The 69,887-nt window shown below is 56.9% G+C and overlaps 1 protein-coding gene across 1 annotated transcript; it reads right to left on the bottom strand.

Annotated features, from left to right (window-relative positions):
• Positions 1–27,405: 27,405 nt before the first annotated feature.
• ANXA5 (annexin A5) lies at positions 27,406–49,045 on the bottom strand. Its single transcript, XM_054563555.1, has 13 exons — positions 48,888–49,045; positions 48,703–48,744; positions 41,709–41,793; positions 40,471–40,565; positions 39,135–39,248; positions 37,737–37,827; positions 35,272–35,351; positions 34,791–34,847; positions 31,840–31,933; positions 30,676–30,771; positions 29,242–29,300; positions 28,892–29,014; positions 27,406–27,870 (listed from the first exon to the last, which is right to left on the bottom strand). The coding sequence occupies exons 2-13, from the start codon at positions 48,709–48,711 to the stop codon at positions 27,808–27,810; spliced, it is 966 nt and encodes a 321-aa protein (XP_054419530.1). The 5' UTR covers positions 48,712–48,744; positions 48,888–49,045; the 3' UTR covers positions 27,406–27,807.
• Between the last annotated feature and the right edge of the window lie 20,842 nt (positions 49,046–69,887).

Here is a 69,887-nt window from a genome sequence, read left to right as displayed (position 1 = left end):
ATTTAATGACTGGAGGTAAAGTGCTTTTAGATGATACTGCATTCTAGGGGCTCGGAAAAGCCGCCTGAAACACAAAGTTACCATCAAGTGTGCTGGGGAACCGGAAGGGCGAGGGGGGTCTTGGGCAAGGGAGGCGGGTTCCGTGAAGCACGGAGCAGCGTCTGCATCGTGTGGAGAGGCTGACAGTGACTGTCCACACCGTGTCAGAGGCTCCCTGTACACTCCCCACCTCTCAGGCCTGGAAGCGTCGTTTTCTATTCTGCTGAGAAAACCGAGTCGCACAGCCCAGCGCAAGCGCAGCGCGGTGGGGGCGCACGCCCCTCCCCACCCCACGCCGCTCAGGGGCGGCTGGGGAAGGCCTGGCAGAAGGTCTAGAGGGAGGGAGAAAGAGCCTTCAACTCCCAAGGGACAGGCCGTCCTTTGCTGCCTGCACTCACCCCAGCGGAGAGCTCCCCGCCCTCCGCGGCCCAGCGCTCCTCCCACAGGATCAGGACTTGAAGGCGCCAGAGGGACAGGAAGGCCGGCGCTCGCAGGGCTGAGGGCAGAACCCTCCCTCGTGTACTGTAGCGAAGTAGAGAAAATCATAAAACAGGCGATGATTTTTTTTTTAACTTTTAATCAGGGTTCCATTGTATTTTCCATGTACTTGAAGCTGTAGGGAATATTAAAAGAGCAATCAGAACATAAATCCGAGTCTTTTTTCCTGCTCCCAGGGAAGAATTTAATTGCCGCGGTTACATCATCCCTGATTTTTCTCACAGAGCGGGGTCTCAGGATTGATAAAATTCTGATTAATAGTTCATGACTGAGCGATCCAAGGACATAACACTAAAATGAAGCCTACTGTACACTTTGATGAATAATATATTTTTATTCATTGGTCTGCGTTGCTTTAAAAATACAAAAAATTAAAAAGTCAAAGTAAAAACACCTTGAAAGCAAACTTTCATTTCTGTTTAGTTCATCTTTATACTAAAATCTGCCATAATTATATTCTCCTATTCCTGTCCATCTGATCTGAGAGATGTTTAGAATGTTCCCTAACAGAAGTGTTTCAGTTAGTCATTTAAACTTAGCATGTTTTCGGTATTTTTGCCTCAAAGGAAAGCACAACACTCCCCAGCTCATCTCACGCGCAGCTCGTTGCTGACTGGGACCCTGCCACTGGTCTCCTGCTGGCAGTCGGTGTCTGCCTGCCTCGCTGATCCCCAAGCTAAGGGTGGGGGGCCTGAGAGGGACCCGCCCCACGATGATACATCCCCGCTTCTCCGCGGGCACGCAGGCACCCGCCAGGAGAGCCCACGTCCGCGGTTGTCCCACGCCCCAGTGACTGGTAGGACTCAGTCGGCTCTGGCTAAGAGCCCGCCGGGGGCCAGGGATGGAACCCAAGTATGTGTGACCGACAGCTCTCAGAGGGACTGTGACGGAAAGAAGACAAAGCCAGAAATTCAGGAGGCATTTGGCTGTTTTGCTCCTTGAGGTTTTAAAGAGGAGCAGCTCTGTGGATCCAATACATAGAGCGAAGTCTCATTTTCCTTCCCACTGAGGATTGTGATGGTACCCACTCCACAGGGCTGTTATGAGGACCAGTGAGAACAATTACTGCACATCGCTCAGTGAGAGCTGATTTCCTGTCACGTGTTGCTGGAGGAAAATGGACAAACACCACATGCACGTCCCAGGAAATCCTTAGAAATGTCCCATAAATTAGGAGACACAAAGGAAGACACTGATACTTATGTTTGTCAGCCATACACTGTGACGGTTGCATGCAGGTGCCATTGAGTTCTTACACCTAATGAGGTAAAATTATTTTTTCAAGCTTTTTGAGAGATAATTGACACACAACATTGTCTACGTTTACTGTGTGTGGTCTGACGGTTTGATGTAAGGTTAGTTAGCACGTCCATCACCTCGCTTAAGTACACTTCTCCATGGGGAGAGAGCATTTAAGGTCTATACTCTCTCAGTCAAACCGCAGGTATTTAATCCATTACTGGCGCCCAGAGTCGCCCTGCTGTTCATTGGACCCCAGAACGTGTTTACCTCATCACTGGAAACTAGCGCCGGCCGCCTCCATCCCTGCCGCGCCCACCCCTACCCTGGAAACCTTTACCCTGTTCTCTGTTCCTATGCGTTTGACCTTTTTTGTTGGTGGTGGTCTACAGACAAGCGAGATCATACAACATTTGTCTTCCTGTGACTTGTTTCCCCTAGCATTATGCACTCAAGGTGCTTGCACGTTGTCACAAATGGCAGAATTACCTTCTTTTCTGTGGCTGAGTAGTCTTAGGTTATATATGTGTATATACACATAGATATGTGTGTGCATATAAAATACATTTTCTGTGTCCATTCACCTGTCATTTCCCCACTGAGTGTTCTCAGCTCTCTCGTCAAATATTAGTTGATCATATAGGCATAGACTTATTTCTGGATTGCCTTCTATTCTATTGATTTATGTGTCTGCTTTTGTGCCAGGACCACACTGTTCTGATTACCATAGTTTTGCACATAGTTTGAAATCAGGAAGCGTACACCGCCAGCCTTGTTGTTCTTTTCAAGATTGCTTTGGCTATTCAGGGTCCTTTGGGGTCCCATACGAAGTTTAGGACTTTTTTTTCTATGACTGTGAAAAATGCCATTGGAATTTTGATAGGGATTGTGCTGAATCTATAGATGGTTTGGGGTAGTAAGGGCATTTTAATTCTTCCAACCCATGAACACGTGCTCTTTTCATTTATTCGTATCTTCTTCATTTTCTTTCACCAATGTCCTAGTTTCCAGTGTACAAATCTTTCCTCTTTGGTTAAATTTATTCCTAAAGTATTCCATGGTACACAAGGTGTACAATGTGTTGATTTGATGCATAAATTTCAAAACGGCTGCCAGTGTAGCATCAGCTCCCACCTCCGTCCTGTTCCATAGTCCCGTGTTTGTGGGGAGAACATTGAAGAGCTCGCCTAACAACTTCATAGAATATGATCAGCACAATTCACTATCGTCACCATGCTGTACGTTGGATCCCCACACTTGGGCATCTTGCACCTGGAGGTGTGTATGCTCTGACCTATTTCTTCCCATCCCCTCCCCAACATCTGGTAACCACCGTCTACTGAGTTCATGATTTTTAGATTCTGCGTATAACTGAGGTCATACAACGTTTGTCTTACTCTGACACAATGCAGGCAGCATGATGTTCTCAGGGTCCATCCAAGATGTTGCAAATGATAGGACTGCCCCCTTTTTGGTGGCTGAATAATGTTCCCTTGTATATGAATATATGTAGCTGCATATATGTCTATGTGTGTGACACCACATCCACATGTCCATGCGCCCACGGACGGCCACGTGGGCCGCTTCTGTGCCCGGACTCCTGCGAGCCATGCGACAGTGACCCTGCAGTGCAGGTATGAGACCCTGAACCCAGTCTCTTCAGACACGTGCCCAGAAGTGGGACTGCTGGCTAATGTGGGAGTTCTATTTTTCATTCTTAATAAACCCACGCTGTTTTTTCAGAGTAGCTGTGCCAATTTACATCCCCACCAACAGTGCACAAGAGTTCCTCTCCCCGCGCCCTTGCCGACGCTCGCTATGTCTGCCCTTGTAAGGAAGCTCTTGAACGGGGGCGAGGTGGCACCCCACTGTGCCGTGGGGACGTGTCTCCCCAACCATCAGTGATGGCGAGCACCTTTTCTCGTCGCTCTTGGTCGTCTGTGTGTCTCTTTAGCTCCTTTGCCCCCTTTTAAATTGGATTGCTAGTTTTTTGCTACTGAGTTGTATGTGTTTTTATGTTTTTGATATTAACCACTTATCAGATATATGGTTCAAAAATATCAATATTCTCTCTCATTCCATAGATTATCTTTCATTGGGTTGATGGTTTTCTTTGCTTTCAGAAGCTTTTTAGTTTGATGTAGTCCCACTCGTTTATTTTTGCTTTCGTTTTCCTCAGTTTGGGGAACATGCTGAAAAAGATAATACTCAGGACAGCTGCCACAGTTTCCCACCTGCGCTTCCTTCAGGAGCTCTAGCACTTCTGGCCTAACCCACGTGGGGTTAGTTTTGAACGTGGTGTAAGACAGCACCCGGTTTTCCCATCACCACTCGCTGAAGAGACTGCCGTTACTCTGCTGTGTGTTTTTACCTCCTTTCTCATACAGGAGTCGGGTGTCTAAGGGAGAGCATGTGTGGGTATTTTTGAAAATGAAAGGAATAAAACACAATGTATCATTTCTCCAACAGTTTTTAGCTGCTCAGGCAAAAATAAAAATAAAAAAGCAAAGCCAATACGTTTACCTGGGCTGAATTTCCTCTAGATCAGTATGTTTGAGGAAGAAGAGAATTAAACGTGTTTCTCTAACAGCGATTCCATGATGGGCCGTAGAATTCCAAGCTGGGGGAGGAAGGGAGGGAAGACATAGTGTTTCTAATGAACAAAATGAATAATTAATCGGAGGCCAATGGCTTGGAGGACTGATGAGGTTGAAGAAGTATGGCGGGGGCGGGGGTCCTCGGACGACTGGCCTCTGAGGAGAGGAGGGAGGGCTGGTCAGAGAGGAGGCGCCTGAAGTCCCTGTGCCCCGGCGCAGGCGAGGGGACGGAAGGGGGGGGACGGAAGGAGGGGCGGCTGCAACATTCCTTGGCCGGAGGGGACCCCTGGAAACAAGGGGGCCAAGGAACTCAGAGGCCAGTGTTGGAGAAGGCATCCAACACCCGTGGAACTCGGGTAGAGGGGTGGGGAAACGACCGGCCAAGCGCCATGACGAGCCTTCGGGGAACACGGGGAGCGGAAGGAAGGGGGACACCCAACGGGAAGGAGGAGGGGGACCGGGCCGCGCGGTGTCAGAGTATCCGGCTCGGAAGGGGCCGGGGCTCCTGAAAGAAGAGGGGGGCCCACGACCCGACCCCGAGGCTTTCCGCAGGGCTCCCGCTCGGGGGCTGCGGGCTGCAGCGTAATCAACGCTGCAGCGGGGGGCAGCCTGGTACACGTCCGAGGGCCTCAGGGAAGCTGCGGGAACCAGCGCCTCACTTGCACGGCTGCAGGGGAATGTGTGGGCGAGGCACGGGCGTTCAGAGAAAGACTGGAGAAAAGGAGCGCATTCGCGCAGCGCGTGTTGTGTAAGTTCCACGGAACTGTGCGGAGAGTTTGGAGGGGACACGCTGAAAAGTTCGGGGTCCCACCACGGGCACCCAGAGGACGGGCATCGGGCTGGCGGGCGGCCCGAAGCCTCGACGTGCGCCGATGGCCGTGAGGGCACAGGCCGGGCTCCCTGGCCGCGGGGGCTCCAACACCAGATCCCCGTCCGCGCGTCTCCGGGGGTCTGGCCTGCGCAGCGCCTTCGCCGAGTCTCGGGTGGGCGCGGGTGACCACGGGCGCTGCTCTCACCGCGTGTCGGGCTCTCCGGGACGCTCGGGCCGCGGTCCTCAGCCACCGTGCGGACCCGCGTCCACGGAACCAGGGGCCCTCCGGGTGCGCCCTTCCCGCGACGCGCGCCCGCGGCTCCTCCCCCCGCGCAGCTCCCTGCTGCCCCCGGAAGGCTCGTGGGGCAGCGGCCTTCCTCTGCCACCGGCCCCTCCGTGTGGAAAGGGCTGTCGCAGGAAGAGAAGGCCCGGTCCCAGCCGTTCTCAGCACGTCACAGATGCCGCTCAGGGCTCCGAGCTCCGCGGTCTCCGCTTCCAGCTCCGCGGGCACCCGACGGTTTCCTTTTGGAAGGTGAGGCATCGCTCTCCGTTGTTTCCTTTGGCTTCAGAGGTTTGCGCTTCATCGGCTGTGTTTAAAAGTGAGCCTGCTGTACAGACCCATGAGAATGTACCTGCCTGGCAGTCGGAGCATCTTTCATATTTCGTCTGCCTGGAAGATTCCGGGCCCCTCGCTCCCTCCCTGGGCTGCTCTGCCATTCCCTCGCCAGCCCTCACGCCCTTTCCCGCCATTCGCTGAGCTCCTGCCTCAAGTTTCTGCTCAATTGCTTGTTTGACCTCTCTGCTGCCTGCGGAGCCCCGCGTTTGGCCTCTCCCCATGTTCACTGAACCTCTTTTATGTTGTGCACCGTCTGTGAGTAAACCTCTGTATTAAATTATTAACTTCAGTTATTGAAGTTTCAATTCTAGCATTTCCCTTTGCTGCTTTTTGTAGCGCACAGGACTCTGGTGAAATTCTCCAAATCTCCCTCGATTCTCCTGAGCCCGAGTCATAGTTATTTCAAAGTCTCTGCGTGAGGAACACCATGTCCCAAAGAGAGGCCGAAGGAAGGGGTCGGGGCTGAAGCACTTAGGGCCTTGTCTCCTAGGCTGTCAATGTGGAGCTCTGCTTCTTTTTAATCACACGCTGTCAAGGTCTGGGCGGACGCCGACGCGGGGCAGTAAAGACTGCACTTGCGGGGTGACGTGGCAGAGACTCTACACGCCCCCCCACCCCCGCCCCGCCCCGTGGAGAGCTGTGTTTTGCTGTGTTGGCGCTGGCTGTTCGCAGCGCCTGGACTTGGTCGAACAGTGCGTCCCTCTGACTGAGTGTAATTGCTTCCCGGTACCAGAACTCCGGGCCGACCCCCTGTGGCTCTCGGCACTTGTCTCCTATTTGCCACTAGGGCTTCACAGTAGAGGAGCTCCCTCGGATTTTGTTCCACGCCTTCCTCCAGCTGTGTCGGGTGATATTTATATCGAATATTTTTAAATGGGTAATGTCTTAATTTTTTAATTGCAAAGTATTCTTGTTCTCTGGGCTTGACTCATCGCAGGCTGTTGTTTTATTTCCCGCGTATGCCTGAGGCCGTTCTGGAAAGACAAGACACAGGTAACAGCGGTCCTGCCTGGGGACATCTAAGACAGGGGCGTAGGAGGGGGATTGCTGAACAATCGGAACTCTCATTATGTATACAAATTACTTGGTATAAATTAGCCAATAATCATCTCTCTGGAAATGCTAATTCAAATTGTCCTGTTTGCCCCGCGGTTGCTCGGGTCAGGCCTGGGACCGCACACCTGGCTCCTCCCTTTTGGGCCGCCTGTCTTCCACCCCCTGCGCTGTTCCTGGGTTGCCTCTTCCCGGGGGCACAGGAGAACTGGGCTAATTAGGCAGGTAGAGGGTGTGGGCGTCCTCTGCCGTTGCTGGAGCCCGCCTTCCGGACAGTCCTCTCCCCTGAGGGGCGGTGTAAGGGAGTGGGGGGCGGGGGGAGGGGCCGGGGGAGGGTGGAACACAGGGGCTGAAAAGCTTCCCTTCCAGGCAGCAGGCCTTTGCAGAAGAGGATCCTTCTGGCGGAAGAAAGAGCTACAGCAATGCCTTAGGAGTGAGCCTGGAATGTTCCAGCAACTACAGAAAGGCCACTGTGACCGACCAAGCCTGAGGCAGCTGTGAGCCCTGTGATGACGTCAGAGAAGCAAAGGCGGGGGAGGGGCTCTGTGGGCCCCGTGAAGACGGGCTTTGACCCCATGTGCGACAGGAAGCCTTCGGAAGCTTGCGGGCGGAGGTCACGCAATCCGACCTCCATTTTACAAGGCCCCTCCTATAATTACTTACAGTCCCTGTTTGTCTGCCTCTCCCCTCTGTGTGAGCCCCGTGAGGGGCACCCGCAGCTCTGCCTGCTTGTTCACTGACGTGTGCCAAGCGCCTCAGGCCGCTGCTGGGGCTGCCCCGCCCCCGGGGGCTGCTCCGCTCCCGGACCTCGGGGCTCAGGGCGCCCCCTCCTGCGTCCGGCTCTCGCTCGCTCTCTTCGGCGGGCACAGCCCAGCCTCCCCCAGCTTCCTAGTAAAGTGTGCGGGAATGATACAGTTTTTGAGGACTTGCATGTAAGAAAATGTTTTTGTTTTATCCTCATTAGGATATGCTAGTTCGGTTGGTTATACAAGTCTGTTGGAAATAATACCTTTTCAGAATTTTGCCTGCTATGTCCAGTGGTTTTGTTGAGGTGCCGAACCATTTTGTTCCGGACCTTTTGTATGTGACTTGCTTTTTCAGTCTGGAAGTTTGTAGCATCTTCTTTTCATCCCCATTGTTCTTCTACTTCACAACCATTGTAACAGTGGGAAATTGTAACAGTGGCAAATTGTAACGCACCTCACCATTCACACTGTTTCTATAAGTGCAGACTCTGACTAATATGTGGCTGGTAGATGAACAGCGTGTTTGCCTAAGAACCTAGGAGCCAACTTCAGAAGACACAGATTCCAGCCTTCAGGCATCTCGGCTTCCGGGAGATGTGCTGACCTTCCACCACGGAGCCAGGATGACAGGAAGCCGGGGTGACGAAGCCCGGAGGACGCACCCGGACCGACACCTGCCTTATCAGAACAGTCTGCGCTCGTCAGCACGTAGAGAACTTTTCAACCCCCCTCCCCTTGACCTCTGCTCTGTTGCCCTCCCCCTCCTTATAAAAGCCTCTGCCTGCCCTGAGGGGGGGGAGGCGGGCTTTGTGACACGGGCCCCCATCTTCCAGGTGTGAAGTACCCATCAGTGAATAAACCGCTTTCCTTGCCTCACACCTGCCTCGGAGCACCAGCTCCTGCAGCGGCAGTTCACATCAGCCCAGTAGCGTGCGCAAGCCACTGCAAATGACTTTTCTCACTTCTTCCCTACGCTCTGGAGCCTCTCTGATTCATCCTTTAGATCGGCTGGACTTGTTTCCACTTATCCTGTATCAGCAATTTCCTCTGTTGGTCTGTTCCTCTCTTTTCTCAAAGATAAACTCAGCGTGTCCTTCCACCCTTTTATTCTCTCATTGCTCCCATGCTTTTAATTTCCGTGAGCACTTCCTGTTCCCGGAATTCTTTTTATTCCGCTCTGTTCTTGTGCCATGCATGCAATGTGGTCTCTCACCTACTTGCTATGAGTTTCTTTTTATTTCCTTTCTGCTGAATGGCTTCCAGTTGCTGCTTTGGTTGTCTGTCCCGGGGGTTACCCTCCAGATTAAAAGCCTGCCGAGGAGAGCAGACCGGTGCGGAGGTCTGCGTACGTTCCGGAGAACGAGACTGAAATGCTCTGGGGCACTGGTGGGGCGGGGGGCTTTGGGAGGAGAACTCTGGGGTTAACGTTACGAAACCATTTTTTCTCGGGCCGGTCGAATGCCCACGAGAAGCGCGTCCTGTCCTCTTCCCAGAAGGTCCCAGAGGGGAGGCCCCGGCTCCCCGCCTGTGTGCCCAGCATCGCTTCTGCATAAGGTCAATGAAGCCTCCTTTTGTGTGAATGTTACCCATTCTCTTCATTTAGAGACCCCATTTTTTTTTACTTTCTCCCCAAAATAACACTTCAGACTTCCAGGGCAGGCAAGGGCAGCGGCCGGCGGTCTCAGAGCGAGGACAGACAAGCAGTGGGGGTCATCAGCAAAGGGGTTTGAGAAGAGCCTTTCCAGACGGGAACGCATCAGCTGCCAGAGTGGGAGGCCCGGCTGAGAGTCCCAGTGGGGGTGAGCACCCGTCTGCAGTAAGGCTCGGAAACGGCTCGGCTCGGGCCAGGCAAGCCCGCCTCCCGTCTCTGGGGAACCCGGCAGGCTCCCGGGCCGTCCGGTGCCTCTGCCGTGCGACCCCCTCAGCTCAGGTGGCGTGGGGCGTCTCGGGTCTGCTAAAGCACTTATTTCTAGATCTGCTTTTTAACGTCCCAAAGTTTATTGTAATGTTCTCCTTTCCTGTTACCCCCTTTCTTATCTGTGTATGTCTCTTTAAAAATTACTTCCGGCGGCTTCGGTGGGGTTTTAGGAAGGGTGAAGTTCACTTAAGTCCATGTGTTCGATCTGCCATCCTAATCTGAAGCCTCTCTTTGCTCTCCTCTGGGTGCCTTTCAAACGGGCGTTTGGAGAGCGGGGGACCTGGGGCATCGTGAGGTTACGCTTCCAGCTTAAACCACATCAGATATGAAAACTTCACGCTGCAACTGTAATTTCATGTATTTTGAATTAAAAGGCACATATTTTTTTAACTTGAGATATAAATTCTAAGAGAGTGCTGTAAAACAGATGCTGGGATACACAAACACACACCGTCAGAGGCGGTCTAGCCCGTGTAGAGCGGCCCGTAAACCTGTTTCCAATGCGTCCTTTTTCTAGCCGATCGTGGCGGCGTTCAGGGCCCCAGCGAGTCCTGTAGACCGGACAGGAAGCGGCCCACTTGACGTGGCCATCGTCGTGAGACGGCCCCTGGGCACTCGGGGGTGGCGGGGGGCGTCCAGGGCGGCCACGCTGCCAGTCCAGGTCTGCTCAGGCCCCCCGTGTAGGAGGCGTCACTCAGGGACTTGAGCCGTCGGTCAGATAAAAACGACGTCTAGTCCTCGGCGGCCCCCTTTCTGGCGCGGCTGTAGAAACGCGTCTCACTTTGAAGTCATTCATTAGAACCTGAAATTTAATTGCTGAATTATAACATTGATAAAATTTGTCTTTTTCTCTGACTTTACTAATGACTATGAAGATAAAACAAAAATGGCATTGGGGACTTATCTGCATATTGTAAATTGTATGTTAGCCTGCATTGAATGGCAGTCATGTTGTGTAGGTGCTTCATATAGAATTAATGGCTGTAACAGCAAAATGTATTGAAAAATCTAAACAAATCCTGCTTTTAAGTTATGTACCTTCTAAAAATGAAGCACATGATAGCCAATCGTGAAGAATATTCAATTCTTCTACGGTAAACGTCAGGTAACATTTTTTGTTAAAAAACTATTCATTGGATCCTTTTGGCAAGTGCATAAATTATTTCATTTAAACTGAGTTTTCCCTCAATGATCAATATTTGCTTCCTTTGTATACACCAATCAAGTGACTTCCTTTTGGTGGTGTCACCTTTAAAAAAGAATGAAGGACGGTCAAGATGCCCCCGCCCAACAACCACAGGTTTTCTGTGTCTGCGGAAGAGAACCTGGTTGCCGTAGCTACGGTTAAATCTCAGTCGCCTCGAGTACTGCCTTGGTCGGACCCTAAAACTACTTTCCAGGATTATTTTTGTTCTTTTGCAAATCGCCAGAATGCAAAGAAAGGCATTACGAGAAGCAAGTCCCCCCCCAGGTCAGTAGCAAGCGGGTTCCCCCCGGGGGAAAGCACCGCACTATGTGAGTTGTCTCGGGGGTGAGCAAGCAACGCGGCACCACCGGACGGCAGGGTCCGAGGCCCTCCGCTCAGCACGCACTCCCTGGGCGCGCGCTGCGTGCGCGCTGAGCCGCCTCAGACCCTGGGCTCCTTGGGTTCTGTCCTGGGGCGCGCGGCTGTTTGATGTAGACCAGGGCGCCTCCTGGCGGGCCTTCTGCCGCTGGTTTGGCCAGGGTACCTGCTACTCCCTCTGTATCCCACCCGGGGGTCTCGTCTGTTTCAATTCTGTCTCGACGCCGCAGGCATGCGGCTGTGAGCCCCGAGCTAGAAGTCAGACCAGGCTGGGTTCCAACCGCGACTCCGCTCTGCCCTGCGTGGCCCTGCACAAGCTCGCCGACCCGTCTAACCCCCCACTGCCTCTTTTTGTAAAACAGCAACCGCCGCAGTACCTACTTACAAACTGGCGGTTATAAAACTGATCGCCGGATGTAAAGCGCCGCGTGGGGGGTCTGGTCAGTGATGCTGTTGCTGTGTGTGGTGTCCGGTGGGCGCTGGACTTAGTGGGGCGGTCATTTTGCAAGGTATGTAAATGTCTAGTCACCGTGTTGTACACCTGGAATTAATACTATTATAAGTTTACTGTGATTTGAAGAATGAATGTAAAGTAACAGTAATGATAATAGCATCTACTTCAGAATTTAGTGGAAAAATGAGATAACAAATGTAACATTTAGCCCAGAGGCACATGAGAGCAGAGAGTATCGTTATCGGCAATACGCTCCTACTTTAATATTGAACAGAAGCTGTATGTCTTTTTTAATGAAGATGGCACCATTAAAAATAAAATAAGTGTTAAGTAGTATCTCACGGCGATGTCCTGCTCTTCATTGCAGTTTTCCCAACGGTATGGACTGCCGTTTACTCTTGAGCGTCTGTCCCCAGGACTAGAAATGACGAGAAGCAAGAACAGAACCAGCCGCTCCCACAACAGCCGCAGGTGGAAGGGAACATGAGGACATGCGGCAGCCCCGTGTTGCGGCCCCAGCAGCCCGGGGCCACACCCCAGCAAGCCCTGCCACCCTTTTTAATCCAATTACACTCCAATAAAAGCTCAACCCCCCCGCCCCCCGCCACCACCCCTCGGCGCTGGTGCTTCTCAGCACACCACGCCCGCTCCTCCCTTGGAGAGTGAGCAAAACTTTCGTTTCCAGACTTCCTTCTCCCTGTGAATTCTTTCACAGCCTACGTCGCTGACCACCCTACCAGTGACCTGGAGAAACTTGGGGAGGGGGCTATTGGGCAGTTCACATAAGACAGTGCTCGATGATATTTATGCCTGCGAACGGAATTTACGTCACCCCGAGGAGCTCTGGAACGGCAGCCCGGGCGCCCTGAGGCACGTTCTCAGGCCGCACAGGATTTTTTCTTTTTGCACAGGAAGCCCATTTGCACATGACGCAGATGGGACGTACTTACATAGCGTCTGATTTGTAGTGAGTTTTGTCTAAGAGGTTTACGGAAATGGCTTTCTGTCCCCGGCACCCTTCTTTTGAAACAGGGAGGGGAGGACTTCAAACGTGACCTCCCAAGGCGCAGGCAGGGCGAAGGGCTCCGACCTGCCGGGCACCAGCAGGCAGAGCCTGGCCCTGCCACCCCCACGAGGACCGGGCTGTGCGGCCCCCGCTGAGGGCGGGCAGAGCCACTTTCACTTTGGGATGCAGAGACCCGACTGCAGTGTAATGCTGTGTAATGAATTAATCCAGTAAGTATTTCTTGAAGGTTTGCCCTGGGTGCAGCAGGGCTGAAGACACGTGAGACATGAAGGGCCAACAACTTAGATCCCTGCTCTTGCAGGGCTTACGGTTAGTCAGTGAGGAGAAGCAGAAGTAACCAAGCATATTTATGTGTGGGGTTCATTTCAGAGGGTGAACAAGCTGTAAAGAAAATACGGCGACATAAGAAAGAGTGGCTGGTGAAGGAATAATGTCAGCAAGAGGGCAGAGCAGGGAGCCCTGGACCTCCCGCCCCTCACAACCACCAAGTCAGCAACAATTCGTGGGCAAATTACCTTTGTGAGGAAGCAAAGCTTTTCCTAAATCCCTCTCATTACATTAGCAGGGAAGCTGCACACATCTATTAATTGTCTATGACAGCTGTCTTGAGCATTTGATAATGTCTTTTTTAAGGAGGACACTCCGCCTTAGATCCAGAGCCACTGCAGTAGAGAGCCCGACGCAAAAAGGAGGGCTGGAGGGTCGCCCCATTGAGGGGAGGGAGCGAGGACACAAAGCTACAGATCCACAAATTAAAGTTTCCTGTGGCCTTGCTACACCAAGGGCTCCATCCCTCGTCGGGGCACGTCCAGGAATCAAGCAATAAAAGCATAAATAAGGAGAACAACAGATCAGTGTTTCTCTCTCTTTCCCCCTCCCCCTAAAATCAATAAGCACATCCCTAGAGTGGGGATAAAATAGGCTCTCAGAGAACCTATTGCATCACAGTGAACTGAAGCAGGAAGAACGAGAGACACTAAGCCACACCTGAAAGATGCCCGCTAAGCATGGAAACCTGCGTACGCTGGCCTGCTGTTTCCTGATCACACAGGACGATCGATGAGGACAAAGCTGAGCAAACTGTAACCTGGAGGAAACCCGCAAGTAAGCCCAGTCCTGGCGTGACATCAGACTCAGAGAGACACAGCCCAGGCCCAGACGTCCATGAGACGCCATTCCATTTGCACACACATCTGAGAACACGGGCGAGGCTGAATTTATTACCCACAGGGATGCTGCTTGGGCGCCGCGCCTCCCTTCTCTCCCCAAGTCTCCCTGGCTCCACGGATGCTCCCGAGCCCTCAGCGCCAAACCGCCACACCTTCTCGAACCTCTGCCTGTGTGTCTGCAGCCAAAATCTGCTAGCGCCCTGCTTCTCGCGGATTCTCGCCCCCCTTCTCCTGACACCGCTTCCCAAGTCCTGGCTCTCCTGGAACAGACAAAGCGCCTGGGCGGGGCCGCAGGAGAAGGTGAGGCAGCGGCGGCCGGCATCACGGAGGGCCGCTCTGCTCCCTGCAGTCGGTCTCGGCTCCCCTGCGAAGGGCTGAGTCAGAGAGCTGGCCGCCCAACCCAAGCGGGGCTGCCACCCCGTGTCAAGTCCCTTCCAGAGCCATTTCCATGAAGCCACAGTCCTGTCTCCTCTCTGCCCGACGTGCGGGAGCCACAAAGCAAAGGCGCACTAGGTGTCAAGACGCTCTGAGCAGCGTACAGGCTGCCGGCTTGTCCTCAACGCCCAGCTCGGCCTCGGGCTCCCAGTGGTCTGTCTGCGCCTGCCCTTCCAGGACCCTGCAGAGGAGCCTGAGGGAGCTCAGGGCGAGGGTCTGCAGCCTCAGCCCCTCATTGGCAGGGCCTGCGGGTCTTCCTGCCAGGGCTGTGGCGCCGGGTGAGCTGGGAAGAGGCATCCGAGACCCCCCACCCCCTGGGGCTGGTCTGCGTACTTCTCTGAGCACACGCTGGTTCCCTTGCTGTTTTAACAACAAGATAAGCAAATCAAAGAACACTGTTTTTTCCCTGTGTTTTGCACAGTAGTGGTCAGGCAGCCTGGCTTTTCAGAAGCTATTAGCTTTTGCTGTTTAATTCTATTGCTTCTAAAAGATCCAAAATGAACACAAAGTTCAGTACTATAATTAGTGTGTTTCTCGTTTGTTCTAAGTCAGCACACGCCCAACTCGAATTCTGTTCCCTTAGAATGATTCCATTTGCAAAGTCTGAAAGGTTGGCCAGAAAGGCCTCAGACCGCCTCTAGCAATTAAAATCCTCCTTTGCGCAGAAACCAGGCAGTGATGGACAGCACGTGTGTCCAATCAGTCACAATGGAAGATGCACGGACCGAGAATCACAAGCGGTTTATGCGGAACACCGATTCACAAGGTCTGGTCAGCTCGGGTGTCTGGACTTTTGTTAAAAGTCTATCCTGTGTTAAAAATTAGTGAATACAGTATTTTTTTTTAAAGTACACTGATATATAGATCTTTGTTAGGAGACACCATCACGTGCCATTTTAACACAGAGGGTTGAATATAAAGAAATAAACTAGGTAAAAGAGTTCTTGTAACTAGAAAAAACTAAACACCAAAACACTAAAGAACAGGGTGTTAGGAAACTGGCAGCTGCGGGAAGCGGCCGCCCCGCGGTACCCGCGCTGTCCACAAGGGGCGCAAGGACGCCTGGCTCTTCCAAGGCGGGAACCTCCGCAGTCAACGCTGGAAAAGCGAAGCGCCACTGCCGGGTTGCAGATACGGGACCGTTGTGACGCTATGACGAGAAGCCATCGGAGCGCACACAGGAAGGACCCGTTCCTGGCTCTCCGACGCCCCAGTCTCTCTAGCGCCCCTGTGTCCGAGTCCAACCGAACCGGGGGCCAGGAAGTCCCATCGGCAGAATCCAGCCCTCGCGTCACAGAGCGGAGCTCAGGACGCGACAGGCAGCCCCCGGGGGGCTGGGGCGACCTACCCCGGGGGCTACGCAGCATCCACCACGCCCCCCCCCACACTCTTTCTATTGGGTTGAGCACACAGTGCTGTTGGCTTTTTCCATACAACGCCTCTCGCAGTGCTTAGTTGCCTTTAACGTCATTCAAAACTATGTTGTTAGATTGCATTGTGACAACGGTCGTATCAGCGTGCATTTTTTAAAAATCAAAATTGGTGAATTTTTGTGCAGCCATTTTAATACTGAAGAGAGAAAATGCACATTTTCAGCATATTATGCTTTACTATTTCGAGAAAGGTAAAAAATGCAACTGAAATGCAGGAAAAAAGATTTGTGCAGTGTGTGGGAAGGTGCTGTGACTGACTGGACATGTCAGAAGTGGTTTGTGAAGTTCCCTGGTCTGTTGGCACTGTGGCCAAATAGTTCTTTGCCCTGGGGCTGCCTTACGCGTTGGAAGACGCCGGGCAGCGCCCGGCCCCTGCCCACTAGAAGCCAATAGCGGGAGACGGCCGACAGGCTCAGAATATCCGACTCAATAAAGCTATTGGTGAACGTAAAAAAGGTGTCTTTGAGGTTACAGAAAAAAACTGAACAGACTTTTGGGCCCCCCCACGCCCACCCTGGGCGTTTCAGAAGCAACGCGAGACCTCCAAGGTCAAAGCGGATTCGCTTCGGCGCCGCCGCCGCCTGATTACGCCTAGAATGTTCCACAGCTGCTCTCCAAGACCCGCCCACGTCCGCAGCGCCCGAGCGCGCAGGCTCCGTGGAGCCGAGACTCGCCCCGCTCTGCCGGCAGGTGCGGGCCCTGCCTGCTGCCCACCGCCCGCGCGGCGTCCCCAGAGACCTGCCGTGGCTGCGGGCCTTCGGGGAGGGGACGCCCCAGGGCCGCCACTGGCCCCTTCCTGCCTAACGTCTTCACTTCGTGGGTCACGGAACCTATGAGATGACTCTTCCAGTTGACAAGCACGTCCACTCCCACTGCCCGGCCAGTGACGCAGTGACCCAGGAGTCTGCAGGGCGACGGAGCCCGCAGAGGCCGACACGGAGGCCCCAACCCGGGGTCTCACTGGACCGCGCCAGCCCTGCTCTGACTAGCGGCGCACAGTGGCGTTTGGGGTCCCCGGGATTTAGCAGCAGTTCAGAGCCAGTGGGTGCTAACCCTCCAAAAGCCCGCTTGTTTGTTTTTTTCCCAGTGCCCATTTGCTACAGCTTTCTCTAGAGAAAGCTTAGAGGCAGAATTACAATGCCTACCAGAAAACTTTTCAGGCACGATGTGAGAGTTCGAAAATATGTGAGTGGCTGTAAAAACATGTATGGTAGGGCAAGACGATGATGCAGTGGTCACTTCCTCCCTTCTGGTCATTCATTCAAGAAATACAAACGGGTGCCCACTCTGTACCAGGCCTGGTCGAAGTGGGCGTCCTCAAGGATCTTACATTTTATTAAACAGGAAAAAATCATCAAGTATGTCAGATGCTTTCAGACTGTGCTAAGTCCAATGAAAGCCATGAACGAGGGGGTGGCCAGAGACACCAGAGGGGGACTTCAGGGCCGGTGGGCTCGATAAAGCGGTCGGCAAGGCCAGCCTGTGAAAACAAGCTGACGAAGCCGTGGAACCGGCCGGGGAGAAACAGGTCGGGCGCCGGCCCTGAGCGCGGACAGGCAAGCCCAGCCCAGGCCGCACCCCACCCCTGTCCGCCCCGGGAGGGACTGAGCTCCGATGCACGACAAGCCCAGTCCGAAGCCCGCTGTGCCACGTCTTACTGTCAACGCCCGGGGCCCAGGGGAACACAAGGGCCAAGGGTAAAACACTCTGACCGTTTTGGACGCAACGCCCTAAAAAACGACAGCGACCCAACAAACAGCCCAGCGCCGCACACTCTCAGCAAGGACGCCCCGGGCCCGCAAGGTCTCAGCAAGGGTGAGCGCAGCACCGTACCTGAGGGTGCGAGTCCACGTGGCCGCGGAGCGCCTGCGGCGGCCGGGTGCGCGGCCGGGTGCGCCGCCGCGGGGGAGGCCGGGGGGGCGCGCGCACTCGGCGCGCCCGAGAGGTACCCGGACGCGCGCCAGGAAGGGAAGCCGCACGTGCTCAGTCGTCATTGCTGCGCGCACCGGTAACTTTGTGAAGCGAGCGTCGTGCCCAAGGGGCTGTGTTTCACTGTGACCGTGGGCGAAGCGAACGCGCCTCGCAAACCCTCCGGTGGCCCCCGGAGACCGCACCGGGGCTGTGAGCGCCTGTGCTCGCGTTGGCTGAGCAGGCGGGGCAGGGGCGCCGCCCGGGGCCAGTGGCCTTGCGCGGGCGGGGGCCGGGCTCTCCCCGCGGGGCCAGCGCTATGGCCTGCCCTGGAGAGCAGGCCCGTTGGGGGTCGCCCAGGAACCCGGGAGGGCGAGGGTGCGGGCCTCGCTCCCCGGCACAGGAGTGGGTTCGAGGGACTGGGCAGCGCTCCTTCCTTGTTCCTTCCGCGGTGTCTCCATGTGGGCCCGGCACCACACAGAGAGAGAGACAGACAGACAGACAGGGGCGTCAAACCCACGGCCCCCCGGCCGCATGCAGCCCAGCATGGCTATGAACGCAGCCCAACACAGAAGCGTAAATTTACTTAAAACAGGGTAAGATTTGTGTGTGTGTGTGTGTGTGTGTGTGTGTGATTATGTGTCACTGTATTTAACGTGTTGCCCAAGCCAACTCTTCTTCCAGCGTGGCCCAGAGCCGCCAAACGCTGGACACCCCTGGAACTACCGTAAGACTCACGCCGCGCGGGTCCCTGGTCCACCCCCGGCCCCAGGCTGCAGCGGAGGCCGGGATAACCCGCCGGCCGCCGGATGAGGGTGGTCCTGCACCCACTGCCCCCGCCTGCATACACAGCTCTTCATCCCGCCCTTCACCCTGGGACTTTCCGTGGGGTTTTAGCAGAAAGAGAAGAAAGCAGTGTCGCAGACCACACAGACATCTCTTGCCCTGACTGGCGTGGCTCCGTGGAGGGTCGCCCACAAAGCGAAAGGTCTCCAGTTCACTCCTGGTCAGCCTGGGTTCCGAGTTCATCCCAGGTCCGGGAGGCCAGGCGATGCGCCTCTCCCTCTCCTTCTTCCCCTCCCTCTTTCTACAAATATATAAAATTTTAAGAAATAGACATTTATTTTTGTGAATACAGATGAAGATGAATTTTGTTGAGTCTTGATGCTTTGATGCACTTACCTACTCCTACAGTGATAACTTCAAGTATTAAAAGTTTCTAAAAGAATAAAGAGCCAGCTGCCTCAAGAAGTAATTTGGAAGAGTGAATCACTATCTCCCCAGGATAAGAGCTTTTTGCTAAAATATAAATACACCAATTTCATAAGCGGTTTCTGAAAGCCTCTGTCAAGGACGCCGTTGCTTGTAAACAGGCACCATTGGAACGTGGGTTCCTGCCACCAGCCTGATGACCCTCTCCACTGCTCACACACTTGGATGTCTGCTCTGTCCCCATCCCCTCCCTGAGTCACTGGTTCCATCTTGTCCCAGCATGCTCTTCTTTGATTTCTGACTATAGTACTTTTTAAATCTTTTAAATCTACTTATTTTTAATAACATTTCTAAATCTTAGAACAGTTCTAGTGCTACAGAAAAAATGCTTATTCCCATACACCAGGCAGCCAGTTTCCCCGTTTATTAGCATTGTTTTATTGGTTTGATACATACAACACATTAAGGAACCAACAGGGATACATTGTTACTATTAACCTGTGTTAATTCCTTATTCAGATTTCTTGTATCTACCATTTAACCTTACCTGTTAGGATTCCACGTTACATTGGTCGCCATGGCTCCCCCGCGAGGTCCCTCTGGACTGTGCCCATTCCTTGGGCTTTACCTGTTTTTGATGACCTCGACAAATTTGAGGGTGCTGGCCAGGGATCTTGCAGGGTGGCGCTCCATTGGAACCTATCCAGCGTTTCTCAGGACTGGAGCTGTCGGTGTTGAGGAGGGAGACCACACGCCATGCCAGCAGTACCTACTATCAACATGACGTGCCACCGTGGGTGTTGGCGCTGGTTCCCGGGCCAAGGCGTCTGCCAGATTTCTGCACTATGAAGCGACTTTCCCTCCTCCCCAGGCCGCACTCTTCGGAAGGGGCCGCAGCACAGCTCCACCACGGGAAGGTAGAGCGGCAACTGCGAGCACCCACTGCTGTCTTCCGGCGCCCACCGTGCTGCGCCTGGGAAGGGTCCCATCGTGTCTTTCTCTGAGGAGGCATTGGATGGAGGGGGCAGCCACACGCTGCTGAGGGACAAGGCTGGCATGTGAGCCAGGATGCGAGAGCCCCTTGCTGTCCCACTGGCATCTCCACGGGCAAGGGTGTCACGCTGTCAGGCTGGGCTCCCTGCGGCTGATCTGCAGACTTCCTGTCCCCTCGGCACCCTTCCCTCCGACCACAGAGGCTTTTAGGACTTGTTCACAATGTCTCCTAGAGAGACTGATGCACGGCCGCCTACAAAACTAGATTTCATAAAAGCTCATTCACCACTTTTGAGTGGTAACAGAATTGGTTCCAGCAAGGAATCGTTTCTGTGAAACTACCATTTGTTTTCCTAATTTCCTTTTGAGAAAACTGCTTATGTTCACAGGAATAAGATTTAGCAGGCTTCCGAAAATGATAACCAGAGTTTTTGTAAAAAGTGATGGAACTTTTTGGCATTTTTTTATACAAGGTCAGACTCTGTGACCACCACAAAAAAGGCACAGCCAGCATACAGAAATGACATTCTGAAGTAACAGGGCACGCCAGGGCAGAAGCCAGGTACAAGGACAACAGAGAAAGCAGTAGTCAACAACTCTCCTCATTCAAACGTTCAATGACAGTTCATGTTGGAGGGGAAAAAAGATCAGAATTAATATTATAAAAAAACTGAGAAGCTGAAAGAGAGGACAAATTTGAGATAGTCTTAAAGCACAGAGGAATTGAGAAAGAAATGAAAACCAAGGAGAATACAAAAAAGAGATTCAACCTAAGAATTATTTCTTTTTCCTCAGGGGAAAAAAACTAAACACTGGAAATATTCAAACCTATAATTAAACAACTACCTACATTTTCAAGAGAGTCTTGGGCTCACAGATTAAAACAGTTCACTTCATTCCAAGGAAAACCAGCTGAAAGAAATTCATAATTAAATGCATCCTGGTAAAATTCTTAAAATTAAAATAGTAAAGGAAAACATCCCATAAACGTGGAGGCTGACGGAGGTGAAGGGAGGAGGGAAGGTTACATGGATTGGCCTCCGTTTTTTAATTCTTCTACAGTGCTAAGTGAAAAAAAGGGACATCTACGGCTCTGGAGAAAAACAAATTTTATAAGTAACAAAGTTGTTTTGCAGGGGAAGACAAAATGGCATTCACAGAGATGCACAAACTTAAATAGTTCACAAATATCTTTTTTCCACAAACTCATTCAATATATACTAGCCAAGAATAAGGTAAGTCAAAATAATAAACAGTAATATTAGGAAATTGTATACAAAAAGATTGAGAAGTCCATCTGGAATTAACTTCCAAATTCAGCAATTTAGTTGACTTATCTGCACTGAAGAGGATTCTGCCCCCTAGAGGTAAAGCCTGGAACTTCTCTATGACTATCTCTCCCTTCACTCATTAAACCAAAGATTTGGAGGCACCTCCTTTGTGCCAGGCACTGTGTTGGGCCCTGGGACAGGAGGTAAATCACACCTTCTAATCACTTCCCTAAAAAAGCCAACAGCCTAGCTGTTCAGGTCTGTTCCTTGCTCAGTGCAAAAGCTAACTCTAGGGTCTATTCTTCACTCCCATTTAGCGAGACTTTCTTCTCAAATAGGCTGCCCACTTGAAATAACAGTGTTATTATGTCCCGCGATTTCAGGATAAACTATTTATGGTCAGGATGCTGTGCGGGAAGCCATGTCCTACAAAGAATCTTTCATTTCCCCTCCAGGAGAGCAAATCACACAAAGCAAAGTAACAGCCATTTCACTGCTAAGAAACTCAAATAATGATTTTCTGCCTCTTTTAAAGATCCTATGTAATGAGCAGAGTCTTTGGACTTTCCAGCTGGAAAATAATGTGCCATTATTTGTCACCAGACACATTTTCACGCCTCCTTCCAGCCGAGCCCCGGCTGTTTGCACGCTGACCGCGCGCTGAGATGAACCCCCAGCCCGTGAGACCCCGCCGGTGTCCCTGGTGCTTAGAGGGCCCTCTCTCTCGTTCCAGCCCTCCTGGGGCCCACAGCCCCCCAACCAGCTCCCTCCCCTACCCCAGCCACGGAGGGAAACAGAGGGAGGGCGGGCTCCTTTAAAAAGATGGAACAGCCTGTCTCAGGAGAACTACATCAGTGTGAGTGTGAGTCAGCCACCCGGAACCTGGGCCCCCACTGCCAGTGTCAGAGGCCCCCAGTGTGGCCGGGGGGATCGATCAGATCACAGGCTGGGGGCCCCAGGAGAGAGGTCCCAGGAGACAAGGCGCAGCAGGTGCCACCGGGCATGGCTCCCCAGCCCAGGGAGGGAAATGGGATCACAGATCAGATACTAGTCGATAGTCGCAACTCTTCTATTCCCATGTTCTAGATCAACATATTGACAAGGTACGTCCTGGGCTCATCAAACAGCATGTAAACAGATTCAACCCTGATCATTTAAAAAGCAAAGCTACAGCTGGCAAGAGTTGGCAGACGAGAGGGGGCAAGAAATGGCAGAGTCCCTGTGCCCTCAGCTTTCAGCAGGAGTGTAGAGGCCGTGCCAGGCATCGCTAGAACAGCAAACAAGCGCGCAACCAAGAGAGGAGCGGGGGAGAGGGATGAGTGAGTGTGCGGAGGTTGATCCCCGCGGACGGACGAGCAGGAGACCCACAGGGTGGCCTCCACGCACGCGCACGGCGCCCAGAAACGCGGTGGGACCCTGGGAAAGCACTTACAGGGAAAGTGACACAAACGGCTGACACTTGTCACTGCCACCCCAGTGGGGCGGGGAGGGGCCAGGAGACCGGGGAGGAGGGCTTCTCTTCCTTAAATGTTCCTGCTGTTCAACTGTTTACAGTGGTGTCTTTGTTGCTTTGATGAAAACAAAGACTTCCTTTCTTTTAACACAAAGAAGTCACTGAGGTTGTCCAAATAAGGGGATGCCAAACACAGGTTCCCAGCTGGGGAGAGCAGGGGAGAGACGGGGGCGGGCAGGTGGATGGAAGGAGGGAAAACTGCCTGCGCTAAGTTGCTAGTTTAACAGGAAGGAACAGGAAGGGCGGGTAGGAAACCTTCCCAGGCTTGGAGACTGGCAGGCAGGACGCATGCAGAGCCACCACCAGAAATAAAGAATTTGGGGGGGGGGGGCGGGGCGCATGCATTTGCGGGAGACAGGACAGTAGTTTTAGAGGTTTGTGTATGAGCACATAACAGGGAAAATGAGTAAATTCAAATGTTTAGAACATTCCTTCATTTCCAATATGAAAACCCAGAAGGCAGATTCACTGCGCATTAGGGGACCTCTTCCCAGGTGCACCTCTGGCTGGGCATCGAGTTGTTATCAGGTTTAACAAAGGAGAGAAATGTATCTTCTCTGTAGAAACATCCAAAGACTTTACTGGGGAAGAGGCGTGCTGTGTGCTCTGCGCGCCAGCCCAGGGGCAGGGGCAGGAGGGAAGGTGGAAGTTAATGACTACAAAGTATCATGAGGAAAGCAAACTTTTGGAAAAGGGTATCCTTTTGGGGGGAAAAAACCCCCTGAATGTCCTAAAACAGAGTTACAAATGAGTAACCAAGCAGGGGATCAAAATTTAGATTTGCTTCCTGTCCCAGGGTTGGCGTGAGGAAGACGGTGGAGGAGCACCCTCTGGGGCTGAAGTTTTTCAGGTTTCCCTGGAAAAGCGCAGTTTGAAAGTCGAGGAGGTTAGTTTATGCCGACAGCACCACCTGCTGGGCACAGGAGGGACTGCAGCAGACTGGGCCAGGGACCTGCGTCATTAAAATAGTCCAAGTAATAAAAAACGAAGCGATGAAACGTCTCTTCCCCGTTTACATGAGCTAAGTTAACTCCCTAAAGGCACAGTATTTGGAAGGTCTGCTTACAGCTAGAACGCAGAGCATCACTCTTACCCTACAGAGAGAAACGCTGTGTACACAATAGAAGCGTCTTCTCAAACCGCGTAGAGCAGGCAGAAAGAATGCTCCGTTCCACTCCACTCCCAAGAGAAGGCCACGTCTTAACCCCTGGAATCCGTGACTGCGTGGCCTCGCGTGGCTACAGGGGTTCGCAGGCGTGGCCCTCGGGTCCAGGACAACTGCCCACTTCATCCAGGCGGCCCCGGGGCAGTCAACAGGGTCCTGACAAGGAACAGAGTCCCCGGCAGAAGGGGTGGGAGGGCGGAAAGCAGAAGCCGGAGTGATCGGCTGCTGCCCTGGAAGACGGAGGGGGCCCGAGGGCTAGGGACGCAGGGACCTCTGGCAGCTGGGACAAACGGCGGCGGGGGGCGGTGGGGGGGACACGTCCCCCTGGAGCCGCCGGCAGGAGCACCGCCCCACCCACACCTTCACTCGAGCCCAGGGAGGCCGACTTTGGACCTCTGGCCTCTATTACTCTAAGACAGTGGTTGGTGTTATTTTAAGCCAATAAGTATGTGATACATGAGTATATATGTAATATCTGCATATTTAAAAGTGTATATATGTTAAACTTGTAGTTTAAATCCACCCTACCCCCCACTCCCGCCTAAAAGCTCGTGACGGACTTCACTCACAGATCTATCAAACACGTAAGGAAACCTTCACGCCAAATCCATACAAACTCTTGCACAAGACAGAACAGGGAGAAATACTGTTTTATGAAGCCAGCATGACTCTGACACCAAAACTGGGCAAAAATACTTAAAAAAAAACCCTACAGTCCAATATCCTTCCTTAACATGAAACAAACATCCTCAAAAAATATATTAGAAAACAAATCCGGCGACATCCGAAAAGGACAGCACATCATGACACAGCGCAGTTCAGGCGGGAACGCGACGCCGTCCAACATTCGGAAGTCGATGGACGCGGCTCACCTCCCCAACAGGAAAAGGGGAGAAAGCAAGAGTGCGGCTCAAGGTGGCCACGCAGCAGGGTCTTGAACTCCCCTCCTTCCACGGACACTCTGCAGCGAGGTGCAGAGTAGCTTCTTCTGAGATAAAACTACACAGGAGACAGACGAGGAAACGCTGCGTCAAAGCGGTAGGAGAGGCCGCAACGCAGCCTCACCGTCAGCTCCACCCCAGCATGGTGACCCGGCCGGGAGGGCCCTCAGAGCCCAGCTTCCCCCTCAGGAGGGAAGGGTCTGAACCCCACATCTGGCCCCCTAACTAAATTTTAAGACCTGAGATACAAGCCCCCGAAATATCCCGCTTTGAAAACCAACAGGGCTCGTGTCCGCGAGACCCACGAGGACCCGCCCCCGGGGCCCAGCCCACAGGCCCCGACTGCAAAGCGCCCCCTCCCTCCGTGAAAGAAGCTGATGTGCTTACTAAGCCAACCTGTCAGCGTCGGGGCGGCATCGGGTGAGCACACGGCCTGGGGCCTCTGAACCCTCCGCAAAGATGGAGGTCGTGCGGGCCCAGCTCCAGGCCACTGGCGCCTCGTGGGAAGGAGCCGGTGCGTCCGCCTGGTGCCCCGACTCTGCGGCTGCCGCATGCAGGAGACACCTCCACACCACCCGGCTCTGGCGGCCAGCAGGCTCAGGCTCACGCGGACCACAGAGCTGTGCAAACGGGGAGCGGGTTCCTAACCAGCCAGCACCCTTCGGCCCCTGTCTGTCTCCCTCACCTTCACGGCCCCAGCCCAAGAGGCAGGCTTCCTCCTAAACGCACGGGAGGCCGCGAACTCACCCCGCCTGCTCGCCAGGGGAAGCATCTGCATGCATCCGGGGCCCGGCTTTGGGGGTGCCGCCCAGGGGACCCCCCGCTTGGCCACCTGGCTCTGGAGGCCAGGGCAGCTTGTGTTCCTGGGTCCCCGGGATCAAAACAAACACAGTTCTTGGCAAGAGCCACCCCCGGGGCAAAGGCACAGACTCAGCCTGAAACAGACCCCACCCTCGGTGAAGTCTGTCTGTGAAGCGGCCTGTTTGCTTGTCCTGGGGCCTCTAGTCACATAGGCTTGCACGGGGCCATGGGGGCGCTGTCTGGGGACAAGCCCAGAGGGTCCACCTCCACTCCCTGCGTCTGCCTGAGCTGCCACTGCCAGTAGGTCCTGGGAGCTGTGCCCCTGGGTGGCATGATGGTTTTTGCGCCTGCTGCCCAGGGGCCACCTCTTCGTCACCTGGCTCTGGTGGCCCCTGGGGGTTGGGCTCACTGGTCCGATGAGCCGCAAACCAAGGAGCGGTTGGGGCCCGGCAGTAACCCCAAGACGCAGCGCAGAGGGCGCGCACGGGAGCCCGCCCCCGAGCCTCGCCCGGAGACGGGAGTGTTTGCCCAAGGGATGGCCGGCTCCGGGCGCCGCTGGGGCCTCCCCTCTCTGGGCACTGCCGGGTCTGGGCCACCCTCCGCCACCAAGTCAGGCTGGAGGCTGAACAGCCACAGAGGACTGGGGCACCCGCAGACCAGGGCAGAGTCCCCACAGAAGCGGGAGGGGTGGTGGCTTTATCTAATCAGGGAACCAACGGCGCAGGAAATGAAGAACGAGATAAAACCTCGGAAATCGACCTTAATGAGGTGGAGATAAGTGACCTACCTCATAAAAAGTCTGAGAAGGGTCATAAAGACGCCCACCAAACTCAGGAGAACAATGAATAAACAGAAAATTTCAGAGACAGAAACTGTAAGAAGGTACCAAACAGAAAGCACAGAGCCAAAGAACACCGTGGCTGACATCAGAAAATCCAACAGAGGGGTCCAACAGCAGCCTAGACGCAGCAGAACAAAGGACAGAGGGGCTCAGGCAGCCTAAACGAAGGGTGAGGAAGGGCAGAGACAGCGTAAGGGACTACGGCATCAAGCCAACCGGCATGCGCGGGATGGGGCGGGGTCCCCGGGAAAGAGCAAGTGTCAAAACTTCCCTAACGTGGGGAAAGAAACAGACAACAAGCCCAGGAAGCCCGGCAGGTTCCCAGTAAGATGAGCTCAGAGATCCACATCAACACACATTGTAATTAAAGTGTCAACGTGAAAGATACAAAGACCAGCCTGAAAGCAGCAAGAGGAATACAATTTGTGAACAAGGGAACCCTCCAGGACTCCCAGCAGAGTTCTCAGCAGAAAGTGTGCAGCCAGGAAGAAATAGCACCATACGGTCAAAGCGCTGGGGGGAAAAACTGCCACCCAAGAGTATTCTGCCCAGCGCACTATCCGCACTATCCTTCCCAACCGCAGGAGAGACAAAGAGTTTTCCAGACAAGCAAACCCTGAGGCGATCGTCCGCACTAAACCAGGCTTACGAGAAATGTTAAAGGGGCCTTGTTACTCCGAAAAGGCACCAATACAAGAAAACACATATAAGTTAAAATCTCCCTGGAGAGGTAACCGCACAGTAAAGGTGGTGGGTTAGCAAAGCCCAGCAATCCTACCTCTGCGTATTTATCTGAAGAACTCAGAGACCTAACTTGAAAAGATACAGCTGCCCTTCTGCTCATGCTGCGCTGTTCACAACAGCCAGGACGTGGGAGCGGGAGTGTCCGCCGACCGACAACCGGATAAGCAGACGCGGGACCGCTGTGCCGTGCGGTGTCCCTCAGCTCTACACGACAAAGGATGAAAGCCCACCAGTGGGACGGCATGGATGGACCTGGAGGGTATTCCGCTCGGTAAAATAAGCCACTCAGAGCAAGACTCAGAGCAAATGACACGGCGAGCCGCCCGCAGACAGCGCGGCCCCCTGGCTCGTCTGAGGACGGGTGCCGCCGTGAGAGAGAAAAATTTTCTAAACACACACCCACACACGATGTAGGGGAAAGAAATGTTTATTTACTGCTAATTTTCAAATGCAACCTCCATCATTTTCCAGGTTTAATTTAGCGGCGACCTTGATTGCTGAGACATCCAGGGACTCACAGGGCCAAGGCTAAGCTCCCAGTTAAGGTGATACGGTTACGGATTGGACATCGGTGAAGCTGTTTAGAATGCGACGTGCGGCCTGACCTCTTACAGGAAAACATCTAAGTGTCGCAGACGTCAGCCCTAGTGACCTAAGCACGAGCGAGGGCTCCAGCGGTGGGCGGGGGTCTGGGGCGGGGGAGCAGGCCCCGCGGCTCCCACGCCGGCTGGTCAGGGCTGGCGCCGCGGCGGGGCTCTGGCATGTGGGCGGGCGCGGGCGGTGCGGGGCTGGCGGGGGCGGGGCCCTTCGGCGGGGCTCTCAGTCGTCTTCTCCCCCACAGAGCAGCAGCAGGGCCTTCTTATAGTCCCCAGACGTGTCCCCCTGAAACCCAAAAGCTCTCCGTTACCTCCGCGGCTCCCAGACGGCGCAAGGAATAAAAACTAAGAAACAGCGAGCAAGGGGCTCTGTTCGTGTGCCTTCTCTTCCAAGCGGGCAACCTCGCTGAGGCTGTCACCCTAGGCCCGCCAGGCGGGAGTTTCCAGGGCCGCCCGAACTGTCCGACTTCGTGGCTCTGCCCTCGAAGGCGCAGCTCCGTCTAAGACAGAGAAGCGCACCCTCCCCCCAGTGTCACCGAGGACAGGGGAGCTCCCACGGCTGTGATCACACCCGGCCTCCCGGGCCAACTCGAGGTCTGGTCAGCAGCCCGGGTCTGGCCAAGGGGCAAAGCCGACACTGCCTGGTCGTGCAGCGCGGCCTCCAAGACCGGAGGGCGGCCATGCCGTCCCTCCACGGGGCTCACACACAGGTGTGTGACATGTCCACGCTTCTGGCTGCGAGCGCACGGCCCCTGGCCCGGCCACCCCACGCACAGGAAGTTCCCAGCTGGTGACGCTGCTGGGCACAGAGCCCACATCCCTCTTCATCACCGGGCGGTGGGGCGCAGAGAGGAGGTGACGTGGGGACAGGGTGAAGGGGGAAGCGAAGGGAAGGTCGGAAGCCAAGCATAACCATGAGCCGCAGCGCCCCCTGCTGTCCTGGGGGCAAACACCGTGGTGATGCCGCGCCCTTGGCTGGCTTCTGCTCTGACCAGCTGGCTCTTTGCTGAACTAGGAGCCAGAGACAAGGCGAGAACAGACAAGGAAAAGGAAGACAGACATGAAAGAAAACAGGCACCGATGAAAGAAAGGAAGGGCACCCACGCTGTCACCGCGGGAAGGGGCAGGTGTGCTGCGCAGCTGTAACCCCGTGCATCAGGCTGCAGCTTCGCCCAGCGTGGCTTCCTCACCACGCTCCCCGCCCACCCCCCAGCTTTAAACAGCCTGACAACTAACTGCTCGTCCAGCGCCTCCCGCCGGCTGCCTGCAGATCTGTTCCAAACAGAGCGCGGGAGAGGCTCTCTCACCTTGATCATGGAGTAAAGGGAGGTGGAGAAGTTCTTCCGGAACTCCTTCCTGATGTTGAACAGGTCGATCTCGCTCCTGGAAACGACCACGCGGATGAGGGTGTGGTCGTCGGTCCCCGCGCCCTTGGGAAAGAACAGGAGGTGGCACGTTGTTTAGAGATGGCAGAGCACCGAACGCCCGAGGTGGGGTGAATCAATCATGTAAAACAATTCAATAGACTGGAACAGTATGTTTTAAGAAGAAAAAATAGCACCCCCAAGCCCATCACCTAAAACAGAGCCACACGTGGGGGAAGATGGTAACGGGGGAGACAGACAAGTCAGAGGAGAGGCCCCAGGGGCACGCTTGCCTTCATGGCGTAGTAGAGGGTCTCCGCGAGGTAGGCGGGCACGCTCCGGATGCACTTCACTGGAAGGGAAGCAACAGCGCGTCAGACGCTCTGCTGGTGCGGAGGGACGAGGCTGCCTCGGGCTGCCCTCGGGCCCGGCGTGAGGCGCCGGCTGGGGAGGGGCCGGGGCGGGCAGGCAGATGCCCGCGACACTGGCTGGGCTGCCCTCAGAGCCCACCGGTGCGCACCGCGGGCATGCGGCGGGAGGGGGGGTACTGGGGGGGCGCGGGCCCCCGAGGCCATGCGGCCCTGCGGCACCTGCTTCCTCCGGCGGCTGTGGCAGCCTTGGTTGTTGCGTCACGACCTCCTGCCTTCCCAAGAAGTTGCCCAAGTTTCACTCCAATACAGCCAAGCAAATAAGACCAGGCTGCTGCTCTGTCTGGCCTGTGACGGTGCCCTGCTGTTCTGTCTGTGTTCTGTGACATCCGTGATGCGTGCAGAACGGCATGAGACGTGCCCGCCAGAGACAGTTTACCCGGGTAAACTGACGGCAGGCGAGGACACCCCCCAGCAAGCGCCTGCCTATTGCGAGGGCTGCTCAGACCTCGGTCCGCTGAGCTCCAGAAACTACTGTATAAAAATTCCTTACTGTGCAGAAAGAACCATCCTTCAGTGGCGGGGGGCAGGGGTATTCTCCTTTCCAATGCTTAAAAAAACAGCCACCAGTGACTAAAAGTGAACTCTAATCACCAAGACCAAAAGCTTTCTATGGAAACCCACGTGCTGCAGACTTGGGGGAGACGCCATCAGCGCGGGTCCGTGCGTGTCTTAGCTCACTCCCCCGAACACAGACGGTGCGACCGGAGCTCAGCGCCAAGTGCTCGGAACAAGCAGCAGACAGACGTGCACTCCAGACCGTACGGAAGCCGGGGCCGCTGCGCACTCACCAGCTAGACTGGCCCTGGGTTTGGAGCGTGCGTGACCCTACACCCAACTGCACACCCTCGGTTCTCCAAGTCTTCCAGGTTATTCTGAACTTTTCGCTAAAATGAAATTCCAAACTGTTCAATCCGAGACCACCATCACATCTCCCAACACAGCCGAGCCGGGTGCCCGCCCCTCAGCCTGCCGCCGAGTGGCCAGGGCGGTGCCGAAAGGGACACCAGACCCCTGTGGGGCGAAAGCCCGCATGCCAGGTTCGCCATGGAACAGCACGCTGCTCCGAAATGATTCCCGAACGGCTCTCTCCGTGTCTCCACAGGAACAGGTGAGCTAACCAGACAATCAGGTGTCTCCAACGTCACAACAGACACTAAATTGGGCATTTAGGAGTGTGCTTCACCATTCTTTTCACAAAGAAATAGGTGGTTATTTTCAGACACAGCTCAAGTGGAATAAAATGCTTTATTCAGCTCTTAATACCATAAACATTGTATACATTGTCCAATTACCTACCAACAGCAAGGAGGAGTTGCTCCAAATTACCAGAGGTCTCTCGGTCAATGGTTTCCTCAATTTGAAATCCTGATATAGTCATGTATTTGTCAAACACTGCAGAACAGAAAATGATTTAATTACACAAGGATCACTCCTCCCAGAGAGAATATATTTACCCTAACCAGGTACTGTCTTACCAAACACAAATCTATGATTTTGGTCAGAGCCTCGGTGTGCCAAGCCCTAAAAACTTGATTATAAATGTTTTGTTCACGGATTTCTCAGCCCCTCCATACTAGTTAAAACCAATGGGACCTAAAAGTAAATCTCCAGGAAAGGATTCTGAGAAATCTCTCTCTCTCCTGACTAGAAGTCATACGTGTGACTTGTTTACCTTTCTGCTTGCTGTGGAAACGGTTGATGTGGTTGGGGCTACAGCAGCCACCTTGTGACAATGAGGCACTGAAACACGAAGGACAGTGGAGCAGGACAGAAAGAGCCCAGGTCCTGCCAAATTAGCCAAGGAGCCGACTACAGAAAGCCAAGGTGTTGCTTTTTTTTTTTTTTTTTTTTTTTTTTAGATTGTATTTATTTATTTCCAGAGAGAGGGGAAAGGAGCAAGGGAGGGAAAGAGTCATCGATGTGTATCGGTTGCCTCTCGTGCGCCCCCTACTGGGGACCTGGCCCGCAACCCAGGCCGGTGCCCTGACTGGAAATCGAACCAGCGACCTCTTGGTTCACAGGCCGGTACTCAATCCACTGAGCCACTCCAGCCAGGCAGAAAGCCCAGTTTTTAAAGCCACTATCAGCAGGGTTTTCTGTCACTGGCCACGGAACTCATTCCAGCCTGATACGATACCTACTGATGAACATCCAGAGATGAGGCTCTGGTTACCGCTCTCCAGATGGAAGCGCTTCTAGCGAGCCACCGCTCGGCGGCTGTGGCTGGGGTGGCAGCCTAGAAGCCTCTCCCTCTCCCTCCCCCAGCCACGGGCAGACCAAGGATCTCTAATTTGAAAAAGCTGCAACAGCAGTGAAGAAAACTGTAAGATTCCCCAAGGCCACCGAAAAGAAGAAACACAAAATCCGGCCCATCCTGTAAGTGCCTGCTGCGCAGACGGAGCTGGCTTCTGCACTGCAGAAATGAACCAAGTGTCCGCCTCGCACAGTTGTTTCACTCACCCCTGCGCAAGTGAGACACGCTCCGCGTCCCGAGGATGGTGATAAACTTCTCTTCGTCCGTCCCCCACTTAAGTTCTCCAGCCTGAAACAACACCTGGGAAGATTCCAACCAGTGAGCAAACCGCTCTTTCTCCTCCTCTCCAGAGTCTGCGTCCCACGCGGCTCGTACTCCCTGAGGGCTGGTTTGCCTGACCCATCACGTGACCCTCTGGTTCTAACGATTCCCGGCCTGAGACCCGGGAGCCCAGTCCGGGGCTGCTTCGGAGCGCGCCACCGCACTGCGCCCCGGAGACGGGCGGGCCAAAGCCTAAGGCATGGCACTGGCGCCGGGCGCATGTCCCCAGAGGGTCGGCCATGACTCCGGTCTCTCCGGAGCAAGGACGGGGTGCGGAAAGCCTCGGGCGCCCCTCAGGGACGGGGCAGGACCTGACCGGCAGCTAAGCTGTCGGCCTCTCCTGCTCTGCCGGCCTGTGGCTGTTCCGTACACCTGACAGAAGGGAACCCCCTTCCTCCTGTCTACACGCGAAGCTGACCAGAGCTCGTACAAACCGCCCTCCCTTTTCTGAAAGGTCACGGCGAACAGTTAAAGGCTGCGGGCAGAGCGCCGCGCGTGGCACCTGACAGGCACTTCACAGGTGCTTGTTGAACAGTTCGAGTTCCACGTTTCCTTTTTTACATGGAAAGAACGTGTGCTTCCCAGTACCCATGTAACTAAAAAGTAAAATTACATACAAACATCATCATCAAGTTGGGGTCCACGTACTGAGATGCGGATAACGTACTAAAACCCAGAGAAGCCGTCTTTAAATCTCTACGCTACCCTCTCCCATGCCGATGTCAAGGTTAAGGCAGCCATGGAGCCGAGCCGGGCGCAGTCTGCAGGGGCTGCGGCTCGGAGCCCCGGCCACCCCCACGCGGCCGCCCACCGGGGCGGCGGCGGCCCGGTACAGGTGCACTGCGGCAGCCGCAATCCCCGCGGGCTCAGGGGGACGGAATGCCGCGGTCCCGGGCCCGTTTTTAGTTCCAGAGAATGGAAAAAAAAAAAAAAAGAGTTACAACTTTACACTCGATTTTGAAATTAATTTAATGGTAAAAATAAAGGACACCAATCCTGGTCATATGAGCATTCGGTTCAAAACCGGAAAGTTCCTCTAGAACCTGCAAGGAGCTTAAGCGCATGGTGTTCTAGACCGCTCCTAAGTGGCCCTTTAAATCTCATTACAAAAGTAACGCACGTTCATTGAAACATTTGTAAGACTCAGGAAAACATAAATGAAATAAAAATTAGCACCAATACCAAGGTCCTAAAGAAACTATGCTCTCTGCACACAGAGAGGCTATGCATTCCGGAACACCCAAGGGCGGGCGTCCCAAACAGCACTGCTGGCCCTGGGGAGCACTCCTTCCCAACTGTTTCTAGAACTTTCTCTCGTCGGTACAGCAGTGACACCTGTTGCATGGGAATAATCAGTGAAATGGCATTTTAACTACAATCTCCTAATTTTCTTGGAGGAACTGTGTTTAGGATCGATGTCCCCTCCAAAGCTACTGCTCCGTCAATCGTGTGCAATAGTAATGGCAGCAAAGGTACTGAAAAGCTCCGTCTTGTCCGGCCTTAGCGTGAGGGGCCTTCCTTCCACCTGAGGGCGCCGGTGCCCGTGGGCTGTCTGCCTGGGGGCCCTCACACCTCCTCCCCGCCCCTCCCCCACAGGGGGCTTCACGGTCGGCCTGAGCACGGGTTGGTGAGCTCTGGTTCAGGGCAAAGTGCAGAGGTTTCGGCGCCAGAAAGACTGGGCCCCAGTCCTTATCCGTGAGCCTCAGAGGGAGGAAGTGCCCAGCCCTCCTGAGCCTGGAGCAGGGAGTCCCTGCCTGCAGGGGAGCAACAGTGTTTCCATGTTGCCACAGACAGAAACTCTGTAACTCACGTCAGCACAGTGGCCTCCAGGCGGCCACCTCAGGTGCTCAGCAAGCACGGGCTCCCTCCCCCACTCCCCCCCCCCCCTACCCCTGTCCCCCAGAGAAGACACCGCCGGGGCAGCCAGGAGAGGCAGGGCCAGGGTCACACACACAGACGATGGGAAGTAGAGCACGTTCAGCTCCCAGGCGCCGGGGCTCCTCAGGCACCAGGACAACAGGGACGCCCCCACGGCCGGGTCTCAGCTGGGAAACTCGCCAAAAGCTTATGGAAGGGCCCTTTCGCTGGCGGACTGCTCTCAACTCAGAAATCTCACACTCCCGCTAGCGAGACGGCAGTGACAGGGGACCAAACACGCTGCAGCGCAGGCTTCACTGGGGAGCCACTAAAGGTCCGTGACCGGAGGGCAGGCCCACTTAGGACGCCATCGAAGGAGAGGCGGCGGCGCTTCCGGACCTACAGTCACTTGTCATCTGCTGTAGGATAAAGGGCCGTTTATCCCTACAATTCTCCTTCATCCTCTGCTGCTCAGAGGCCCGCCGCCGCCTTGGGGTCGGTAACAGCTGCGGGGCATTGCTTGTCTGTCCGTCTGCTCTGCGTGCTCCATCATCCCAGAGAAGCAGCGCACCGAGGTGGAACTCCCTATTTACATGTAATTTATTTCATTTCAGCTTTCAGATAAAATTATTTTGTTGGCTACACCAAAATGAGAGAAATGTACTGTATTTTGCCGTGTATAATGAGCGCTTTTTTGCCCCAAGTTTTGAGGGAAAAATAAGGACGTGCATTATACATGGGTATAACGATCACATGCCATGGGAATAACAACAAGCATAATCACCCCGTGTATAATGCGCACAAAAACGTGGGTGCACATCTCACAGGGCGCGACACGGTGCTTCCTCCCGCGGCCCTTACCCTTTGTAGGGTCAGTTTAGACGCCATCACAACCCGACAAGACGACGTTTCCTGAGCACGGATTTGTTTTCTCATGCGTAGGTCACAACACGGCCTCCCCCTACTCGGTCTCACTCACCTGAGCGTCCTGCTCAACCTGCGCCTCGTTGATCCCGGAGTCAGGGTCTCTGCTGGCCTGGAAGACAGAAGGCGTCGTGTCCCCGACCTACAGCAGCGCAGCCGGCAACAGCAGCCGGGCGCCACCCCAGGGCCGCGCGCGGAGCTGTTTTCCTCAGGAACAATGTGCTTTCATACAGGGCCTGTCAGTCCCTACCATATCTCACACCATCACACAGCCCTGTCCAGGGCCAACCCGCCCCTCTCGGCTTCGACGTCTGTAAGTAAAGAGGACAGCGATATCCCCAAAAGCTATGAGTGTGCTATTAAGAGCTCCGGTCAGATCTTACACACGGGTGCACGCGTGCGCGGACACCACGCGGCTAGAATCAAGCAAGCACCCGAAGCGACTGAAGGAATTCTAGGCGACCTCACTGAGCTGGATTCAGGCCAGCCCAGCTTTAGACTCTGCCCTCAGAACGCAAACAGGCCGCGCCCCGTACCTGAAGCAGAACCACCAGCATCCTCTGGTAGTAGCCCGAGGTGTCCCCCACCACGTCGTCCTCCAGGCTGGAGCCGTACTCTGCAACGCAACAAGGCCAGGCTCACCCGGGCTGCTCTCAGCCCCGGGCACCGCCCGGCCCCCTCCCCGAAGGGCCCAGACGCCCGGGAGGAGGCCGTGGTCAGCATACATTCTCTCTCCGCTGCTCGGAGTGCCCTGGAGACTGAAAGCAAACGCCCTAAGTGCGTGGCCCGCCGAAAGCAGGCTCCGGGTCCCCCGCGGCGCTCGGCTCATGCCTGGGTCGTGACTCAGCCACTCAGAGGTGCTCTCAGCCGACGGGCTTGTGGATCTGTAGACACGGAAGGCCCTAGAAACCTCCACGATGCAATCGATCCCAAGCTGAACCTCACTCTGCCTTCTTTCAAGGCGTTGACATTAGCCTTAAAGGTCCACATCCTCTGACACAGCGACTGTTACCCTTTGTCAGCTCACGGCCCGTGTAAACGAACAGCTAAAATTCCGCAGCAAACCAAAAAATACACATTTTGCCAGCCTGAGAAAAGAATAGGCACAGTTTTGACTCATTCACAGTGGACGGCTATTGTTGTGCTGGCTGTTGTCATTTTTTATCTGACCGTCTAAGGGAAAGGAGGTCAGCGCCCCTGACTAACCAGTGTTTTACGCAGGCCCCACATGTATGTTAACGCAGCATGTTTTAAAAATCCTTGAAAATTGCTGCTCTAGTAGTCTGAGTTTTCTTCCTCTGGGCATGGCCTTTCCTTGTGCTAAGACATTTTTCCTCTACAGCAAATAAATTTAACTCTGAGAGAGATCAGTGACATTTTTTAAAACGTGCCCCTCCCCAGCACGACGCCCAGCTGCAGAACAAGGGCCCATGGGAGCCCCCCCGGCCACCCGCACCGGGGCAGCCGCCACTGAGGGGCGGCGGTGCTCCCCACACCACGGCGCTGGACGCCCCAGCACCCCTGGACCGCAGGCAAAGCTCAAAGGCCTGAAACTTCTATTGCAAAAGGTCCGAGAGACCTAGCACCTGTTTAACGCGGCAGCTTCCCAGGGCCAGCTCCGCGCCCCCGGGAACCCGCTGTGCCTGAGCCAGGCCCACTCCCGACCCGGCCCCCGACACCTCCTGCAGCAGCCGGGCCACGCCGCCTCGGTTTACCCCCCAGGACACGTGCGTTCCCTGCGCACGGCCAGGCTCTGGCCCCGGACATGCTCTCTGCGGGCCAGTGTCCACGGCGCTGTGACAGCGGGGGCCAGGACCGCCTTCCCCCTCCACCTGCCTGGCGCCCCAGGCGCGGAAATGCGCTCGGCCTGGCCGCACCCCGAGGCCCCCCGGCACCACGGCCTCGGCTAAATGGGTCCTTGCACTGCCCATTCAGGGCATTTGACTCGGGTCTGAGTGTGGCTACCCAGGTGCCGCTTGCTGGGTTGTGTCGCCCCTCAACAGGCCGCGACCGCCCCGAGGACAGGAACTGTGCACCGTGCGGGTCTGTGTCGCCCACAACAACCCGGGCCCCGCGACGCGGCCGAGCGGGGCGTGGGCGGCCCCGCGGGCACCGTGCCCTCGTGGGGCCCCGGGTGTCACGTGGGGCGGCACACGGGCTCCCGCCCCAGTGTCCAAACGGGTGTCTGACCGCTGCATCAGACATGACGGACACGCGCCTCACCGCCAGGCCGTCCCCCCTGGAAGGGGGCGTAGGAGGCAGGACGGTGCTTGGAAAGGGCGCCACCGAGTGGCTGCCCATTGCTCGCTGGTCGGACTCGCGGCCCCGGCGCGTCGCAGGGTAACGAAGGCGGGCCGAGGGCGGGCCCGCTGTGTTCCGGGCTCCAGGCAGGGGCTGGGGTCCCCCAGGGGGCCGACCTGGTCCCCCTCGGTCAGGCTGGAAAGAGCCTGCGACAGGAAACCTGAAGAGGCAAGAACCCGCCACTTCCTCCGCTTTTAATTTCCCTGCCTCGGTCGCGTCCACAGAGCATGCTTCAGGCGGGGAGGCCGCCTTTCCCGCTGATAAGGCAGGCGCCTGGGACGGAAGCCCGAAAACCAGCGGCCGGCCGCCGCCTGCCAGGGGGCGTTCACGGCGGCCACGCAGCTCTCGTCGGGGCAGCGCTCTTCCCACCCGAGACCGTATTTGCTAACAGTGTCTGTTCAACTTCGCTAACATAACACGGAATTTGCATAGAGAAGCAGAGCCACTTACATCGTAAAGTGAATGTAACAGAAAGACCACCCGTGCATCCCTGCCAGCGGCATATCCTGCTTAAAAGGAAACGGCCCCTTCGCCCGAGGCTGCTGCCAGCATGGGCCGCGCTCCGGGCGAGGGGCGGCGGCCTCCCCCAGCAGGAGGGGGCGCTGGGCTCCGGCCCCCTCGTCCCCCTACACGCCCCCGGGGACCACGGACCTGCCCTCGCCCTAGCGGGCACGGGAGAAACACAGCTCGAACCCTGTACCTTCTTCATAAACCTTCTTTATGGCGGTCAGTTCTTCCGGGGTCCTGGAGGCGATGATTTCTGTCAGCACTTTCTCGTCTGTCCCTGCTCCCTGTGTGGAGGTTCATTTTTAATAGAAAAAAAAGGGTCAATAAGGTTAAGGAGAAAGTGATTTTCCTAGAACAGACGTTACCCAGATGGCAGAATCACATAAGCACCCAACATTGTTAAGTGTGCACATGGAAACGTAACAGATTGTGCCAGTTTGTGATTTTATCAGTTTAATTCTAAATAGTTTAAAAGTAAAGCATTTTAATGAACCATGAAATAATAAACAGACTGAAAAAGTGAAGGTGCAGCTTTGCCCGCGTGTGCAGGGAGCAGCACCAACACTTGGACAACCCGCGACCCCGGCACAAGCCCCGCCCGGCCTGAGCCCTCGGGGACCCCAGCGAGGCTCTGCCCGGCGGTCGCTGGGCGGATTGGGTTGGGACTTGCTTTCCGGGTTTCTGGAAAATACCTTTTCTCAGTTTTCCTTTTCCTGATTACGAAAGTCATACCGACCCGGGTAAATCAGAAGATACAGGCAATGACGTAGCCCAACTTAATTTTAAGAGAGAGAATATTTAAGCATCATTCTCTTCATGTTTCTCTTTCTTGAGCGAAGATCAAGCACTTGAAAGACCTAGATCTTTGCTCGGCCAGAACTGCAGCTGCTGTGAGCATTTCGGCAGCACTCCACAAAGATGCCCTTTCCCGACGACCTTGGGTCGGTTTGCTCCAACACAGTCGCTACAGGAAAAGGAGCAGGAGCAGACGCTCCTCCCCCGCCCGCTCCCGAGGAGGCTCCGGAGAGGAGCCGCCGAACTCACTGATGCTCCGTCTGTCCCCTTTTTAGCTTCCTGCCCCCTAAGTCAAACCAGCATTTCCCTGGGCTGGCGGGGGCACAGCATTCCCAGCGCCTGTCAGGTTACCTGCTACAATGTAACTGTACCAAGTTTACCAGCTACTTCTAGGAAAGGGTTCACACCTTCCTTATCTGAAAATTCTCTGAAGCTTTACTTTTTTAACCTGTAATGATTAACGAAGCGATTGTTACCCAATCAGCCAACTTTCTATTTCAAATGATAAAACACCTCATCTGTGATATTGTAAAAACAGGCGTGAGAATAAACTGTAAAAGGCTATAAAAATTACTAAAAATGTAAATAGCCACTATTACTGAGTTAACTACACCATTAGGACTAAACGACACACTTGTGATTTTTCTCTCCTTTTCTTCTCACTGCCTCCTCCAGTTTTGTTCTCCAAGAAACCCCGACAGTAATAACTCAAATATTTCTAATATAAAAAAGAGGGCGGCGCGCCCAGCGACGCAGGCCCGCGCCGCCCCTGAGCAGCGCCCTTGCAGCCGCTTACCTTCAGCGCGTGCTTCAGCTCGTAGGCGTCGTACAGCCAGGACGGCTTCATCAGCGCCACGATCAGCTTCTCGAACTTGCCGGTCAGCTCCGACTTCAGGTCGTCCAGGAGGTCCTGGCCCACGGAAGCACCGGTGGGTCAGCCGGGCACCCTGCAGGCGCTTCCCTCCCTCGGGGGCCAGGGCCTCTGCTCCGAGGGGCTCCGCCCGCGGCCCCCGCCGGGACCAGGGAGGCCCACGCGGATGACCCCGCCCGCGGCTTCCGGCTCGGCCCGGCCCAGGCCGAGTGTGCAAGGAAAAGCCAAGTCACGTGCGTGTCAAGGCCACTGTTACCAAGGGATGTTTTTCTTACTTCAAGAGTAAAAAGTATATTTAAAAAAAAAAGAATCTACCCAATTTCCTATTGTCAGCATTTGTGTAAACCACCTTGGAGACTGAGGTTCCAATGTATGTTACAAAATAGGTAACATGAATTTTAAGGTCATAGCAGTTATAATGATGAAATAAAAACTCAATATTCATAAGGAAAAAAAGAGTAAAAAGTATGCTTTTTCCCAGCACTTTATGCTGAAAAAATCTATTTTAAAAATACTGTTCTGAAGAGCATGTGAATTCCCCCCCCCTAAAAAAATATCATAAATGCATTTCTGCGGAGGACAGAGCCTGGCTGCCCTGCCTTCCCCAGCAGCGCTGCCTTGTCTCTCCGTGGGACAGACACGCTCTCTCTGCTGCAGGCCCCAGGGAGACTGGCCCCCCAATGACAAAAGGGGGAGCGGGTTCCCACCCCCGGCAGCGTGAGCGCCCTGCACTAGAGACTGCGTTTATAGTGCCTTCCTCCTCTTTTTTTTTTTTTTCTGGTTTGCATTTGTTTTTCCAAGAAATGAATGAAAATTTTCAGAATAAAATGTCCTGTACATTTTTCATGTAGGCACTCATTCATTTAGTAACAAATTTACTTTTTACTTGGAATTGTAATCTGGATAAGAGCACTTCAATCTTTGAATTTAAAATTCATTTACTAAAATATCACACTGCATCAGACCAAACACACCGTGCTCCAGGCTGACAGCCTGGAACAGACGCTGGAATAGCCCTGAGGGAGGCACAGAGGAGGGGCGGCCCTCTGCCGCGCCACACGAGGGAAGCACCGGTGTGTGCGGGGCAAGCGGGCATGCGCTGTGTGCCGACAGCCGATAGTTAGGCACCTGGGAGACAGCACAGCAGGAGGGGGAAGTCGGGATCGTTAACTACACGAAGTCTGCTACAAGCCATGAGCCCACTTCAAACTCCCCTCCAAAGCCCGGCTGCCCGCAGCGCGCCAGGGAGGGGCCTGCTTACCCTGCCGAACAGCGTCTTGAAGGCACCGACGATTTCCTGGCGCTGTGCGTTGCTGCGGGAGGTCAGCAGGGTCAGGATGGTCTCCTCATCGGTGCCTGCGGGGGAGGGTCCCCAGTCACTTCTGGGCTCCTACACGCCCCCCGCCCACAGCCTCTGCAGCCGGCGCCTTCCACTCCTTACCCCGTAAAGCATGGCGTGTTACGTGACAGATTAAACTAGAAAATTCGCAACACGTCCAGTGGCGTTTGCCAGTAGGTCCCACCCCCATTCCTGCCACGCAGCGGAACAGGTGGGAAAATACTCCTGACTTCTAAGAATTGGAGGGCACGCACTTTTTCTTGCAACAAACGGTTGCTCGGACAACGGCTTCCCACACGGCCCGAAGTGTGGGGGACTGAGAGGGGGCAAAGGTGGAGACCCTGGCTTCAGGTTACAGGAGATTTGGGGAAAAACACAGACACCCACCACCAACCATGAGCTACGGCAGACGTGTCAGGGCCTGGGGAGGTCACCCAGGTGGTCCGGGGACTCCCTGAGTGACAGGAAGTGGAAGGGGGTCTGGGAAGAGCTTCATGGAGAAGGCGGCGCCCGTCTTGAAGGACAGAAGGACTTGACAGGCAGTGACAGGAGGGAGGAGGACAGGCTTTTATGAGCAGGAAGAGAAGGCAGGGCTTTCTGGAAGGGCAGATAAAGGAGCACTGGCTCAGAGATCACAGCGCGGGGGGTGCCAGGGCGGCGGGGCGCCCCCGACGGCCTCGCCAGGCCGGGGGCTGCTGCTCACGAGCTCCGCGCGGAGCCCTCGCGAGAGGGGCGTCCCACGCAGGGGTCCTGGCGCAGGGGCCCGAGGACGGGGTCCGTGTGCGCGGAAGTCCGCGCACAGGGAGGTTTCCGAGGGGCTGGGAAGGGGGCCCGGGCAGCAGGGCAGGCGCAGGACCATGAGGGGGCGAGAGGCGGGGGTGCTTGGGCGCGGACGGCGGAGAGCAGCAGAGGGCCAGCTCTCGGGACGTCCGCGCCTGCCTGTCCTCCGTCACCTGCCGCCCAGGCAGAGCGGACGGCTGCCTGCCGTGACACCGACTGCCACGGTCGGCCGGGCCTGTCCCTTTGTCATATCTCAGTGTGCACCCCCCCCCCCCCCGCACAGACCAGCATGCCCTCCAATGAACCCCACCGCGAGTCGATGGCGCTGCGTTTGGAAAGACATGCGTCCCCGTTTCCAGACCCCGGGGAGGCCCGTTTACCCAGGCCCTTCATGGCCTTCCGGAGGGCTTCGGCGTCGGCCCGCTCATCGAATCCGGGGTAGGCGGTCACGGTGCCTCTGGGGACCTGCGGCGGGAAATGGACGTCACTCACAGCAAGGCCGACCCGGCAGAGCGTGTGACAGAAACAGCGAGCCGCCGCTCCCTCTCGGGTGCCCCTGGACGCTCCTGACCGGCTGCCTGCGCTGTGCGGCCGTCTCTGAAGTGGGCCGCCCATGGTGCGGACCAGCAGCGCCCACCAGTGCGTGGGCTGCGGGTGCGTGCGGTGCCCACGGGCCCCGGGAGGGGGGGCGGCAGCTCCGAGGGCCTCCCCCCTCGGTCCTGGCCCTGGGGTGAAGCCCGGCACCTCCGGACTCCCTCCCGGACGCCTCACCCCCCATCCCCAGCCCGGGCCCTCCGCTCTCCGCAGCACTCGTCACATGCTGTGCTTCCGGCCCTGCCCCCGGTCACACAGCCGGGACTGTAAGGTCACCTGGCAAGGCCTGGAAAGCTATGTGGCAACGCACCTGCCGGCAGAGCCCAGCCTTTGAACGGAGCGCCCTGCGAGAGTCTGCGGGAAGAGGCTCTCTGCCAGGCTTCCGGCTCCCAGCGCTGTATCACGTACTTAGTACTTCCAATCATCAGTGCTTTCAATGCTTGTCCTACCATTAGATCTTTAGCATAACAAGGCCTTCCTGATACGGAGTCAGGCATTTATCTCAGGACGGGGGAGGCTCCCAGCCTTAACTTTTGCCAATAAATGTTTTCAAAGCCCCTTGACACCCCCGCTAAGGCTCCCTCCGAGACCGCGGCGTGAGACCGCCTGCCAGGTGTGCGGTCGCCCCGTGGTATTGAGAATGGGATCAGGATCACCTACAGGGAGAGACGTTCTCTTCGAACTCAACGTCCAGTGGCAGCACCTGCCGCAACATCCCACCACGAAAGAAAAGACGAGGGGAGAGTGAGCCGTGGGGACTTCGCACGGACCCGGCGCCGAAGGCCGGCCCAGCAGCCGTCTCTCCCCTGCGGGCTGAATTCCGCCACCTGCGTGCACACGGATCCAGCAGACAGACTCTCTCCTTGGCCGAGCTTGGGGCGGCCCCCGAGCCCCCGCGGGACACGGTCTGGCCCCCCCGCCCCGGTCGCAGCTGGACTGCCGCCGGCTCGCGCCCCCAACCCGGCACGGCGCAGGGTCAGCCCCCAGCAGGAGACCGACAGGTCCCCTCAGCAAGACCTCCTCCCCCACCCTGGATGTCCCGTCCTAGGAGGTTCCCAAGCCCAGACCCTGCCCTGCTCCCTGGCTCCACACCCGCAGGGGCCTTGCTGTATTCGGGCTTGAACCCAGTCTGTCCGCTGTACTGCCATCGCCTTGAATCACGTCATTCTTGCCACGTGAACAAATGCCAGAATCGCGTTTCCTTTATTAGTAGTCTGTCCTCTTGTTCAAGGAAGGAAGGAAGATCCCTCTTCCCTCCTCTGGCAGCAGCGTCATGCTGAGAACCTACAGGGGATCCTTCGTTCTGTCCTCAGGAGGCCGAAAGAACACAACCCAAGAGACGAGGGCTGTTTCCCGGGTGACCGCCAGCCCCAGGGTGCTGGCGATGGGTGGCCGCTCCCACTGGCTCTGTCCCTGAGCGAAAGAGGACTGTGCCCGGCAGTGGGGGCGGGGTGGTGGTGCCCGTTCCTCTTATCTCCCTGGGGAGGCCGTGGGACTACGGCTCACGCCGCTGCCAGGCCGTCAGGAGAGCCCAGACGCACGAGGAACAGCAGGCCCCCTCCACGGGCTCGACGGCTGGAGCCCCGTGACCTGGGGCGGCAGGAGACGGGCAAATACGGACTGTCCAACGTGGTCAGAGGGGCAGAGCGTGGGGAGTGAGCCGCTGGGGTCTGCGCGGATGGCCCACGAGAATGGGCGGGCAGGCAGGCGCCGGGAAGGTCGTGTGTCTCGGGCCGAAGCGCAGCGGCCCCGCTTAGTGGGACCACGTCAGCTCACCCCGAGGACGCCATCCCTGTCGTCACGCACGGGGGCAGTCACCGGGAGTCCTCTCGGCGTGAGGACTCAGGACGGGCGGACGGTTTGGTTCGCCAGTCTGTTCCTTCACTCACCGAACCACCATTTCTGAACGCCCCCCCACGGGCCAAGTACTGCGCTAACCGCGAGGGAAGTCGTGGCTGGGAAAGCCAAGAGGACGCGGCAGCCGTGTGAGGACAGGGAGAGCGCGCGGGGCCGCCCGGAGGTTCGGGGCCGGAGGGGGCGTGAGCAGTCAGGGGCGGGCGGGAGGCGCGAAGAGGGGGAAGACATCAGGAAAGCTTCCCAGAAATGTCCTCAGGGCTGCCTGTGGCGTCGCCAGGCAGGTTGGGGAAAGGAGAGGGTGCAGGGAGGCATCTTGGAAGCATAAGAACAGGGAAGAGGGTAACGCTACGGCGAAGGGGCAGGCATTTCACGGCAGCAGGGAGGCTCCGGGTGGGGGCGTGGAGGGCCGCGAGCCAGGCCGAGGGGCACCGGCCACCCTGTCCTCACGGGACACGAGGCCAGAAGAACAGGGCCAAATGCCTAGTGCTCTCCCTGGGCCGCAGTGCGCACAATAAAATGGCCGTGCATGCGACAGGAAGGCTGTTCAGAAACGACCCCAGGAGGGGGAGGAGGCCCGGCGGGCGGGAGCCACTGCCAGGGAGGGCCAGGGGGAGCGGACAGCTGCTTTCGCCCTCCTCCACCGCGCGGCCCCTCGGTGGGCGGGAGCTGGAGTGGAGGCCGAGGCCATCACCAAGGCAGAGACGAGAGGGTGGGACAGAAACCAGGGGAGAAGGGCCGGTCACCTGCAGCGGGAGCCGCGGCGGACACCTGCCAAGCAGGGCGCTGGGACAGGCACGGTCTGGGGGGACACCCCTGGCCGGGATGGGCTGGCGGGTCGCCAGTGCTGGGGCAGGATCGGCGAGCTGGGACAGGGGCCCTGACCGCAACGCCAGGTGGCCTCCCCAAAGCACAACGAAAACACGCGCGGGCGATGGATGGAAGCGGAGGAGCGAGGTGCAGCCGGAGGGACAGGAGGAGGCCCCCGTCCAAACCACAGGAGGACAGGGCCCCTGGGCTGGTGACTGGGTCCTGGGGCGGCGGCGGCCGGACTAAGGGACGCCGAGCAGTGAACGGACGCAGAGCACCTCTGGAAAACTCCCGTGGTACAAACGACCTGTTGTTTTTAAAAACACATTTAAAAATAGTTGATCCAGTTTAGAGGCTGTGAAGAAGTCACACATGGAGACGTTAAAAGCAGGGGCGAGGTGGACGAGAGGCGACAACGGAGGTTTGCAGTAAGAAGAAGAGACGTGTGACCCGGAGGTGAAGGAGCCCGGGGGGCACGTGGGGGGAAGAGAAGGGGCCCCAGAATCTCACCGCCAACTCGGAAGAAGGAAGGACCGCTTGCTGCATTTCTGAGAGCTTTCTAGAAATCGGGGCACACTTGCTACACACCATACGATCAGAGTCACCGCCCAAGCCAGCAAAGGCCCGTAATGGTTTTGGGGACAGACGTGACTCACAGACATGAGTCAGAGGGCAGGGCCCTTCTGTGGACACCCTGCCCGCACCCCGTCCCGCCCACGCAGAAAGGTCCGCCCTGCGCAGGCAGTGACTCCGACCAGGGCTTCCCCCTTCCTGTGGCCGGCCCGCTGCCCTGCTGGCCCCAGCCGCCCCCCTCCCCCACTCCCACCCCGCCCCCGCGCGGCTCACCCTCTGCCCCCAGGCCTTTCCGAGGGAGCTCCAGGTCGCCTGGGACCCCAGGCCTTTCCGAGGGAGCTCCAGGTCGCCTGGGACAACGCCTGGCCTTCCTTTCACTCACCCTCACGGCCACCCACGCCCCCGCTCTGTGATTTTGTTGGCTTTTTGGGGTTGTTTGCTTGCTCTAAATGAAGAAGTTCTTTACCTTCAAAGACCAGGTATGCCAAAATAAAATGGATAAAATTAAACCAAACAGCAAGTGGAGGGTTGCTTTTTATACACAGACTTTAAAGACACGTAAAGGCTGGGTCCAAAAAACACTTAAAGACAGGTCTCAGGAGCACTACTTTTTTTTTTTTTTTTTAAATCAACTGATGTGTTGTGAAGTTTCAGAAAAGTATGCAGGTTGTATGAATAAAATTTATTCAGAAATGGATCTGCGGTGTCAAAATAGTCACATTCCTGCCAGGTCAAGCCCCGAAGGCCCTCACAGAACAAGGGAAGCCTCCCTCCTCACAGGGGACCGGCCTGCACCCGCCCCCGGGAAGGGCGGGAAGACTTTCCGAAGGCCAGTGAGCCCCGCAGGGCCGGCCAGGCCGCCAAGCCGCTCTGGACCTAGTTCTTTCTAAGCATCCAAAGACAAGAGGCAAAGGAATCGGGAGCTGAGGGAAGCTGCCCCAACACAGCACCCACACCCCTGACCCCTGAGCCGGGGGGGGGCCGGGGGGCAGCTGGTCCCTGCCCAGAGGTCTGACTTAAGGTGAGCGGCAGGAAGAGACGCGCCCCACACCCCCTCCCCTCCTCTGGGGTCGGCCTTGCCTCTCACCCCCTCGCACCCACCCTGCGGGCCTGCGTCAGTTCTCAGCCCAGGACTGCAAACCAGCCCCAAATTTTCCTCATCCAGCCTTGTACAGTTTTACCACATACCAGAGAGATAACTCTGATATTCTTGAAGTTTCTAGTGAAAAATCTGTAGTCTGATTTTGCCTTTGTAACACTCCCGCTGCCCTGAATATAGTAACTCTTTCTAAAAAGCCTTATAAACGAAACTACGTTCAGACGGCCCCAATATAATAGTTTCATTACGTCAAAGAAAAATAAAGCTATAAAAGCCTTATACTGAAGGAAAATGTGTTAAATGGCTCATTCGCCTATGAAATACAGCCAAATCTTGATTCCCCCAAACCAAGAGGGCAGGCTGCATTGTTAATTACTCAAACAGAATATGTGCGACTGTCTATGAAACAAAGTCGGCTCCTGCCAACAAGTGAGGCGGGACGCCCCCGGGGGCGCGGCAGGAGGCCCCCAGCCACGGACAGAGAGAAGCCAGCGGGAGGCATTTCGAGAACACGGAGAAGGGCCGCTGCAGGGGGCTACATTCTAACTGTTCGATAAACAAGACATGCATTTTTAATAATACAATTTAATCTGCCAATATGTGCACCTCCAAGACTCAGGCATCTGATGCCGTGAGCCCACAGATGGCCAGAGTGGAGGCCTCCGGTCCCCACACCCACAGGTCAACAAGAGGTGACGCCATAGAACCTAACACGGCGAAACCTGACCCTGAGGCTTCCGTCCCAGGACACCGGGGTCCGAGGGAAACCCTAGACGGTAAGAGTGCGAGTCCAGGATGCGGGCCTTCCGCAGACCATGTGAGTGTAATTACAAAACCCCCTCTCCATGCTGACTGCTTCAACACCATGTTTTACGTGAATGGCTTCCAAGGATAACAAATAACAAAGCCAGTGCAAACTCAGTGCTGGATCTTTAGCAGCACTTGTAACGTCCACAGTAACCTAAAACTGTGGTTTTGATTGAAAGCGGCCCTGGTGTGCTCTTGCGATAGAAATCACACATGTAACCTTATAACACAAGCCGCTGTTCTCCCCCCCCCCGCCCCCCCATGCGTATCTGAGGGCCTTTCCACGATTTCCATTCTTTGAAGTTATTCATGAAAGCAGCTGGAAACTGGGCTCCTCCACGCTCGCTCTCTCGGCAAAGCACCCACATAATTAGCAGGAGCTGATTGAAAAAGTCAGACATCACTGGGTGAATGTACAAGAGAGATTCGAGAAACAGCCAAATGAGCGAGGAGAAAGGGGGGTCGCTGCACCTTGCGAAGTCACCTCTACATCAGCACAGCAGCCTATTACGATGGGAAAAGTAATTCCGAGGGAAGTTAATGCCACCTGCATGTATCCTTTACATGGGGAAGAGCCTAAACCAAAGTTTCCACTGGAAGTAACATGAGCATCGGTTTATTGTAATATTTCTAAAGTGCAAAAGAGGAAGCAAGAAAGGAGCCCTGTATAAATATAACAGAGCTGCCAACTCATCTTAACCCTCCCATTTTCTCTTGGAAAGGACCAGGAAACCCTATTCGATTTCGGTGAGCCAATCTGATTTAAAAATAAAGGAAGAACTCTAAATGAGAAAGGGCATTGTTTGGGTACTTAAAACACTTGTTTAAAAAAGTGATCTGAAGGCTGACAAGCCCTCTAGATCGATAAGGCCTCTGCAATTAGTTTTGGGTGGAGGCAGTAAGGAGTGGTGTTTTCCATTCACCGAAGACCGAAGACCGTATGGTGTGGTCAATGTTTAATGACTGCCATACATATCGAACGCTTATCTTTCCCACATTTTTGATACACGTTAAGAACAGCAAAGAAAGCCAGCATTAGGTCATCCAGTTCTGAAACAGAACCAAGACAAAATCAATTCAGAACCCGTTCCGCGAGTTCATCACTTAAGAAAGGCAGATCTTCTGTTTAACGTTTTGCATATTAAAAAAAAAAAAAAATCAGCGCAGACCGAAGGAACAGTTCCTTTTAGTAAAAGTGGGTTGAGCAACTGCGAAAAGCTGCGCTCCTGGCTCAGCAGGGAAAAGGCCAACGCCCACCCACAGTATTAAGGCCGGGACGCTTGGCGGAAAAAAACCACGGAAACGGGAAAAATGCGTTCGCGGCACATGACCGAGCCGTTCCTCCTCTGGCTCTAATTTTAGCGCTCTCCGGGTTTGGGGGGAGGGCGCCCTTCCACACGTTCAGTGGAGAAAGGCAGAGCGCAAAAGCCCTGCCACGTCACCGGCACCGGCCGGAGCCGGTCGGGGATACGCGGCGGGAGGGAGCGGGACAGGGCGGGAGGCGGGAGACGCGAGCCGGGCGCGCCTTTCCCGAAGGCGGACTCCCTTTACTCCTGAACTTCGTCGGCTTTCAGACAGGCTCTCGAAGTCCCTTGACGCAGCTGACAAAGTTGGTAAACGGGGGCGCGCGGCCTTACCTGTGCCATGGCGACTGCTCAGCTCCGGGGAAGGGACGCGGCCTGCAAGACAAGGGGCAGCGCTGAGGCCGGGACCGACCGGACCCCGCGGCGGCTGCGGTGCTGGGACCCGCCCTCCCCGCGGCTGGGGACTGCGCTCGGCCGAGCCCGCTGCGGGGGCCCTTCTCGGGCCAGGGCGCACTCACCAGACAGAGGGATCGAGGGCCAGAGCCGGCAGGGGCGCAGCGGAGTGCAGCGAGGGGCGCGGGCCGCGAGGCAGGGATGCAGCGGGAGGAGGGCTCGACGGCTGCTCGGGGCCGGCTCCAGGCAACGGAAACACCCGCGCCGCCTGCCCCGCCCCGGCCCCCCACCCCTGCCCGCCTCAGTGCGCCTGCGTGGGGCACCGCCCGTCCAGGCCCGGAGGCGGGCGGGGCGGGGCGGGGCTGCGGGGGCACCGACAGGGCGCGCTCCCGCCGGACGGGCGGAAGGTGGGAGCCGTCCCGGGCCGTCTGCCCTGCGCGGCCTGGGACCTGGCCCAGCCGGCCGCTGGGTCAGCTTTGCGCGTGGGCGCCTTTTCACAGAAACAGGCAGTCACTACCCACTGACATCTTTGACCTTGGGATAGAAAACTCGTGAAGATTTGAGGGCATTTCTCAATTTGTTTTTAAGTTTGGGGTCTTTGTTTTTGTTTCTCAAAGTGCCAGTGGCTGCGTCCCAGGTGGCCCTCTCTTACCCGGACAGGGCTGCGGTGGCTCAGGTGGGAAACGCCAAAACCTCTGCCTGGCCATTTTCAGAACCAGTCTAGAACTGGACTATGACTTAAACTTGATGGATGCCCTGCAAGAATTGAACGTCAAATGCTAGCATGGCGGGGAGAGAGAGATGTCAGGACACTGTACTGCGCCGCGCAGGAAAGGCAAAGCTGACACGGCAGGCCCTTAGCAGACCTGCGGGTGCTGGGGCGGCCGGGGACACCAGGGCGGCCGCGAGGCCGCTGAACAGAAGTCCCCACGCTGCAGGCCACTGCGAGGTGGCCTGGGGTTAGGGGATTCAGGATAAGACAGGAGAATCCAGTCTGCTTTGGGGGATAAAAAAGAGGTTTTGTCAAAAATGGAGAGTCGGTGTGGTTCTTTGTCTAGAACTTCTAGACACGTGAGCACAGGCTGGACCGGGCCCTGGCCAAGCCCCAGCAGGTCGGAGGCCAAACGGAGTGGCGTGAGGGCTGCTGCTTGCAGACCCCCTGCGGGTGCAACCTAGGCTGCCTTTCTGTTCCCTCCGGGCCTCCCAGCCCTCTGCCTCCTTCCCGGTGGCTGAGTCCCAGTGGGGGCCCCTACCAGCTCCCCTTCCCAGTCCTGACCCTTTAGATTTAAGTGGATACAGTGCCCGTAGGGGCAATGGGTCCAGCCTTGTTTCGGAGCCCCGTCCTGTGCCAACGGTGCTGGACTGCAAGGAGGCAGGTTGCTCCCCACGCCCCCCGCCCAGGGCCGTGTCTCACCAGGAGAGCACAGGCCGCGCAGACTTTTAGCTCTGGAGTCCCCTCACGGTTTTCATTGGAAACAGCATTGGCGTTTATCCAGTGAAACAGCAACAGCTTCCCCAGCAGGGGCCTGGAATGTGGGGCTTGGGTAAATGACTGGGTAAAAGATCCCCAGGAATCCTGCAGGCGGAATGTTGTAAACTCGGTGGAGATCCTGGGGCTGGGGGTGGAAGGGAGCCACATCGGTTCTCGGCGGCCTCTGCGCGGACCCCCGCTCCGGGTCTCCGGCGTGTTGCTGCGGCCCGCTCCCAGCGCCCTGCCCAGCACTGAGCGGCTCTCACTCAACGCTTGACATGGAGACTGATGGATGGACACATCCTCTGTGGTGTGGGGTTTTATTTTTAATAGCAGCTGCTATTAACTGCACTCAGAAGAATGGGAACGATTTGAAAATGGGTTCAAGGAAAGCTAGAGAGAGCCTGGTGCCGGAGGGACGGGCGGGTGGGTGCCCGGAGCCGGGGTCTGGGTTCTGGAGGCGCTCGCCTCGGGCGCGCCCCGTGCCGTTTTGTGGTCTTACGGGTATGTGACCGTGGGCTGGGACTGACTTTTCCTAACCGGGGGTGGTGGCGAGTCTGAGCTGGGCTCATTTGTTTAATGCCTAGAAATAACAAGAAGACTGGTTTTGGTTTCTCATCCCTCTTTCTCCATCCCAAAACTCTCCCCGCTAAACCCCACCCTCATCTTCCATGCTGGTGAGTCAGCGCTCACCCATCCCACTCAGAGACCAAAGGCATCCCCGTGACCCCAGGGCCCCGCGTAGGCCTGGCCCCGCGCAGCCAGCTTCTCAGCAGAGGCCCCCACCGCCCACCCCGAGGCCAGTTATGGTCCTCGGAGCCTTGGTTCTCTACCTGGGTTTTTCTTCAGTCACTCAACAACTTCATGTGTGTCAGACCTTGTGACAGGCACTGAGGACACCAAAACAACACACAGGATCTGCCCAGTTAGGGCACCCCCGCAGGTTAAAAGGGGGTAACGGTGGAATCCGTTACCTTTATGGAAGCGAGTCCCCCGGCAGCTGCAGCGCCAGGTCCCAGCTGTCGCAGCGTCGCCCAGCCCGCGGCAGGCCTGGCCATCGCCGGGGACACTCCCGCACTCCCTCTCCGGCAGAGACCGCTCTCCCGAGCTCCATGCTCCTCCGCCTCAGCCAGGACACCCACCGCCGACGCCGAACCGCGTGCCCAAACCTCGCCCGTCGTGTGCCCGTGAGGCCAGCTGCAGCAGCTGCGCCTGCAGGCGCAAAGAGTAAACGCATCCGATGAGACGCAGACCTTCCACGCTTCACAGAAATTAACTCAAGCTGGGTCACTGGCGGTCGAGCACAGCTCCTTACCCCTCGAGCGTGGCTGCTCACAGCGCCGGTTTCTGCCGCGCCCCCGCCCGGTGAGATCACACGGTAAGGAGTCGCTTGTGTGGAGCCCTGGCAGTATGTCGGGGTCCTTCACCTCCCAAGCCCCCCGCGCCTCCCCGCAGGGAAGGCGGTGGGTCTTCCTGAGAACCCTGCTCCTTGCCCCTTGCCCTGCACCGGCCCCGCCCGCCCACGGGCCAGTCCCATGGACTCCGGGCCCTTCACTGCTCCTCTCCCGGATGCAGTCTCACGATCTGACTGTGTCGCTCTGAGCTTAAATCAATAGATTTTTATGCTCATCTCAATCTAAAAAAGACACTTAAAAGTAGCACGTGATACCAAAATCGAGTTCTGTTCCCGGCTGGAAGGAAGACTGCCTCTCTTCCGAGGGTAAACGGGGACTCAGGGCTCCAACCAGAAGGGGCTCTCACTCCACAGGAGTGAGGCGGGGTGTTTCCCAGTATCTCCGCGAACCTGCTTTTGAGAAAAGTGCGCCTCGGCCGGGCCGCGCCGAAAGCCGGCCGATGCTCAGCACACACGGCCCCTCCCCAGCTGGACGCGGGAGGGAAGAGCCACGGTCAGCTGGCCTTGCTCCACACACACCTGCGTCCAGCGCCCCTCCGCACACGGAAAGGCCGGGCGCGCAGGGCAGAGGAATCCCGGGTCCAGGATCCCACAGGACAGAGGAGGTGGGGTGCGGGCCCAGGAAGGGGAGGGAAGGGAAGAAAACACGGTCAGGGCCTCACAGTTGTGTGCTGGGGCCGCGCTGGCGCAGACGGGCGGGCGCGTCGGGCGCAGGGGTCAGGGCGGTCTGGGGGCCCCCGGACAGAGGGGCAGAGGTTAGGCACTAAGGCGCGTAACCCCCGGTGCTCCCGCCGGCGGCCGGGAAGGCGGAAAAGGAAAACGTAGGCTCGGAGGCCCAAAGGCACCGTGTCAGGGGAAACTACTACTGTGTAAAGCACTCAGGCTGCTCCCAGGTCAACGCAGACACCGGATTCCTTACCGAGTCTGTGGCCCCGGCTCCCGCGGGTGAGATCCAGGCTGCCCTGGTCGCGGGGGGCCTGCACTAGTTCCCCCAGGCGCACGGCACCGATGCCTCCTACTTTCTCGGGAAACACAGCCCCCCGCCCTGGCCCACTGCACAGCCCCCCTCCAGCGCCGCCCCGGTCCCCTCGGGCTGCTGCTTGGGTGTCATTGCCTTCCCGAGGCTCCCCTGGCCGACCCCCCGCAGTCTGGGTGAGGGGTCCTCTGGGGGTCCCCAGAACCAAGCACCTTCCTCTCCGTAAGTCTTGCCTGGGGGTATTGTGGCTGCCAGTTGATTCTCTTTTTCATATGAAACATCCTGAACTATAGAAAAGTGAAAAAGATATCTTGTTACCAATTAAGTCTTCCTACAATGAATACCTCATTAATGAAACATTTTAAAATAAATAGAATGTTACCGACATAACAGTATTGCCCTTGTTATTTCTTATATATCTTAGTTATTTATGTGTCTAATAAAAACAATACATGTAGCATTGTTTGGTATGTTTCAAATTTCATCTCTTTAGCGAGGCACTGTATATACTTTAGCAATTGTTTTACGCTATGTTGTGTTTTCCTATTGTATTAAGGAAGGAATTAAGGCCACAAAGAACACATAAAAGAAAAACCAGCGCAGTTGACTACATTAAATTTAAAAATTAGGGATCATAAAATATTATACAAATGAAGTTAAAACACCGGCTGCTGACAGTAATTACATGTTAATTCTTTCAAAGATATTCATGATCATCATCTTAAAAGTCAAGCTTCTCTAATATGTTTGTAACTCAGGAAGTCTCTTGTCTTACTCGGTCCCACTATTAATGTCCTGTCTCCAGAAGTAGATTTTCTCAGCTTTTGAAGCTATTTTTTTTCTGGAACTGGGCTCCATGTTCTTGTGTGACCGTTTTCCCTTTCGGGGCAGCACCTACTGACGCCGTGCCTGGGAGGCGACCGTGGCGAGAGCGACTTGGGCGCGTTCTTCACACGCCGCCTCCCGCTCGTCCGTCCCCGCCGTCTCAGCGGCTCCAGCGGCGGTTTGGGCGAACTCGGCGTTGACGTCGTCGCGATCCTGTGACCGTGCACACAGTCCCTGCTGGAGGAGCCGCGGCCATTGGCTGCCCTGTGAGCTCACTGTCAGCTGTGACCTGGTTTCCCGGTCGTCCCCACTGCCCGCATTGCTTCATAGCCCGCGGGCCTGAGACCGGCCCGAAGCCAGGACCAGTGGGCGAGGGAGACTGAGGCAGGCAGCTGAACATGCTGGCCCAGGAATTTACAGCCAGACACAAAAGGTCACCTCCCTGGAGAGAACGTTTCAGCCCCAGGCCCAGAAAGGCCGCCAAACCAGGCGGGTGATGTCAGCACCAGCTCCGGTGACTGAAGGCCCCCGGCCTGGTTCTGACCTTCAGCGGAGGCCACGACCCTGAAGAGCCAGCCGCGCGCTGACGACGGCTCAGCTGCGAGCGCCCCTGAGATTCCTGCCTGCGGGGGCGAGAGAAAGGGCCCCCGACGGAGGCTCCAGCACATCGAGGGGCGGCCAGCGCTACTGCCTGCCCCCTCTTCTGCCCTCCCGCCTCCCCCCCCGGGCACGTCTCCCCTAAACTCTCAGGGACCCCGAGACTCGCGGTCAGGGGAGCGGCGGGCAGCAGCAGCTCATCCCGGGCTGACCCCCGGAACCGGCCCCCAAGGCCCCCTTTCCCTGATTTCCCAGGGCGCCCAGGCAGCCCCGCCCGGGCGCTCCTGGTGCTTCCTCTGTGCCCGGCCCCTCCCTGCTTCCCTGTCCGCAGCTTTAACACCCTCGCAGTCACCCGGACTCATGTGGTGAACTCTCTCCTGCACGGAGTCAGCAGCCCACGCACGACCGACGGCCCCAGGCGGAGCCGCTCAGGGCCTGGTCCCCTGCCCCATAACACGCCTACGACATACTTATCTTGAAACTCTCCCCGAAAAGAGGAATGTCTTTAATACATTCAAAGTTACCAGGAAATAGACACACACAGGCACGCACAGACGTGTGTGTGTACGTATGAGCGTGCATTTTCCCCCGGATATATGTCCAGACCCCTCCCCCCGAGCCCTCTCTCCTCCCTGCCTGGTCCGGTTGTTCTACGTCGGCGGCCAGCTCTCCACATGGAAGTCCCCGCACCGGTATGCGGGATGGGGTGACCAGCTCGTCCCATTGGCCAGGCACGGGCGCAGGTTAAGGCTGCGTGTCCCGCGTCTGGCCCCCGCAGGCCCGGGCAGGCTGGAATGACTGGTCAACCGACCACGATATCCCTTTGTCTCACCCCTGTCTTTAGGTCCTACATCCTGGATCCTCTTTCTTCTTGGTTTATTTCCTTAGTTTGTGAAACCCATTCTCCAGTATTTTTCTGAAAACAAAGTAAAAAAAAAAAAATGTTTAACTTGCATCTCTTTAATTCACCTTTATACTTAGTAGAAAATTTGACAGAGAACAGAAGTCAAGATTTGAAATCATCTTCCCCCTGAACCTTTACGGACTGCACCACCACCGCCCGGCTTTCCACGGGGAGGGGCCCTCTGGTCCGGGAACCTCTCCCTTGTCTGACCCCCAGGAGCGGCAGGGCCTCTCCGCTCCCCCCAGGCCCCCCGTTTCGCGGCGGCAGGCCTCCGGGCAGCCTCTGCCTTCAGGTGCGTCGCGCAGGGCGCCAGCGACGGCCCAGCCACGAACTGCGGCCCCCCTGTCCGGGGGGCCCCCCGACCACTCTTCCCCCGCGTGGGGCCCCTTCCGCTCGCATTCCCTCCTCCCGGGACCCCTGCGTGCCAGGTGTCGGGCCCCCTGAACGCTACCATTTTCCTCGTCTCTCCCATTTTCCATTTCTTTACTTTTGATGGACTTGCCGGAAGATTTCCTCCAACATCTCCCAAACTTGCTTCTGAAATTTTCTACTGTATTTAACTTTGAAGAGCAATTTTTCGCTCTCTGATAGCTCCATTCTGTAGCCTTCCCCAGAAGTGCATGCCTGCCTACCACACGAGGGTGTTAACTACAGTGTTTGTCTCGGTTTGTTTGTTTTTTAAATGTTTCCTTCTGCTCCATACCATTGTTTCTATTCAACTGTTTGTTAGATTTGGTTCTCTGTCATGGTGCAGACTGTCCTTAAATGACTGGTAACCCTTGGCTGTCTGCTCATATTGTAAAATGAAGCAATAAAAACAGTGCCTGCAGTGCCTGGAACAGGTCGGCACACCTTCCCCCCCCCCCCCCCCCCCCCCCCCCCCCGCCCAAGGGTGGTCTGGGCAGGTCAGTTCACTGTTTCTTGTTTGTTTTTGTTTCTGCTTCCAGCTGGCTTCCCTGGAGGGGGACGCAGCTACACCCTCCGCTGCCCGCTCGTCTCCCTCACAGGCGTGCCACAAAGCCTCCGGGTATTGGGACCACCTGCTCGTGTTTGAATACTGCTAAGCATTTCTGAGACCCCCGTAGTCCAGCTCAGCCTTACCGACTGCCAGTGTGGGTTGGTTTCTGTTGTGATGTCGTTTGGCCACTTGTCACCTGCTTCCCAGTTTCCAACATTCCATGGCTGCCACAGCCTCTACTTAGAAGTGTCCCATTGTTTGCCTTAAAAACAATGTCTTAACGAGGGCCCAAAACGAGGGCTCTTTACTGCCACGTTTGTGTGATTTGAGGAGGGAGGGGTGAGCATGAGTGTTTGCTCGCCGCATGTGGCCCGAAGTGCACAGCTCAGCTGCTTCTGCGTTTGCGCCCTGTCCGCCTGGAGGTGGCCGAGGTGAGGGCTGGCCGGTGCCTAGCGCGGTGCCCGGCACCTCGAGGAGGGCAGTAAGTGGGTAAAGGCTGAACGAATGCGCACACGGAGCGCGACGCTTTTGTCGAAATACGAATCAAGGTTCTGCTTTGTTTTACTCTCCAGGATTTCTCCGGCCCCCTCTCCGCCAGGCTAACCGGTTCTCACTGCTTCAGGGGAAGCGTGGCCACAGAAAACAAACTGCTCCGGGATTTTGAATTTCAGTATCTTGGCTGTCAGCCCTGACTGGTGTTGCTCAGTTGGTCGAGCGCCTTTCCACTGGCAAAGCAAAAGGTCAAGGTCCCCAGTTTCATTCCAGGTCAGGGCACAGGACTGGATCGTGTGTTTTGTCTCCAACCTACCAGAGACAACTGAGTGATGTTTCTCTCCCTCTCTCTCTCTCTCTCCCTCCCTGCCCCTTCCCTAAAAATAAATAAATAAAATCTCTTTTAAAACCTTGGGTCTTAAGTAAAATTGAAAGGACTTGTGGCACAAGCACAATATTGGGGCAAAACCTTGTGACAGCACCGCACCGTGATGCCCCCGCGCACCCGCCCTCGCCCCGGGAGGCGGCGCCAGATGCGCGTCGGGGCTGAGCTCCGGGGAGGAGCACGGCTGTACGGGAAACCAGGGCGCGTCCAGACGCTCGGGACCCTTTCAACCCACGGGGCAGGCCCGGGAGCCCCTGCGAGCCTCCTTCGCTCTCAAGAATCGAGGCAGACGAGGCAGCCGGAGGCTCCTGTCAGAGGGCGCGTCACAGGCAGGGGACACTGAGCGCTGGACCCTGTCCGACCCGCCGCGCCACACTCCGTGAGCCCCTCGCTACCTAAGCACCATCCTCAGGCCGTCCGCAAGCTGCCTGGGACGCGGTTCCTGCCGCCTGAATGAAGTGGGAGCCTGAGGTGGAAACTGAGTTACAAAAGCACATTTCCCCGGTATCTCTGTTGCTTAGCTGAAACTCCTAAACCCACACCGGCATGGCCGTCAGGAGCAGATACGCCTGTTAAACTTTAGAAAAGATTCCTAACTATTTACACAACAGATGACCAGCAATGTTAACTTACCACGGTGGGCTTGTGACAAGAAACCACCCCTGAAATCAAGCACGGGGTTCGTGCAGCGGGCGGGCTGCTTGGCGAAACTGGTTTTTGTTCGCCTTCACGCCGTGGATGAGGATGTGCAGGAACACCTGCCGGGGACGCGTGGGGGACACCCGCCCTTGCGGGGGAAGGCCAGGGAAGCTGGGCGCAGCGCGCAGGCCGGCCCCCGCCCGGAGGTGCCCGGGGGCTGCTGGGGGAGCGTGGGCGGCCCCCACGGGACCTGGGAGGGGAGAGGCCTGGAGAGGACAGGGGGCGGCTGGCTTTCCCTTTGGGCACCTGCCAGTCCCGAATATGGGGCACGAGCCAAGGGTCCAGGCCGCAGATTTGGGCCGGAGGTCAGTAAGGGACAGACCTTTTGGCAGTTTGAAGAGCTGAGGAGAAAACACTGGAGTCTGGGTGGGCAGGAGGCCAGCGAGAAGGCGGCTGGGCACCAAGCCCGACGCTCGCCCTGCAGTCCCCATCCTGACGCCGCCACGGGGAGCAGGGAGTCAGGAGACAAAGCAGAAAGCCCGCCTAGAGCAGCTGAGGTTCCGCAGCCTCAAAGGACTCGCTGCGAGGAAAGGCCCTCAGGCGGGCCCCCAGGACGCTGTTGCAGGTCAGGCCGCAGCACCAACATCGCAGGGGCTCAAACAGCGAGCGGCTATACAAAGTCCCAGGTCAAGGTGCTGGCCGAGGCCGAGGCAGATTCGGCGGCATGTGGCGAGGGCTCCCTGGTCCACAGGGAACCACCTTCTTGCTGGATCCCCACACAGTGCAGGTGCAAAGGCGCTCTCTGGGGTCCCTTTGGTGGGGGCACTAGTCCCATTCATGAGGACTCTGCCCCCGTGACCCCATCGCCTCCCCAGGGCCCAACCTCCCCCTGCTGCCACATTAGGGGCTGGGATGCCCCAGTGTGATTCCCGGGGGACCTGAGCCTTCCCTCCGCAGCAGACACCCCTCCCGGGGACTGGGGACGGGGACGGGTCCGGCAGGACGGAGCCTCCGAGCACTGTGACGCACCCTGCGGCGAACCGGAGGAGGCGAACCGTGAAGGCGGTAACAGGATCAGCGGCGGCCAGGGGGTTGGGGGCGCGAGGGGGCGCGCGGCGAGCCCAGGGGGCTCGCAGGGCAGTGATGCTATGGCTGCAGACACACGTCGTTACGCGTGTGAACGTGCGCCACCAAGAGCGAGCCCGCCTGTGGACTTGGGGTGTCAGCGTGCAGTCGTTCTTCGTTAAAAAAAGAAAGCGAGCCACCCTGGCGGGGCTGTGATACTGGGGGGGGCCTTGCACGGGGGCGCAGCGGCGCGTGGGAACTCGGTACTTTCTGCTCAATCTTTCTGCGAACTTAAAACTGCCCTAAAAAATAAAGTCAACCCCCCACCCCCCCAACCCCTGCACTCGGCCTGCAGCTGGTCCCATCTCGGCCGCGCCAGAGCGGCCGGCGCCCTCGGAGGGGGGACGCTCTCACCCCACAGCCTCCAGAATTTAAAAACACAACATCTGGCCCTGGGCCAGAATGTACCAGGCACTCCAGGAGCAGAAACAACGACTGCAAACCACAAAGAAAAGTATGAATGGATATATTGATCCAGATACGGCAGTTATCAGAAACACTTAGGCGTGATCAATATGCTCAGGACGACAGACACGAAGGATGGATGTTGGGGCCCTCCCCCCACCTCTGAGGTGAGGCGGCGTCTGTGCTGACGGCCCAGGGTTTGCAGTCGGCAGGGGGTGCACAGCCGGGCGGGGGTGCCGGGCCGCCCCCGCAGAGCCCTCGCGGTCCCCAGCACCAGCCTGCCGTGCAGCGTGCGCCCGAGACAGCTACGACGGCCGCAGAGTGGTAACGTTTGGGTTCCGGGAATGTCGGGCCCTGACTGGCCAAATTATTTAGGTTTCTAAAGTGTTTTCCGTGTTCTCATGAGAATGGGAACTGCACAGAGATGTATCCTGAGCCCACGCTCCCCGACGTTGGCCTGAGAAAACGTCTGAGAAAAGTGTCTAATTTTAAGTAGATGAAAAATAGAAAATAGAAACGAGTATGTAAAATGTGACTCAAAACAGTGCTCACTATTAGCTCCCGCCTCAGCTCCTGCTGTAAACTTCTGCCTGGGCCCTCGCATCTCTGTAACGGTTACCTGGGCGTCCACAGATGCACAACCACAGTTCGCTCACGCAGCCGCCGGTGGGCAGGTCACGTTGACAGAAAACTCCCGCGCGCTCCACGGCGCTCCCAGAATAAACCCAGCCCTTATCCTCGGACACACACTGTTCCTGCGGGCAGACACACACCCCTGCTTTGCCATCTAGACACTCAACCAGCTGAGTGTCTAAGAAGTGTATTCGAAAGGACGGTGGCCTCCACAGAAAAATCCACCACGCGATGGGACGTCTCTGACCCTCTTTCACGTGCAGAAATCAAACACTTGCCGTCATTTTTGCCTTCCTAGGAGCTGATGAAATGACCCGCTCTCGTGGGCAGCGGCCTGTGGACAGGGATAGCGTTAGGCACACATTCATAAACGATGGCTTTTCAGCCCATTATAATGACGTTGGCAGTGATGGGGGAATGGAAAGGAATCAAATATATTTTAAAAGAACTGGCAAGACGTTCTTGGTAGCAGATCCAAATGAAGTTAATAAAAGAATAAAATTAACCCTTCAACTCTCGGAGCTGGATTCCACGGCCCACTGTCATTTTTGCTGCTTTGGATGATGGGAGGAAGACTTGGGGGCGTCTTGCGATCTAACGCTTGCGCATACAGGCCCAAGTATTCAGACTTACAAATCGGATGCATTTGGGAAATCTGGCAGCATCAGAACGTTGCGTTCATAGTTAAAGTCTCTCTCTCCGTGTAGTGGGCCCCGTGATCGCTTGCTCTGTTCACTGGAGAACAGAGCGCTCACCTGTCACGGTGCCCAGCACACAGGGCTCGGTTTGCTCAGGGGCAAGCTGCTCCTGCCTCTGTCAGTGGAACATGCCCCGGAGCGATCTTCCCAGCACTGCGCACAGAACGCCCGTCTTCTCACGGAGTTTCCCCACCACCAGGGTGAACTTTTCCAGGCTTGTTAAGAGGTTTTATAGGGACAGTCAGGCTCTGGCACAGAACGGGACCTTTTGTTTCCCGGACGCGAGACTCAGGAGCTGGCCCTGCGCTCAGGCCCTGGCTCCTCTGGTTTCCCGGAGCTGGTCTTCCACTCAGTCCTGGGGATGGCACAGCACTTGATCACCGGAGAAGCTACAAACGCGTGTGGCTGGAAAGATGGAAACGGCAGAAGCCTCTGTGTACACGAGGCCACCGTGGGGAGCAACGGACCTGGCCGGATTCCCCGGTGAGTCATCGGCCAAGGATCAGTGGCCCCGTCGCTTGCCAGCTGTGCCACCTCGAGCAAGTGACTCCCTGGAAGCCTCGCCTTATCGCACAGGACGCACGGTCTGGCTAGAGTGGAGGGCCGCTGAATTCCCTTTTCCACCCTGAGAATCTCGTCTTACCTTCAGAAGAAGAAATAGAAGATTTTTGTTTCTCATGCAGAAGTGCCACTTCCAACAGCTGAGATGTAGCTGCATGGGTGGAGAGAGAAGGTGTTAATGACATTAAATGACACAAACTAGTGCCAGTAAAATCAGAGTCAACTGTCTCCCTCAAGAACCGCTCTCAAGTGCACCGTGGTTCAGTGCCGAACGGGCTGCCCAAGCAAGTGTAGTCGACTGATTTCTACGAAGGCACGAAGGCCCTTCCGTGGAGGAAGGGCAGGCTCCAAGGGCGGCTGCAGCCACTGGGCGGCCAGACGCGACAACAGAAAAATAGAAGGAGACACGGCCCTTCCACATTTTACAAACATAATTTGTAAATATTATGATCATAATTGATCGAAATGGATCACAGGCTTGCCAGGCACTGAGTGTGGGCTGCCACGTAGCCACTTCCTCCTAAAGAGGACGGGATGGGCGGGGGGCAGCGGAGCTCTGTGGTGGAGACACTGGACAGTCCGGACCTCCGCCAAGTGCGCAAGGCCCACATCGACAGCTACTCGGGGTGTCCGGCCTTGTGTCCTCTCTGGGCCGCGCTGGAAGGAGAGCGGCCTTGGGCCGCACACTCAATACATTGTGACACATAATCACACACAAAAAATCTCATCACGTTTTACTTTCTATTGTTGTTCAAGTGCAGTTGTCTGCATTTTCCCGCCACCACTCCCCCCGCCCCACCCATCCCCGCCTCCCCCGCTGGAACCTGCTCCCCCGTTTTAGATAAACTTAGAGTTTTGTGTTGGGCCGCATTTATAGCCATCCTGAGCTGCTGTGTGGCCCGCGGGCCACAGATCGGACACCCCTGCAGGCCACAGTGACAGCGTGACTTCTGATACAATTTGTGAAGGAATGTGCTTCACCTCTGTGGTCTTCCTCCGAGACCCCCGTACACCAGGGGAAAATCAGACAAGTCCCATTGAGAGATGACATATTGACCAGTAATTCTCAAGACCTCATGGTCATCAACAACAGGGAAAGGTTAGGAAACTGTCACATCCTAAGGAGCCATGATGACTCAGTGTCATGTGCTGTCCTAGCTGCACTCCTGGAACAGAAAAAGGATACTAGATAAAAACAATAGGAATCTGAGTAAAGAAAGGACTTTGGTGAATAATCATTTGTCAATATCAGTTCCTTCATTGTATCATGTGTACTAACCTCACGTAAGATCTTAATAAAGAATGGAAATGGGGTGAAGCGCATGTGGAATTCTCAGCACCAATTTTGCAATGTTTCTGTAAATCTTAAACTATTCTAAAATTAAAAGCTTGTTGGTTAAAAATCACACGAACACTTTGTGTATTTCCAGGCAAACTGTTCACACCAATAACATTGCTTTGCATCTTGTTCTCCTTCCTTCCCAGTCAATAACACAGTTGCTAGGTAACAAGGTCCCACCATTTAATATTATTTGTTCCTTCAAGAATCCTTCTATTTGGGAAACTAGTCGCACCCCTAGAATTCACCTCTGAAGGGAAAGCACCACTCACCAAAAATAGGGGGAAGCAGCTCCTGCTGTGTGCGAGCGTTTTGCCGCCCTAACGGCACCCCAGCCACCGCCTGGGGCCGCCCGACTCTGCAGAAGGAGGGGGTGGGGCGTGGGGCGGACCGGGCAGCCAGAGCCGCGGCCGCCCTTTCGGGTTTCCCGGTTATGCATGGCCTGCTGCCTGCTGCCATGTTGCCGGGACTATGGTCTGGCCCGAGCCCTGCCGTCCTGCGTGTGTGGACACCTGCGTTTGGCCGTAACTTACCCACCATGGCCGTGCAGCTCGGAACCTCCACGTGCATGAGTGTGGAATTGTGTTGAAGAGGCCCCTTTATCTCTTCCTGAGTTTTGACTCAGACACGAAGGTGCCACTGGCAGGCACAGTCTCACGGATTTGCCTTGCCAGGCACAGAGCGGGGTCCCCAGGGGAGGGAGCGCAGGGTGGGTGAGACAAAGGCCGCTGAACTATCGCCTGGACAAGAGCAGTCTTAGGGGGACCCGGCTGCAACCGTTTGAAGAACGGTGGTATCGCAAGGGTCACGCTCTGGGGCGCTCTGGAGGGCAGACTAGGGGCTCACAGATACGTAGAACAGTCTACGTCCGAACCAGGTCACCTTGGAGGGGCGGTGGCAACGGTCACAGAGGCCCCGAGGAGAGTGGCCGGGGAGCAGGGGCCTCCTGCCGGTGGAGGAGGCAGGGCCTGCTCCCCGGGTGGGTTTGCTGCGGACCCTGCCCTGCCTGCCCTCCTCACCCCTTCCGTTCCCGCCACCCGGTCCCCAGCCCCTGATCCCAGCCCTAGTTTTACAACAAATGTTTTGTCTGTTTGGGGCAGAGGGAGAAACAAAGGTGGAGAGGCGCCGATCCAACGCTCTCGAAGGCCTCGCGCGCTGCTGAGCCTGTGAGGGCGGAGGGCGCCTCCACTCTGCGGCCCCGCCTCAGCCGTCCCCCGGGCCCCCCACGGCCCCGCCTCCCAGCCTCCGCGCCACGTCGCCGCGCGACCTCCCTTCTCAGCCCAGGGCGCTGCTCCACTCGGGGTAGGGGCACGACGCTGGGTGTCGGCTCCATCCGGCTCTCTTCCACGCGTTGACCTCCCCCGACACAGTCCGCTGCAGCTGCCGAGGAGGCGTGAGGAAGAGGCCCCCCTGAGTGCGGCCCCGTCGGCCAGGCTGCAACATCAGAGTCCAGGGCGCGGTTTTCTCATCCCTTGTTGGGCAGCCGCACACCAAGGCCAGGGCCCCAGGGGCTGTGTTGGCTGAAGGCCGCGCACATTGCAGACGGGCGTTCCTCGAATGAGGGCTTTTCCGCGGGGCCCCACTTCTCCTCCAGACCCTCGGTGAGGACAAGAAGGGCACGCGCGCGCGTGGGCTCGGTGGGAAGCCTCCCCGAGCAGCGCTGTCGCTTCCCACGTTCCCTAACGACTCGGAAAACAAGCACTCCCCGCGGACGGAGGCCTCGCGCAGGAGAGAGGCGCTCGGAAGGTTCCTCGTGTCCTCCTGCTCAGAACAGCGGCTGAGTGGCCGGCTCGCGGTCTAACCCTGAAAACACCGTCTCACCGGAGAGCATACCCGTGAAAGCAGGGGGGCCTTCTTATTTTTATAGAACAAGGTGCGTATCTGCATCACAGTTTTTCGGTTTTATCGATGATGAGAACACACAGAAGCCATGGCACATTTTACGATCATTCTTCTCCAGACAAAGGAGAAGATCCCGGGGGTAAAATCAGGGGATGAGCCACTAATGATGCCCTTACCGGCCCTGGGTAGGCCTGAGACCAGGGCGCTGAGGGCTGCCTGCGTCTGAGCGGCCACGGCAGCTGCTGGGGACACCTCGCTGGGGGGCGGCTCGTTGTCCATTCACCCAAGGGGCCCCTTCCTCTCTTGCTCGGGAAGACCCAGAGACAAGACTGCCACTCCGGTGCCGCGGTGCCTGATGCCGACCTCTGTGGCTGTTCTTGTCCCATTACACGGCCATCGTCTGTTTGCTCTCCCGTCTGGCGCGCTGGACTCTGACCCCTGTGAGGTCTTACGTGTGTTCCCAGCTTCGCTGCCTGGAGCACGCGAAGCAGCGGTTCTGTGCGCTTGTCGGGTGCTCGACAAACGATGAACCATCAGAGAGGGAGGCCCGCTGGTCAGGAGGAGGGGCTCTGGGGGCGGGGGGCTGTGTTTCTCACTTCCGCCCCCCAGTTCTCGACAGTGCGATATTGCATCATGAACCCGTCTGTGCCTCGGTCCATCCATTGAGATAACAGAACTTCCTGCATAAGGTCACTGAGTTAGTAAACGTGAAACGGAAGAAAATGCAGGCACACTAATGTCTAATGCATGTTCACTGTGGCTGATGTGATCAATATGATTATTAACACTGGGCAGCAGCTCTACTAGTAATAATCCTGGAGGCGTTTCAGACAGGCACTTGGGGTTCTCTGCCCCAGAGCTTTGGTAGTTAGTACAGAGGCCACACACAGCTCTGGGCGCTCCCGGCAGGGAACCTCCACCTTCAGACCCGCAGGGCCCAGGGAGAGGCCCCAAGGCCACTGGCTGGTCTGCTCGGTGCTGGCTCCTCCCAAGGCGCTGGCCCCCGAGAAGCCTGCAGAGGGGAAAATGACGCCAGCTTCTACTCCACTGCAGTTTGTGTGTGCATATCCGCGTGATACATGAGCCACTTACACTCCCCGGTGACCCCAGACAAGAGGGGTATTGTCCTAGAAGCAAACAGGGCACGTTTGGGGGCGCTGGGTGTGGCCCAGGCCCAGTGCGGGGCTCAGGTCAGAGCAGCGCAGCCGTGGGGGGCGCCTCGTGTGAGAGTTTAGCAGCTAAGCCCCCGCCCCGGGGAGGAGCCCCAGCAGGAGGCTCAGCGACCTTTCCAAAGCTCCCCCCCCCCTCCGCCCCCCCCCCCCCCGCAGACTGGCCTCGGCCCTCAGGGGTCATTTTCAGATGTTCTCATTGTCCTCGGCTCCTGTAAGAAATGGCGGACCTGCTCCCAGAAAATGTCTCGCAGGGCAGGAGCCCCCGTTCTGTGGGTGACACCCCGCCTCTCCTGCTCTGACCGCCCCCCCATCTTTAACACGGGGTTTGAACAGCGGGTGAGCGTGAGCGCAGGCCCTGACCCACCCAGGCAGCCCCGCGGGTGCCCTTGTCCCGTGTGATGACTAGTAGCTTCCTTCCACCCACACGATTGATTTCAGGACCCGCTGGCTCTTGCTTGGAAATACCCTGCTGGAGCAAAAGCAGCCTCAGGCCGTGGGCGGAGGTGTCTTTTTCACAGGAGAAAAAGCTGCCTCAGGCTGAGATGGCAAAAAGACACAGCCTGGCAGGGAGCGGCCTTCCCCCAGATTCTAGACCGAGCTCTGGGGCTTCGGGGCCCCCGCCTGTCTCCTGGGCACAGGAAGGAGCTAGGACTGTGCGATGTCGCCCCCGGGTGGCCCCTCTTGGGATCACAGGTGGGAGGGAATCTGCCTGGAGAATTCTCCAGAAGGAACGTGGAGCCTATAAATGCAGGCTGGGGCAATAATCAAGGCACATCGTGTTATTTCTCATCATGTTTAAACCCAGAGTTTGGAGAAAGTCATTACCATTCATTTTCATAAGCACCTGCCTCACCAAACTATGCTAGAAATAAATGTTAGTGCCATAACACCATTGCCAATTGATAATGAGCTATTCAAAAGTTAAAAAAAAAAAAAAAAGAGTTCTCTTTTCTTTACCTTAAAACATTTTTTTCTCAGAGGTACAAAGTTGTCAATAGCTTTCCTGTGAATGAAATTTAAATTAGAAGCAAACAGCCTTAAACATTTTAAACATGTTTTCTCCTGTGGAAAAGGAAACTTTTACTTCAATCGCTGTGGCCGTTCCTTTATTTAAGCCACACGGCGGCTGGGTCGATGCTGCGGGTCGGCAGAGGGCGTTTGGAAAGCGGACTGGCCCATGTTCTTCCCAAACGTGGCATTCGTATCCGGAAAAGGGCACTTTCCACTACATGTTTAAAAAGTGATGTCACCCTTCTGTATACAATGACTCAGAGCAGAAGGCTCGGACGCCTCCTGCCTTCGGAACCCGCCGGCCTTTGGCCGCCCTTGGCGGCTGCCCCCGCCTCCGGTCTCACGCAGGCAGGAAGCCGGCGGGCGCCTCAGGCGCTGGCGGGCGCGTCCCACGGGCTGCTGCCTCGAGCTGGCCAAGCGCGGCCACCCGCGGCGGGCCCAGCCGCGTGGGCCTCAAGGCCCTCCCTCGGGCGCGGCTGCCGGCGCGCCACACACACAGCCTCCGGCTTCCCCGTGGCTTTCCGGGCAAGAGCCCCAGCCCAGCCTGGCACAGTGTTTAAGAGACAGAACCGAAAGGCTGCCGGCCTGGCTGCCGCCGGGACGTCCTCCGCACGCGGGCCCCTCCTCCAGGGCGCCGTCGCGTCGGGCGTGGCAGGCCGGGCCGTCGCCCTCCAAGTCCCCAAGGGTCCCAGAGCCCGTGTTCTCTGACGCGCCGCTGGCGTCGCCCGTTCGCTGGGACACGCGGGCCAGAGCACGCGGCCAGGGTCGGGGTCGGGGCCGGCGCCGGTAGGAGTCCCCAGGGCCTATTCTTCCCGCCTCTGGCAGAAGCGCTTCATCCCCCTGGGCCCTCCACCCCCACCCCCGCCGGGCGGGGCTGCGGCCTGGCCCTCCGTCTCCTCGCTGCTCCCTCTGCACCTGCTGCGCCAGGTCCCCCGCCCCAGGCCCCCAACGCAGCCCAGCAGGGAGGGCATGGACTCAGTCTCTGCTGGGCCCAGCCTCCTTCCTCCTCCCCACGCCCCTGCTTTAGGGGGTCCCGCCCATTCCCCCCACGCTCCCGGGGCCTCTCATTCCTGCTGGGCCCGAGGGCCATCTCTGGGTTAGCTGTCCCCGCGAGTTAACTCTGGGCACCTCGGGGCGCCGCGCCCACTTGCTCACTGGTGTCCCCCAGGCTTCTCAAGCTTTCGTGCGTGAGTTCAACAGTTCCTGCTACTGCTCCCAGCAGCCACGGGCCCTTCACCCGGGTCGCGTCTCCATCAGCGGCACCCCCACGCCCGCCCCCGCCCCAGCGACTCGGGACAAAGCTGGCAGCCGTCACCCTCCTCTGTCTCCGCCTCTCGCGGAGCCGCTGGAAGCCCTGCACCCTGAGGAAACCTGTGTCTGCAAGACCACGCTTGTTTGAAAACTAACCGAACGTTTACTGAAACAAATGTGAAGGCTGCGGCCCAGAACGAAAGCCAGTCTCAGCAGCGGACAGGGGTCGGACCCCAGAGGCGAGACCCCCCGTGACCCCGGGAGGGACAGACGTGGCCGGGCTCCCATTCGGAAGGATCTTGGCCTGCTCGCCCTCTCCTGATCTTCCAGAAACCACAGCTGGCCGTGGGACAAGCAGGTCACCTTGCCCAGCCAGGGCCATGTTATTTAATGATACTTTTGTAAATAAAAAACACTGATACATGTCATGGAAGACAGAGCAAAATCCGCGCACTGGCGAAGGCCTGGGTTCGGCTGAGACGTGAAGGCAGGGCTTTCCCCAGGGCAGCCCGGGTGGCCGCTGCCCCCTGCCCTGCCTCGCACGTGTCCGCTCCCTCCCCTCTGCCTCAGGCAGCGCGCGTGCGAAGCGCCGCCTGGCACACGCCGCTGAGCATCTGTGCAAACCATGAGATCCGACCGTAGGAGCTGCAAGTCTAAAATGCTTGTGTGAAGGCGTGGGCGTGTGTGGAGCTCTAACGTCTAAAAAGCTCCCAAGCCGTCATTCTGATGGTCCCCCCTGTCTGGTGCCCTGAAATAGCTGAGATGGGGTTTCACAAAAGAAGTTCAGCTTCATCTTTGATAAGCATTTTCACCCATGAAAATCACAAGCCACCTCTTGGAGACGGGCGGGTCTCCTCCTAGTCACTCCGCAGTATTTTTGGAGAGGGTTTGGTTTTTTTGTTGTTGTTTTTTTCAGAGTCCCACTACTGCCACCAGGTGGCCAGAGGGCTCATGTGCAGAACAAGCAGTTGAGGTCAGGCTGGGGGTGAGTCCCCCACAAGGGCCGCAGAGCCCTCGGGTGGCAGGGCGACCCGGGCCCAGGCTGAGCGTGAGTGGGAGACGCCACGTGCTGCCGGCGCAGAGTGTGAAAGGACAGGCGGTGGAGGGAAAGGACAGCCTCCCGCCGGGGTCCTCCAGGGGGCGCCGCGGGGCTCCGGCCGCCCGAGCAGCAGAGCCCTGCTGCCGGCACACACTGCGCGTCCTGAGATGCCTTCCTTGCCGTCGCTCCCAGATGAAGATGCGCGGTGCGTGCGGGAGGAAGCTATCAAACGGCCACCCCCAGCCCCACTTTGAAGGGCAATGTGCTTTCTGAGGGCAGAGCTGAGAGGCGAGGTGAAATACCGCCGGCGGGACAGAGCTGCCCCCCAGGGAGCAGAGGGAGGCGCTGCGGCTGTGTCCCTGCTTCGGGGCCAGGGAGGAAACACCGCTCTGAGGCCTGCGCTCCCGTCTTGTCACCCCTCGCACACCCGTCGCGGAGGCCGCAGCCGGGGCTGCAGTGCGTGCGGGGAGGCTTCCAGCATAACGCACGGGCCCTGCGCGGAGCCAAGTCTCTGGTTAGACAGAACGTGGAAGCACGGGGCCCCTGCTCCTGGTCCTCGGCACAGAGCCCAGGCTGGCGCGGGCCTGCGGTGCCGCTGGAGCCCCGCTGCCCCCTGGCTGGGCGGGAGCCTCCAGGCACGAGGGCGCGGCCCTTCAGAGCCCCTGACGCCAGAGAATTCACGCGGGGAGTATTAGATGCCAGCCCAGCACCTGTCTCATCGCCTACCGCCCGCGCGCTGTCCGGCGATGTGTCCCTGCAGTCTGGGCTCTGAGGGTGTCCGAGGCAGGTCAGCAGCTCTGCTGGCCCGCATCAAACCCCCTGGTAGAGCTGCTGCTCCTGGTCCCCCTGGGGCACGCACAGCAGAGCTGGAGCCCCCCACAGTCTCTGTTGTTCCGGCGCTCAGGGCAGGAAGCTGGAGGACCCCAGGCACCGGACGCGTTTCTATCTTCCCTTCCAGGAAAAGCGTGCGCCTTGGCGAGGGGAAGGGGCCGTCAGAGGGGACGGCGGCCTCCCTGATGCGCGGCGCCGGCTCCAGACTTCCAGGGCGCTGGAGAGAGTGTTCCTGGTGCAGGCCAGTGGTCTCGAGTGCCTTCGACTCCAGCCTCTGCTGGCTGGCACCTGTGTCCTCGGGGCAGGGACGCACCAGTCCTGCCAGCTGGCCGGGAGCCAGCACCAGGCCGTCACACCCAGACGCCCGGGGGCCTGGCGGAAAGCCCTGGCCCACGCCGGCCCTTCCATCGCGGAGCTGGCCTAGACTCCACCTCGCCGGCCCTGCCTCGTTCCCTCACCTGCTGTGAGCAGGTGGCGCCTGTCCGCTGTCTGCCTGTGTCTCTGGGGAAGACAGGAACAGGCGGAGCCGCGGCTGGTGAGCGCCGCTGGGGGCACAG

The sequence above is a fragment of the Pteronotus mesoamericanus genome, unplaced genomic scaffold (assembly GCF_021234165.1).
Source record: "Pteronotus mesoamericanus isolate MK-2021 breed Mesoamerican mustached bat unplaced genomic scaffold, CSHL_Meso_final contig_163, whole genome shotgun sequence".
In the NCBI taxonomy this organism is placed as follows: domain Eukaryota; kingdom Metazoa; phylum Chordata; class Mammalia; order Chiroptera; family Mormoopidae; genus Pteronotus; species Pteronotus mesoamericanus.
This window is presented reverse-complemented; position numbering and strand designations above follow the sequence as displayed.

Bases quoted from the DNA above. Each gene is read 5' to 3' on its own strand.
- ANXA5 (XM_054563555.1), bottom strand. The intron at 37,828-39,134 runs GTAAGCGGCTGC...ACCTCCACACAG, and splicing joins AGCTGAAGCACGCGCTGAAG to GGAGCAGGGACAGACGAGAA. The intron at 27,871-28,891 runs GTGAGAGAGCCT...TTTGGGTTTCAG, and splicing joins CCCTTTACTCCATGATCAAG to GGGGACACGTCTGGGGACTA.